The sequence below is a fragment of the Sorghum bicolor genome, chromosome 4, assembly GCF_000003195.3.
Source record: "Sorghum bicolor cultivar BTx623 chromosome 4, Sorghum_bicolor_NCBIv3, whole genome shotgun sequence".
Classification (NCBI taxonomy): Eukaryota; Viridiplantae; Streptophyta; class Magnoliopsida; order Poales; family Poaceae; genus Sorghum; species Sorghum bicolor.
The window spans coordinates 13,869,988-13,941,907 of NC_012873.2; the positions used below are offsets into that span (position 1 = coordinate 13,869,988).

A 71,920-nucleotide genomic window follows, 5' to 3' on the forward strand; every position below is an offset into this window, starting at 1 on the left:
TTACCTGGTACTTATTGTGAGGAGTGGGTCAGGGAGTTCTATGCCTCAGTGTGGGTTTCACCAGACCATAGCTACATCCACTACGCACTGGCAGACACAGACTACAGAGTGACAACTCGGAGGGCCAGAGAGGTGCTTGGTTTGGCCGCTTCTCCTACCAGGATCCACCAGCTGTGCTACGGGAACTTTGAGCCCCCTCGACGTCCTCACAGTGGTGCTCTATCACCGGTTGACCTTGTGACTCCCTGTTTCCGTAGGCCTTTTGGAGAGGGCTCCAGCAGGACAGTGGGAGACTTGACTCGCCCAGCCAGGATCCTTGACTTTGTGTTGAGGAAGACGCTCTTTCCCAGGACAGGCTACAGAGACGGCTTCACCAGGATTCAGCAGTGGTTGGTAGCTCACCTGATCTTGAAGACACCGTTTGATTTATGGGATTTGATAGTGTCAGAGATTGAGGACATGATTTCAGAGAGCTTCAGGGGTCGTCGTCAGCTGCCATACGCACACTAGATCACACTGCTCATACTTTGTGCTAGGCCAGAGCCTCTCCCAGCTCACTTGCAGAGAGAGCTGACAGACTTCGACACAGTGTTCCCTCACTATGACTTCCGGCAGATGCTGAGAGTGCATCACGACCTTAGAGCTCCACCACCTCCTCGAGCACCACGTGGCCAAGTGCCTCCACCTTCTCCTAGGGGCACTCGCAGTTTAGGAGCAGTCCTAGAGACTAAGGAGGAGCAGGATATCGCCATTGGGGCGTTTGTAGACGCTAGGGCTCAGGAGGAGTTTGACTTCGCTTCAGACAGCTCAGACGATGATTATCGTCTTCCAGTGCCAGAACTTCCTCCGAGGCCGCACGACCACGAGGCAGGAGGTTCCTCTAGTGCTTCAGACCCCGCTCTGCTTCCTATTCTAGAGGGGATGAGAGCCGACCAGCGGAGGGCAGCTGAGGAGCAGGCTAGGAGAGACAGGGATCAGGCTACCATCAATGTAGCCATGTAGGCTAGGCAGGACGAGCTCCAGAGATAGCTTCTGACCTTCCAAGAGCAGCAGCTTGCATTCCAGGCTCAGCAGACGACGATGATGGCCGCTCTTATGGCCGCCTCAGGGATTCAGCTTCCTTAGATACAGCTCCGAGGCACTTCGTCAGTCAGGCCTCCTACCCCAGTGCCACAGAGTCAGTCCCAGCCGCCGCTCCAGCTCCCTGCTCAGAGTCAGCCATTCTCGACACCACAGCACCAGGTTTCTCAGGGTGCCATCTCTTCTGGCTTTGAGCAGGTGCCTCAGTTCACGCCTCTACGTTCTGGTTTTACACCTCAGTCAGCGACAGCGTCACAGCTTGTGTTGGATACGTCGGCAGGCCAGCACATCAGTTTCTCCTACAGTGCTCTGACTGGTGACCCTACTCCCTCACCCCTACAGGATCCTGCAGCCTTTACGGTCCCATTTACCACTATTGAGTGTCTGTTGTCGTCAGTAGCTTCATCTGAGCAGCTTGCCCCTTTCTCTACTGTACCAGAGACGTCAGCTACAGCGACAGAGTCCGTGCCAGCCTCGTCAGCAGGACTTGAGCAGCCAGCACAGCCCGTGACAGCTTCAGAGCCCATAGAGCCAACCCAGACCGCTTCTCCAGCACATGCAGCTTCAGAGGGTCACTCTATCTCCTCCGACTCGACGGCCAATGGATCAGACAACGCAGCACAGTTTCAGGCCGTGCCGAGGGACTCCACTGCTCCGCCTCCACCTCTGTCGTCTGAGGTTTTTGGCGCTTGATGCCAAAGGGGGAGAGAGTGAGAGTATGTCAGTCAGGGGGAGCTAGGGCTAGCTAGTGGGGGCTCTTTGATTATTTTGTGTGCTACTCCATGCATCATATTTACGTTTATGCATTGCATTTGTGTGAGATACTCTTGTGAGATACTTTTATGATCGTGAGACATGACTTATGCCCATCTGTGATATCTTTATGTCATGTGTTTGGCTCATATTACTTTGCTTCCGCGTTTTTACTCCGATGTACTATGAGCCATATGTGTTGATATCCTGTTGTATACATCTCACATATTTGGATGCAGGATGGTAGACTTGGTTGATATAAGCATGCCTAATCCTTTTGTTCTTATTGTCTCATGCTTATAGAAACCAAGTCATTTGAAAACCTCATTCTCTTTCATACTCGAGGTTATTGTCATCAATCACCAAAAAGGGGGAGATTGAAAGAGCATCTAGGCCCCTAATGATTTCGGTGATTAATGACAATGTTGATTACTGTGACTAACGTGTGTTTTGCAGAGGCAAAGTCATTAGTGAGGTCATGGTAATAGGTACTCGATGAATAGGGACGTACATGCCTACTTAATAGTGGAAATCGTTTTGGTTTTCAAAGGATGGATGGACATCGTCAAGACTAGACTAGGTCTAAGTGCCATATGGTGAAGAAGGGCACTTAGAGTAGTTTAGGACTTTGTTTTCCTTTGACTGTACTATTAAGAGGGGCTTTAATCTAGTAGCTTGACTTAGGCAAGGCTTTAGGTTTAGGTGTGGTGCACACTTGGTAAACCTAGCACTAGGTAGCTCAGAGATAGTCCTTAGATTGAGAGGAACCAACTTTGTTTTGGAACGGTCGCGTTTCGATGAAGTTAGGGTGCCTAAGTAGGCACCGGACGCTGCACCGGACGCTCTGTGAGTGCGTCCGGTGAGGTCACTTAGCCGTTGGAGGATGTGGTGCCTAGGGTTAGGCACCGAACGCTAGCACCGGACTCACCGAGTAGCGTCCGGTCCCATACCCAGAGAGTTTGTAAACTCTCCCCGAGCACCGGACGCGACGGGTAGCGTCCGGTCTTAAACTCAGGGAGGTTGAAAAAAATCCCCGGAGCACCGGACGCTGGGAAGTAGCGTCCGGTGACGTGTCAGAGACAGTATAGTTAGCTGTTGAAGTGTCACCGGACACTCGGTGCAGAGCGTCCGGTGCAACATCAACAGCGTCCGGTGACCCCGTTTTCTGTGGAAAATGGTTGGCCGACCCTTGGACTTCGTGGGGTGTATTTATATTCCTCCACCTCGTCCATGAGAGCTCTCTTGCCCATTTGAACATCTGAGAAACTTGTTGTGGAGCAAGAGAGTAGCAAGAGCCTAGAGAGGATTGAGATTTGAGAGATTTCTTGTGAGAATCCTTCTCTAGTTGAATTCCAAGAGTTAAGTGTGCATCCACCACTCTCTAGTGCCTTGTTTGGGTCAAGTGACAGTTCTTTGCTTGTTACTCTTGGTGATCGCCATCACCTAGACGGTTCGGTGGTGATTGGAGGTACGAAGACCGCCCGGAGTTCTTGTGGGTGGCTCGTGTCAAGCTTGTGAGCGGTTTTGGGCGATTCACCGCGACGGAGTGTCGAAGAATCAGCTCGTAGAGGGCACTTGGTCCTTGCATGGACCAAGGGGGAGCAAGACCCTTGCGCGGGTGCTCCAACGAGGACTAGTGGAGAGTGGCGACTCTCTGATACCTCGGCAAAACATCGTCGAGCACTTTCTTCCACTACTCCTTTACTTTCTAGCATTTACTTTGTGCAATTACTTTGTGTTTTTACATTCTTAGAATTGCCATGCTAAAATAGGATTGGAACTAGGTTGCAAAACTTTTATCCGGTAGCTCTCTAGTCACACTAGGCACAAGGGGTTGAATTGGAGGTTATAGGTTGCTTAAATTTTTAGAGAAGCCCAATTCACCCCCCCTCTTGGGCATCTTGATCCTTTCAAAGTGGGTGTATCACCACAACGAGGAGTAGCTTGCCGGGAAGCAAGTGAACCTCGGTAAAAAATCTTGTGTCATCTCTTGCCGAGGATTATCTATTGTGATTGTGATTGTGAGTGATTGGTTGGTTATATCTCTACTCTACAACGTTGGTTGGTTGGTTATATCTCTACTCTACAACGTTGGTATGACAATCACTCTCCACTCCTTTACTTACTTGTATACCTTGCTTGTTGTTTAGCTTGTTTAGTTTAGTCTTCTTGTTTGGGAGTGTAGCTAGCCTTCTCTTGTTATTGTGTTTTAGTGTTTAGCTTTGTACTAGTTTGTATAGGTGGCTAGCATAGCTTAGTTGAGCTAGAGCTAGAGTTGCTTCGCCATTTGTTTTACTAACTCACTTGCTTAGTGAAGTTTGTAGAAATTTTAAATAGGTTATTCACCCCCCTCTAGCCATTTGGACCTTTCAATCGTCGAGATCTAGAACCGAGGGAGACGGCCAAACCCTAACTTACCACTAGCAGAGGCGTTGCTGGTACTATCTTGACAGTTGCATGATGCCACAAGCACATGCCCCGTCAAATGTTGGTTATGATAGGTGACATTCTATAGTCTCGCCATAAACTAGCAGTTTTATCATCTGATCCCTCATCAAACTTTGAAAAAAAACTCTATATAAACCTCTCAACTTTTGATTGGTTGTCTATTTAACTCCTTCACTTATAAAACTATGTACTAGATATTGTTTCCCCACTAGTCTCGGCATCTCGCCTTTGCCTCACCGAATGCCGTCGCCCTTTCCATCTACAATTCTGAGATAGCAACTCAATAATAATAATAAAATACTCCCTCTGTACCTATAAAGAAAGTCGTTTTGAACAAAGTTTAAGTCAAACTTTAGAAATATAAATTATGAATAACTTTTAAATTATTAAATTTAAAAATATGAAAAACATATGAATAGACTTGTCTTGAAAAGTACTTTCTTTATGGGTGTCTATATATATATATATCATTTTTTAATAAATATTTTTTATAAAAAATAAAGAGTCAAAGTTGGACTTTAAAAACCGTGTCGTTATGACTTTGTTTGCGATACTGAGGGAGTACAATTCTTGATAGCCGCCACCGTGCTGCCCCTTCCCTGTGTCCACGACGCTCCACAACAGCCTCCACTCTGCGCGCAGCCGCGCAATGAGCGCCCCACTGAACCCACACTCGTCCAGAACCACAGCCGCCGCTTCCTCCATGGTTGCCAGCACCAGTTTCCTTCCCCTGACTTGCCTTCTCCCTTGCTCTCAGTGCCTGCTATTGGACTCGGCCCATGAATCTATTGTATTTTCAGTTTGTATGTACTTCAGTTTAGCATAATCACATGAATCTACTGTATTTGCACATTGAACAATTGTTTCACAAGAACTATATTTATGCATATCGATAAACGCAAACCGCAACAGGTTTTCAACTACTGTGTTCTCACCATTTTTGTTCTCATTTGCAGTGAAACTGAGCTGTACCAAACAAGCCCTAAGAAAACATAATTTTACAAGTTTTCACCTACCAGCTAGTGTCAGATTGTGGAGTAACAATCCAGACGTTGTACATCAGAGGACCTGGGATATTACATGCATCCAAAAGGATTACCAATGATGAGTAGCTTGCAGAGTCCTGTAAGGACCGCAACCTCTTTTCAGAAGTTCATATGCTTGGACATCAACTTTTCATCCATTGTGTTGTCACCATTTTTCTTCTCATTTGCAGGATCAAGGTGGTTGAAACCCTACGTTCTGGAACCAGATGCTGTATTTGCGTTTTAGCTAAAACAGTAGCTGCTTATGCAAATCTCAGGATCGTGCTATTTTAGATTTTGCACACACTATATCCAACTTCTTCTGTTTTCAAGTCCTCACTCCAGTTCAAAAACTCTAACCCTCCAAACTGTACTTGCTTAATACCAACATGACTGTAAAAAATCAAACAGAAGAACGGATGAGACACAGGAGTATGATAACAAATTAACATGACCAAATACAGTAAGCACTAAGTAGTGTCAGCTTGGACCCCCCCCCCCCCTCCCCCCCCCCCCACACACCCATAGACACAATTAATCTGGAACAAATGAGGCATTAAGATAAGAGGCAGCTCGCATATTATTTTTCATGAGTAACAACAGTACAACACTATGTTGAGTTATGATGAGGCAATAAAAAAGTGTGCTCCTCCATAATGGTGTGCCAAACCCCACAAGCCCAATCTTGCCCTACTACAGGAACACCTTTCTAGCAAGGATTACATTCCAAATCAGTAGTTACTACTTCCCTTCAGTTAAAATAAAACGTACAGTTTGTTTCTCCTCCTATAACAGAAGAAAAGTGTATAAGCTGTGGAACACAGGGCTCACAAACATGGCAGTTCGGCAAAACATACTGCATTCCTGTGGGACAGGTTGCAGTGGACTCAAGTTGTGCCACATCACATACTTTTAATTTTTAGAGGCGCCAAACAGAAAACCAGAGCAAGATATAAATATAGAAGTGCACCATATGTTAGAAACCAGATCCTGATGAGCAGAAATAACATAATACAAGTAAATAAATTACCAAAATATTGACAATTCAAAAGTCTGGTTCTTACTCTGAACTTATCGTTGTTAAGGCATTAAGCAGGATGTCCAAAAGCAATGGCTCATGAATGCCAATGTCTACCCTGGGCAAGTTAATAATATGAAAATAAAGAGTCATGGGTTAAATCAATGTGATTAGAAATTGAAAAGGTATGCATCTGCATATTTTCTCTGGAATAAATATTTTTTCGAACATACATGGTGCAAAAAGATACAATTGCATGGATAGAGCTACAGCTTTCTAGAAAGCCATAGGATTGCAGTGTACTAGTATTAAATGGTAGTCAGTATTTTTTTTAGCCAAAGTGGTCCAGCAGGCTTACTGCACCACAAATTCATAAATCACCTAAAAATGATTTTTCATGATTAAACCCACATTGATGGAACTTATGTCATGAATATTAGAATACAGAGAGTCTAGAATGTGATAAATCTCTTTTCGTATTTATGGTATTTTTCATAAGCTTGTCAACCCAAACAGTTAGTGTTTGTAATCCAGAATGATGTGAGAACAGATGATAGTAATCAATAATTTGAGGACCGGGAAATGGATGAGACCTAGTTCAATGAGTTACGATAATTCACATGACAACATAAAAAGGTTACAGTCTACAGTTTGTAAAGCCAGCTTAGAAGAGAAATATTACACACCATACTCGTGCTAGATTATCTTGAATCTCAAGATCACCAATGTTGTAAAAGGACGTCGGAGTGACGTTAGCTCCTTCAAGAGCATCATAAGTTGGCCTTTTACAATCTAAAGGCAACTGCGATAACTGTAAAATAAACAAGAACTTTTGAAGCCCTTAGTTCAAAGCATAGAAGTTTGATCAAATCATTTAACTTACCAACATTTTGAAGAAAAGAATGGAGGTCAGAGTTTTACATTCTTACTAATGGAAGGATTATGTTACCCTGACTAGTATCATTTCAACCACTTTGTTTCCTTACTACATTTGAAAGACGTGACAAGAAAACAAAAAAAGGTTGTCCAAAATGACATTCAGGCCTTGTTTAGTTCCCAAAAATTTTCAAGATTCCCCATCACATCAAATCTTGTGGCACATGCATGGTGCATTAAATATACATGAAAACAAAAATTAATTGCACAGTTCATATGTAAATCGCTTGACGAATCTTTTAAGTCTAATTACTTTATAATTGGACAATGTTTGTCAAATAAAAACGAAAGTGCTACAGTGTCAAATCTGAAAATTTTTGCGAACTGAACAAGGCCTCAGACAGCATAAATGTGGTCCAACCATTATACCTGCATATTCATAGAATTGCAGCCACCAAGACGGCCAACTATATGCCACGATCGCAGAGACTGCAAGCACAATAAAAGGGAAGTTGCAACATCATGAGCAAACATGCGTATAGATTTGATACATACTATGCTTCTTTTATAAGTGTGGAAAATACTTCCTGTTGGGAAAAAATAAAGAGAAAGAACTCACATCAGAAATTAAGGTAACATCTTTTGGCAACAGAGCATTGTAGAACTCGAACCATATATATGAATTGGAGAAGTCAAATCTAGAATAGGAAACCAGCAAAACTCCATTAAGCAATCAAGAAAGATCTCAAAATGGTTGTCAATAGTTTGACTTCTTCATTGAACATTATAAGGTACTCGAGATCTAAACTTTGTGATTTTTCACCAATAGTTGATCCAACATCTCACATACGACATTGGGCTCGTGCTCAGAAGTACTTTTCATGAGATCATGGTTAACAATATACTGTAAAAGAATCATGCTCAGAAGTGGCTTTGGAGGTCACCACGATAGAGGTTTTTGCTGGTCAAGTACACATAGACTATTTTAAAGGTGTTGGGTCGCTATTTTTCACCTATGAGCTTGCTTTTGCTTCGAGTGCAGCAATTGTAATAATGAACGGCTAAAGAATCACTTCACTTGGAGTGGAGACTGTGATACTTCTATTCCATTATCAAAAAATATAGTAAAAGAATTTAACACTGACAGATCTATTTAGGAGGCCAATTTTGTAAATGAAAATTTGGAGACTCGTCAGTTCAAACTGCACAGTATAAGTATAAACTAGTCCTATCTAGCTAACTGCATTTTGCACACTGTACAAATATATGGCAGCATCAGAGGAGCACATTACTTGTTGAAGACGACCTTCATGGGGTTGGGCGAGCCGGTCTTGGTTTGCACGATCTTGTGGCGCTTCTTTCTTATCCTATCCTCCATCTGCACGAGAGCGAGCACAGGGCGTAAAGCAAACACCAAATTGTGCATTCGTCAGAACGAAGAAGAGAAGAGACAGGGGAGCCCACGCGGGTTTGGGCCTTCTTGGGGTCGTCGAAATAGTCCCCCATAATGTCTCCGATTTCGGGGTCGTGGTCGTAGTCCTCCTCCTCCTCCTCGCCGCCGCCCGTCCAGCTCGGGAACCCTTCCTCCTGCAGCGCCGCCGCCGCTTCGTACTCGTCGTCGCCCTCCGAGGCGGTTGACGCGCTCAGCGCCTCCCCCGCCCCCGCCGCGCGCCGTCGGGCGACGTGGAGGGACGCGTGCCTGAGGCGAGCAGGGAAGGGAGCCGGGAGACGCGCGCTCGGGCTTGGTGCTGCTGCTGTTGCGGGTGGGAGAGGCGGCGGCGGGTAGGCGGTCAGGTAGCCGCCGAGGAGCGCAGAGAGCATATCTGGTCCCTCTGCGTGCGATGAGGTGCTCCTGCTGTTTGTACTGCGCCTGCGCTTGCTTTGCTTGCAACGAGGGCGCCGCACCGCACGCCGGCGAGTCGTCGGCACTCGGCAGGCTACTGGCTAGTGCAGCAATAACTGGTGCGCTGAGTGGAGGTGTGGATGCTCACGGACACGGAGACGTTTCGTTTTGGGTATCCTCCGACGCACAAGAAATTCTCGATGGGTTTGAACATCTTTGCTTAGATTAGCTAGGTTATGATGGGCTGGATTAGAGCTTTGGGCACTTGACATATTTCTTTGTTTGAATGAAAAAAAAAATCCACTTTTTTTTCTTAACTTTTGCGAAAGTTCGTTTTTTCTCTAAACTTCAAAATCAAGCAAACCACCTCCTTTAACTTTTTGAAACTGTGCATTTACCTCACTTTCTTCGTTATAAATAGTTTTGAAAGTGGTTTTTGCCTTTTTCTTTCTTTTTATTTTGGCTGAATCTTTAAAAATTATAGTAAATCATAAAAAAATCATAAAATAGAAAAACTAATTTTATTTCAGTGAACGTATGGTATGCTTTAGTATAATTTTTTTGCTATAGATTTTGATCTATTATTTTTTGTAATTAATTGAAATAATTCATAACTGCAGTTTCTATAATCCAATTATGATAAAATTTTTTCTCTCATATCTTAATGCAATGATACGCAGCTCTCCTGCGTATTCCAGAAAAAATGAGTATGAAATTTTTACTACAGTTCAATCATACAATAATTAGGTCACTATAAAATTTTATCACAATTGAACTATAGAAACTGCAGTTATAAATTATTCCAATTAATTACAGAAAAGAATAGATCAAAATTTACAGCAAAAACTTTATACTAAAACATACCATATTATATATTCACTGTGTCATGTAGAGTCCAACAAAACTAGATTTTTTATTTTATGATTTTTTTAGTTATTTACTATAATTTTTTAAAGATTCAATCAAAATAAATAAATAAGACAAAACTGCCTTTAAAACCGCTTATAACTGGGCAAGGGAAGTAAAACACACTATTTCAAAAGTTGAGGGAGATGATTTACCTAATTTTAGAGTTCGGAGAGAGAAAATAGACGTTAGCAAAAGTTGAGAGAGGAAAAATAGACTTTTTCCTTGTTTGAATGATCTAACAATAGTTTTAGGAAGCCAGTGGGATGAAAAGATGATTGGAAAATAATACTAATCTTTTATGGTTAGTACTCACTACCACCAAAATATACTCATTATTACCTGCAACACGGTGAAGTTTTCTGGACTTGAACAAGATATATGATTTAATTATGTTGCAATTTTCTCCCTATTTTTGTTAATCCTTTGTCATGACTAATTTGTAAATTTGCTTGAACAATGGCCGGATATGCATTTCTCTAGCTGATGATTTTTGCTACAGGACACTAACAATTGTCGAAATTAGTCGTGGGACACTGGAGAAAAAAATATTAGCTGTAACACACCGTCTAGTGTCCTACAGCAAAGAAAATAATGTTCCACAGCAAAGAAAAATGGTTTCAGTGTCCCAAAACCAATTTTGCATAATCCGAGTGCCCCACAGCAAAATTTTTCAATTATTTTAATTCCACTAGGCTGAACCCTAATTTGCTGGCATTTTGCCCTTCTTGATTCCTCTCCTTCCAAGAGTGTGGCTAATAAGTGATTCGTCTGTCTTAAATTGCAGTGCTGATGACGAATGTGCGCACAATTGTTCTTTGCAATCTTTGGAAGGGGATAAAATTAACCAGAGGATATAGCTGAAATAAAATTATATTATTGATGACCTTACTTTTCTTAGGAAGTTAGGAGTGTGCCCATAGTAGATTGTTGTAGCATAATAGTCCCCATATATGGAAGATGCTTGCATAATTGTCAGGATTGTTTTGCCCCTATCATTGGCATGGATAATGGTTCTTTCTTACCTGGAACACTTATATTGCCTTTTCTGCAATGAAATTTGGTTTGTTTTAATTTAAATATATTTCAGTTATAATTTGCAAATTTGAATATTGTCATAGCGTTAGCACGGGCACTATACTAGTCTATACTATGATGGACCATTGAAATTATACTAAGTTCACCCACAATTTTGATCCCTACAGTCATGATTTTTCCTCCGTACACTCCAAAATATGTCCCCAGAAATGCAGCAACATTTAAATCAATGGCTCACGTATCTTTCTGATAGGCTTCAACGCAATCTAATGCTCAGTATTGTTTGTATCGTCACCGAGGCTTCAACGCCCCTTGCTCGCCCGCATGGCCGCACCACAGACGCCAACGAGCCTGGTTTCGAAACACGGTAACTCCTATTTTTCAGAACCAAATCTCGGGAAAAAAATTCAGAAACCAAATGCATCCATGAACTACAACCTGATGACAAAGCACGCTGGACATTAGTAGAGCCTGTTGGACATCATGTAACGTTATGATCTTGGATTAAACAGTTATGTTTGAATGGCTACCTTTTGGTCTTGCCTAAACTGTACGGTGGAGTTCAATTGAGATGATACGACTCTAAATGTGTTGGTGATCCTGCTTTCTGCGAATTGGCTGTCAAGTGATTTGCTTTTACGCATGCCTTGCAACAAATAAGTTAGATCAGTAATAATTTTTGTTTGCATTATTTTACTATTTTAATTAATAATCTGACATGGCACCACTATATATATAAACCTAAAAATAAAGAGGCAAAATTCTAGGCTTTTTTTTCGTCCATCCATTTTTTTGTCTGTCTTCCTAACGGTGGGGAGTTTCTTTTATCTGGACTCATGCTCATACGAGTTAGAATAACTTGCGTCTAAACCAATATGGAGTAGGAGTCCTAATATAAATAGATTCCCCACATCCTAAGTATTCTAAATAGAACTCTTAATAGTCAAATAGAAAAGGATAAGAATTATGTTCTTTATTTTGCTCCGCTTTCTTTATTTAGTTAGATGTCAATCGGAGGCAAAAGAAAAATCGAAGTCCTAATTTGTACTTCCTTCTTCTTCTTCTCTAATAATAGAAAGGCAAAATTTCTGGTCATTTTGGATTTTGGTCGAGCCCAACCATTCGCTTGTTTCGGTCTAAAATTGGTTTAAACTCATGTTAGGCTTCGAAGTTAGATTCAGCCCATAACTTTCCTTTTTTTCGCCTAACCCAATTAGACTAGGAGTCCTCGTGCCATAAACAGAAAAAAAAGAGCTAAAAATAATAGGAAACCAGATCCGAACGAGAGGAGCATCATTTAATTAATCTTCAGACTGGCGGACATATAAAAATATGGTGGACTGAAATTTTCATAATTATATATTAGGGAAAGATTCAACCATAATGAGCTGCAAATAACAATTATTTGGTGCAACATGCTCTGCCCCTGGTAAGCTCTGTTTTTTATGTTTTTGCTCAACTATTTCAAGGTGATCTTGATATTTAGTTTAACGAGAGAACTGGCCATTTTAAAATCTGGTTGGCATTGTCTTGTATTTTATGACCTGATCAATGTACTTTCATTTTCATTGTTCATAGTTCTGAAAAAGAAGGAACTTATCTAGAAGAGAAGAGTGAGAGATTGAAGCAACCAGTAGATTCAGTAGGGGTGACTGCAGCTCCTTTCTGCGACCTTTGAAATATTGTTGAAACACAAGAAACTGGCATGAACCTTCTTTTAGTTTTTTTGTGGATCTCATAGCTACAAGTCAATTCAACTAATATCTCAAACGATGAAAAGGTTAACACAAATTATATCATTTTCACATTTTTCCTTGGAAGGCTTGCCTTGTTCATAAAAAATGCCATGATTAAATGACATCAACATGGGGCGAGGCGGTCACGTATGTTGAGGACTTTAACAGGGCATGGCTGGGGAATGGGTGAGCAGGGGCGCGGTTGGAATCCGGAGGAGCTCGTCGTCGGGGATCCAAAGGAGGGGGCATGGTCGGCGAAGGGAGTTGCGGGGCGGTGCCCTGTCGTCACCGAGGTGTCAACGTGGTTGGGTTCCTTACATTGCACTTCACTTCATGTGGCAGGTCGAACCAGCGTGATACTCGATCAACAGATTAGCAATATCCCTCTTACCTATTAATGATCATTTGAGTCAAGATCATCCAAGAGTGCTAACATTCCACCTTAAAGACAAGATTTGTTGTGTTACTAATAGACAAGACTCACAAAAGGTTTGGGTGCAGGTCGAGTTTCATACTCAATGGAAAATATTGGAACACATCCAAGAGATGAGATTTTTGTGTGGGTGCAGGTCGAGTTTCATACTCAATGGAAAATATTGGAACACATCCAAGAGATGAGATTTTTGTGTGTAAAAAAATTATTATAGTCTCATGTTTTGAATTCATAACCTCATATGTAAATTACTTTCTTCATTCCAAATTGTAAGTCATTCCAAGAATCTTGGAGAGTCAAATCATTTTCATGTTTGACCAAAATTATAGAGAGAAATACTAAGATTTGTAACATAAGGTGAGCATACGATGAAAATATAATTAAGAAATAATATAATGATACTTAGTCGGTATCATTATTATTATTATTATTTTATCATATAAATTTGGTCAAACTTATGATAGTTTGACTCTCCAAGATTCTTGTAATGACTTACAATTTGGGATGGAGGGAGTATATTAGAAACGATGTGCAAACTGACTCCTAAATTTTTTTCTTTGTTTTCTTCCAAGAAATTAATTTTAAAAGACACAATGTATTTATTTACCACATATTTATTTATTAAGTATGCAGTATGCTAATGCTACATGTGATGTTGATGCGGTGGTGGTTGTTTCCACTCCTTAGGTCAGGATTCATGGCAAGTTCCAATTATACATGTAGTCGTATTGTAATTAGTGTAGTTACAATGTGATTATCTATAAAGAAAACCATTGGAATGTAATTTGTGGGAGTACCTAGCTTGTGCTATATTTAGGTGGTTCTAACTTGCACAACCAAAAATTACCGTAGCGTTAGCACGGGCACGCTACTAGTAGTTGTAAGAAGCCAGTGGGATGAAAAGATACTAATCTTTTATGGTTAGTACTCACTACCACCAAAATATACTCATTATTATTACCACCTAACTTACGTAAGCTACAACTTTTTTGATGCATACTAAATATGATTAAGTTAATTATAAAATATATTTTTATTGTAGATAATTGAAGATACAAATGTTAATATTATTATTTTTCTAAAAGTCTAATCATACTCGGTCGTTGGAAGCAAGTCACTTGTACTGCATGAGTGCATGACGGTGAAGCATGGGCAGCATATGAAGTTGGGGACTTATCACGGTGAATCAGGTTAAGGAAAATGCTAGATTTTATTAGGTATTGAAGGGCTTCAGCACACAGTTTTGGTAACTTAAATTTGTGCTACTGTTTCTAACACATGAATTTTTATTAGAACCAAGCAATGGTTTATAGATGACTAGCAAATATGGCCGCACGTTGCAACGAGAGAGAAAAGACCTATTAAACCTTAAAGAAAAATGAGAATGTTACATACTTATTTTTTGTTCACTTCCTATTAGAATTTAGAATAATGAGGTATAGTTTATTTTATAATAATAATGTCATCTCAGAATGCGTTATAAGTTAATATTAGCAATAATATAATAGTATCATGTTAAATCTGTTTTGAATTAAAAATATAATTTTAGTAGATATTTTTTTCGTTGTAAGGCATAAAATTAGTTAGTCATAAATATATTATAACTTTAATTTTTATACTATCACTGTGTTGATAGACTTACATCTCTACGTACATGATTTTTATTAAAGACCTATAAAAATATGTAATTCTATTACCTGATCAAAGTAGGTAATGGGTTTTGTGGCAAGAATTGATCTATCCATTCATGACTATAATAGAGATCTCTCTTAATTTTCTTATAGTAGCCCACGTCGAGAATCACATTATTATATGCATATGGCTTAGAGATAGATTTATTTTGGTTACCTTAGAACTACTTAAAAATTTTAGTTCACAGGTTGATTAGTTGGATCACTTATTTAAATTCTAATAAAAATAAATTTTATTCCTTATCAAAACTACATTAACAATTTGTGGTCAAAACATTTGTTTATTAATAATTAAAAAAAAGATAAGGGTTCAATCCATATGCATTTGATGCTAAGTTGCTTGCTTCCACATTTCCTTTTGATATGGACTCATAAAATAAATTTTATTCCTTATCAAAACTACATTAATATTTTATGGTCAAAATATTTATTTATTAATAATTAAATAAAAGTTAAGGATTCAATCCTACAAAGCCAGACTGCACTTGACACTAAGTTGCTTGCTAGCATGCAACGACGATCTTCTATTTAGACTCTCTGTCAAATAAGGGTGTGTTTAGTTCCCTGCTCTAGGCTCTAGCCAGGCTTCCATAATACAACTTAGACTTGTTTGGTTCCCTGTTTGGGCTGGTAGTCAGGCTTGTCCAAGCCCATTCTGTACCAATTAGATGGTTTCCCGGAAACGCTCGATTCGGGCGTTCTCGCGGAGCCTGGCTTGGCCAGGGTGAGTGACGGTTACCATCACCTTCGGTCTTCTTCTCTCCCTTCGACTTCGGCCGACGAATCCTCCTCCACCACCACCCCACCGCCTGGCAAGCCCTCCTCCTCCTCCTCCACCCCACCGCCCGATGAGCCCTCCTCCTCCTCCACCCCACCGACCGACGAGCCTCCTCCTCCTCCTCCCCCCATCGCACTGAGCGGCAAGCTCCAGATCTGGCCCGCGCCTAGGACTCCGACGGCCGTGCCTGGAGCAAGGTGTGTGGAGGGACACCACGCCGCCATCGGAGTTCGTCAAGCGGTCGGTGGGAGAAACTCCGACAGTGGACTCTGAATCCCTCCTTCCAAGCCGGCAACCACCACCGGACTCCGACGGCCGCCCCCACCTCCAAATCCACGCTCGTCTACAGCTCCGCTGGCACATGACGACGCTTGCAACCAGCTCCCCCGTCGAGCTCGGCGTCGGCGTTGTCACACCACTGTCCAGGAGGAGCTGCCCGTGCAGCACCCGCACGGTGGCCGTGTCAGCGGTGCCGAGGTCCTCCTCTTCCTCCACGTCCTGTTGCTGCTGCTGCAGGATGCCGATCTGGGCATCTGGGAACGCGCCATGGGCGTCCTGCACGCGCGGGATGCCGCGGTGGTGGTTGCTTCCGGTGTCGGGCATGGCGTCCTGCACGCACGGGATACCGCGGTGGTGAGCCGTCGTGGTCTGGTGGAGCAGAGCTCGTCGTGAGCAGCAAGCTGGTCGGGGCGCACGCTGCGGAAATCTGCAGCATCGGTAGCCATGGCCGGAGGCAGAGCTTGTCTGTGCAGCATCGTCAAGGCAGAGCATCGCTCACCAACTGTTCGATGTAATGCCTCAAAGAGGTGAAGCTACCAGAACAAGGAAGAGGTGACTATATTCAAGCTGACCAGACAACCAAACATGATCAAAGCAATCCAGGCTTAGCTAAGACAAGTCAACTAAACAACTGTCTCTTGCATTGCGAGAGCCAGGCTTGGGGTACCCTGGTTTAGTTGGCTAGCCAGGCCAAGTTGAAAACGTGAACCAAACACACTCTAACAACTCTATCCTGGTTTCGGTTTGCCTCTGTATCTCCTTTTTTTTTAATATGGAGAATGCAGCAACAATCTTCTATTTTGACTCTCTATCGGATAAACAACTCTGTCCTAATTCCCTTGTCAACAGATGTAGATAGGAAAAGTTAGACAAAAAGAATGGATGGACGAAAAAAAACCCTTAAATTTTATCTTTTTATTAATAGATATAGATTAACGAACGTGGTTACACGCCTACACACCTACCAGTACCACCACGGATCATATTTCATATTTGATGCCCTATGCACGTGCCTCTTTTAAATGGCTACTCCCTCATCCTGAAGTGCATGGTACTCGAGCAATTTTTGAGCCAAATAAGAAGTCTAGTAAAAGACTAACTTATAACCTTACCAATCAACTAGTTTATTTTTTTTAATGACACCTAGTTTAGAAAGGCATGCATATATTTCATTGGTTTCAGCTACCAACAACATGAGTCATTTGAGCATGGTGTTTATAAGGTATGTACTGTGGTTTGCATAAAAAGAGTTCTAGGGACCTTTCCAACACAAAACAGTGCATCAGAAAACCTCTGTCGCCTTAGAATTTCTCGTCTTTCTAAAAACCAGAAAATTTCATTTGTAGAGATGACCTATAACCCCCCTCAAAATGCCCTTCAAACCTGCAAAAGGAAAATTGCTCTCCACACCACTGAGGCAGTGACATTTGTTAAAATAGGATATTTCCTATATATATATATAGTACAGGATCATTTGTATATGGTAGTTCCACAATTATAGGCCTAGATTGTTTCTTTGTAACCAACCGAGATATGGTTTTTGTAACCTCTTGTACGCCACCGCAGGAGGGCTGTTCTCCTTGCCTATATTAACACGGAACCGAGGGCTGGCAATGGCATCCTCGTTAACCTAATTTTACATGGTATCAAGAGCCTCATAGTCCCAGTGGACATCCATGGCGTTTGCTTCTTCCGCAGCGCAGGCAGCCGCCATCGGCGTCTTCCTCATCCCACCTGCAGAAAAATTCTCGCGCAGCAACCATGTGCTTTGGAAAGTACAAGTCATAGCCGCCATCAAGGGGGCACAACTTGACGGCTTCATCGAGCCGGCGGCGGCGGCTCCAGATTGGTTCCTCTCGCCGAAGGCCGATGCGAAGGAAGGTGATCCTCCGGTGGCCAATCCGGAGTACTCGTCCTGGGAGCAAAGGACCAGACGGTCCTGAGTTATCTCCTGTTCAATCTTGGATGGGACATCGCCGCACAAGTCTCCATAAAGGTGACGTCGGCATCTGCATGGGCGCACATCGAAGAGATGTTCGCCTCTCAAAGCCGTGCGCATCTGGTCTCCACACGTATGGCGCTGGCAATGGCGACGAAGGGGAGCTCCACCATGAACGAGTACTTCACGAAGATGAAGGGCTTGGCTGATGACATGGCATCGGCCGACAAAAGAATTGAAGATGATGAGCTCATAGCGTACATCCTCACCGGGCTAAACGACCCTGAGTATGACTCGATCGTCACGGGCGTGAGCAATAGGACTCAGCCGATCTCTATTGGGGAACTGTACACCCTGTTGATATTTGGGAACGCAATAAGGAATTGATCCGCAAGCGCACGGATATCGGTGAGCAATTCACCCGGGATGTTATCCAGAGTATCGTATTTATTTTTTTACCACTAGGAGAAAGAGTGCATCTGACTAACCCAGTCTATTACTACTAACCTTTAGGCTACAAAGAATGTTTCTCGATGTGAGTGATATATAGAGAAGACTGCAACCGTAGTCTCTTTCTAACCTTGGTAAGGATAATCTACTATTCTGTTGGGGAAGCTTACGGAATCTAGACACCACAGAGGATGTTCAACCCGCACCTATAAACCCTATCCTTCCTGCTAACGAGATATGGTTTGCAAAGGTAACTCGGAAATGTCACGTTCCTCGCTACTACCACGGTCCAGCTAGTCAGGGGATATCTATGAGTATCCTAGCCCAAACACCACGTCTACGCTAGAGATGATTACTCTAAACTCTACGCGAAGAGATTAAAGTAAACTCATAAATCAAAGAACAATAAAGCAAGAACTTACTAGAATTTAGAAGTCTAAATACTGAAGAATTCTAGGAGCAAGCTTCGGGTTAGGAGAACTTGATCCCGCAGGTACAACCTCGGAGTAGACACCGACAGGCCGGGCTTCCTCCGATCTACACCTCCACTCTATCTCTCTCAATCTAGTAGAAACTAGAAGATCTAATTCTACTCACATTGGATGCTAAGCCCTAAAAAAATCTATTTAGAGGAGAGGTTATCCTTCGAGGGCACCTCTCAACTCTATGATGAACTTGTCTCCTCTAGGGGCCAGGGGGTCTGGTTTTATAGTCCCCTCAGGTGAACGTGGGCCGTCGGATCAAACCGACATTGATTGAACGGTTATCCTTGATCCTTTAGGTCGGTGGAGCTTGGTCCGCGAAAAGAGTTCTGATTGGAGTCCAAAGGGGGGCGGGCGCCTTGGTCCCTAGGGCGGGCGCCCTGGGCCAGGCCCCGTTCGGTCTCTGCTTTGTTCTCGTGGCTTCTGGAGTCTTCTAGTTGGTAGAAAATTGCGCGGTGCGTTGATATCTCTATGTAATCCCGACATGTGGGCCTTTCTTCCTTATTTCCTGATAACCCCCTGCAGAAACAGATAAACAACAAAACTCGTAGAATTCTGTCAGATCAAACCCTAATTCTAGGTGTTGTTTGTATATTGGTCATTTCCCTTGTTTATTTGATAATTAAAATTGATACTTAAGAACCGTCAACAAATACCCCCATACTTAGGCTTTTACTCGTCCTCGAGAAAAGGATGGTTAAAAAAAATATCTGGGGTTAAAACATTGTAAAGCATTTTCTTCATACCTGCATGGTGTAAAAAATTCAGTGTGTACTGTAGTCAGGAAAATATATGGTTAAGAGTAGAGGTCCTTTCTTTCCAATCCTGTCACTTGGAGTTTTTGCATACCTTTATCCTCATAGGCTCTCAGGTCACTCATTTATCTTTTATATATCTCACTCAGGCTGTTTTAATTTGCAAAAATTCTCAAGCATACTTACTTTGCATTTTTTGCCTGATCAAAACGGGATCCGAGGAGAGGAATGCCATACTCTTAGATCAAAGACTTTGGAAATTAAAAACTTGTCAACTCTTATTGGCATATTGCTTATTAGAGGGACCATGGGCTATCGTTTTCTTCTTTTCTCTTCTCTCTTTTTTTCATTTAAGTGGATACCGAGGTACCCCTAATTCTACTGCCGGACACTTGTCCATTTTTTCTGCGAGGTTATTGAGCACTTGCTCCTTTTTATTTCCTCGAAATATCCTTATTTTTACATAGCTCATGCCTCTAATGCAATAATACTTCGGAAGAGTGAATCTTTCTGAATAAATGTCTTGATCTTAGGAGCATGATAAATCCCTCAACAAGGGTCTAACTCATTTTGAACAAACTCAATACAGAGCAGATAGCATTTATAATTATTAATATTTTCAGGCTTATCAGGCATATAAAACACTGAGGATGGTAGCTAGAATTTTTAAATAAATTCTCCAAGCAACAATGATATCAAGAATAAGGTACTCATACTCTACCATCTCACATTCCACAGTGACTTAAGCAGCACAGGGTTTTAAAATGAGTTGCAAGTTTTCAGGAAATATCACAGAGTGAGATTAATCATGATTAGAAACATTTTAATCTTTTTAATTAATCATATCGGAGACAATATTCTGCATAATCCAAGATATATGTGTATGTATAAAGTGTACAGAGTATGTACCTGAATCGTGGAGTGGTGTAGTCGAAGTGTGTTTGGCATGTCGAGGGATCTCCCCCATACTTGTTTTCTGCTTTCTTGCACAAAAATAAAGTAGAGACACACAAGACATAATAATAATAATAATAATAATAATAATAATAATAATAATAATAATAATAATAATAATAATAATAATAATAATAATAATAATAATAATAATAATAATAATAATAATAATAATAATAATAATAATAATACTCTTTATTAATCTTGAGACATTTATTACAAATGACTAGTAGCAAACTGAAACTAATAATAGATCTAAACTGAATTTAAAGATAAAGATAAATAACTAAGATGCATTGCCTCAAGGTCTAATCTAGATAACTTAGCGGTGCTCTAACTCCCTGATCTTTTTGTTGGCACTAGCAAGATCATGCCTAAGGCCTAGTATAACGGTGTTGTGGTTAGAGAGCTGCCTAGTGATAGAGTTAACCAAGGACTATAGGTCTATGATGACCCTGTCTAGCCTGCGAACGTCCTCATCAATATCTACTATGGTCTTGCGACGTTTAGGAGGTGTCTCAAAAGCATTGACAGCGTGCTTCGGGGCTACTTTGGAGGGATGAAACGGACTTTGGCTGCTCTAATCCCTTCAAAGTAAGGCCTCTCCTCCTCCGTAGTGTAGCGGATGTTGCTGATCTCGCCGCTCCGGTTGGTCTTGACTCCAACGACCCTCTCATTGGGTCTAGGTGGAAGGATCCTCGTGCCGGCTGGCACCTTGAGGGTGGTCTCCTTCTTGGCTGATGGTCCCTTGAGAAGTAGGGGCTGTGGTGGTGCGGTGAGAACTGGTTGAGCATGGTAGAATTGGGCGGAGCTGCGCTGGCGTAATGGCATGGCTTCTAGCTGTCGCTCTGTGTTGGCCGGGACGAGAGCACGGGCGTCGGGGTCTTCCTTAGGCTTCATGTTGAGGTTGAAGGGGACGACTTCCCAATCGTCGTGGAATTCTTCGGCCATTGGAGCAGCGAGGGACTAAACAAGCTCTAATTGAAGAAGAAGAAGAAGAGAAGGCTTGGGTGGATTGGTGTTTGAAAACTGACGTCAGGGGTTTGTTTATAGGGGGTCAAAAAGTGCCTATAGGGGTTGTTCGGGTTACTCCCATCGCCGGGAGTACGAAACTTTCTATCTGAAGGATTATTCGGATTACCATAAGTGTGTTTTTCATAACGGAGGAAACCAGGACCGAGAGGAGTTAGGGGCTGGGCGCCCGCCCTATGCCTGGCCCCTCTGTGGGCCCGCTTCCTCGAGCGTGCTTCTAGATGCAAAATTTATTAGGAAAATATATGTGTGACCCTAAAACGTCAGAATAAAAAGGTTGGGCTCTAATTCTCCATGGGAAGGTAAAAGTGGATTGTGTCTATTTCTTCTAATTCTTTATTGGGCTCTAACAATAATTTAATACGTTGACCATTTACCTTGACTAACGTACCTTCGTTATTTTGAAGTGTGATAGCTCCATGGGATGATGAATTGATTACCTTGAATGGTCCTTCCCATTTACTCCAGAGTTTTCCATGCCCGAAAAGCTTCACCCTGGAATTAAAAAGTAATACCTTATCTCCGGGTGCGAACTCCTTCTTCTTGATCCTCTTGTCATGCCACCTTTTAACTCTTTTATAGATCTTCGAATTGTGATATGCTTTCTCTCGCCATTCTTTCAATTCTGATAGTTGCATTCTTCTTTGATCTCTAGCGATATCTAGGTCCATATTCCATCTCCTTATGGCCCAGTGTGCTTTGAACTCTAATTCAACAGGTAGGTGTCAAGTCTTCCTGTACACCAATTGGTATGGGGACATTCCAATTGGGGTCTTGTATGCTGTCCGGTATGCCCAGAGTGCATTGGGTAACTTGTCTTTCCATGCCGTTCCCATCTCATTGACTGTTTTCTGAAGAATATTCTTAATTTGCTTGTTGGAAGTCTCTGCTTGGCCACTTGTCTGAGGATGGTAGGGGGTAGCAACGTTGTGACGGATTCCATGTTTTGATAGATATTGCTTGAAGCGTTTGTCAATGAAGTGTGCTCCTCCATCACTTATCACTACTCTGGGAACTCCAAATCTTGGAAATATAACTTCTTCAAACATCCTCTTTGAACTGATGTTGTCGGCATGCTTGCAAGGTAGTGCCTCTACCCACTTGGAGACAGTCAAATGCCACCAAGATGTACTCACATTTCTTTGATGGGGGAAATGGACCCATATAGTCTATTCCCCAGACATCAAAGAGCTCAATCTGAAGGTTGTTGGTGAGTGGCATGGCATCCCTTGTGTTTATGTTTCCGTGCCTTTGACATGGCCCACATCTTCTGATATATTGCTTCATGTCTTCATACATTGTAGGCCAGTAGAATCCACACGGCCAGATCTTTGAATGTGTACGGAATGCTCCATAATGACCTCCATATGGTGATGAATGACATCTGTCAATGATCTTCCATCCTTCCTCAGTGGTCACACATCTCCTGAGTAAGCCATCAGAACATACTCGGAAGAGGTGTGGCTCATCCCATATATGTGAACGACTTTCTTGAACAAGCTTCTTCTTGTTCGCTCCTAGTGGTACATACCCTGAAACCATAAAATTAACAATATCTGCATACCAGGGGCCAGACCTGTTAATCCCATAGAGCATGTCGTCCCGGAGTGAATCATTGATGGGGGTTTCTGTGGACTCTTAAAATACATTCTAGACAAGTGATCAGCAACAGAATTTTCTACTCCCTTTTTATCTTTTATTTCTAAGTCAAATTCTTGGAGTAATAAGATCCATCTAATCAGGCGAGGTTTAGCATCTTTTTTAGTGAGCAAATATTTTAGTGCAGCATGATTAGTGTAAACAATTATTTTAGCTCCAACTAAATAAGATCTAAATTTATCAATGGCAAAGACAACAGCCAGAAGCTCTTTTTTAGTGGTTACGTAATTAAGTTGAGCTCCTGTCACAGTTTTACTGGCATAAGCAATTGCATGATGCTTCTTATCTTTAGTTTGTCCTAAAACTGCCCCCACAGCATAATCACTAGCATCACACATAATTTCAAAAGGCAACGACCAATCAGGGGGTTGAATGATTGGTGCAGAGATGAGTGCTTTCTTTAATAAATTGAAAGATGTTAGATATGCATCATCAAATTCGAAAGGAGCATCCTTGGCTAGCAAAAGAGTAAGTGGTCTAGCAATAAATGAGAAATCTTTTATGAATCTACAATAAAAACCAGCATGGCCAAGAAAGCTTCGAATTCCTTTTATATTCACAGGTGGAGGTAGTTGGTCAATTACTTCAATTTTAGCCTTGTCTACTTCAATACCTCTTTCAGACACTAGGTGTCCCAGCACTATTCCTTCCCTAACCATGAAATGACATTTTTTCCAATTAAGGACAAAGTGCTTTTCTTCACATCTTTGCAAAACCTTGTCTAAGTTTTCAAGACAACTATCAAAAGTTTGTCCATATACAGAGAAATCATCTATGAAAACTTCCATAATCTCTTCAATCATATCAGAAAATATAGACATCATGCATCTTTGAAAAGAAGCTAGTGCATTACATAACCCAAAAGACATTCTACGGTAAGCATAAGTTCCATATGGGCATGTAAAAGTGGTGTTGCTTTGATCATCAGGATGGATAGGGATCTGGTGGTACCCTGAATATCCATCTAAGAAACAGAAGAACGAATGGTTCGCTAATCGCTCTAGCATCTCATCTATGAAAGGTAAAGGAAAATGAAACTTTCTTGTGGCTTTGTTTAATTTTCTATAGTCTATGCACATCCGCCACCCTGTGACGGTGCGTTGTGGAATTAACTCGTTCTTTTCATTCATAACGATAGTCATGCCTCCCTTTTTAGGCACAACTTGAACTGGGCTCACCCACTCACTGTGCGGCACAGGATATATAATCCCTGCATGCAGCAACTTTATAACTTCCTTTTTAACTACTTCTCTCATCGCATTGTTAAGTCTACGTTGGGGCTCTCGAGAAGGTGAAACAGAAGGATCTGTTGGAATACGGTGGGTACAAATCATAGGACTGATTCCTGTAAGATCTTGGAGTGAGTAGCCGAAAACTGAGTGATGTTTCTCAAGAATGGTCATCAATCGCAGAGTTTGCTCCTGAGTGAGTTTATCACTAATAATCACAGGAAACTCTGGATTATTGTTTAGGAAAGCATAGATAAGACCGGGTGGTAAAGCTTTAAGCTTTATGGGAGGTCTAGGCGTTTCTGCAAACTCGTCTAAGGGTTCAGGTTCAGAAGGTTCGGCTGCTTCTATGAAGAAAGGAGCTTCGTCTTCTAAGTCTGGTTCTTCTAAAAGCTCTAGAGATGCAGCCTTTACCTCCTCCATAGGATCAGGCAAAAGATATGACTCGGCCTTATTATTTAAAGAGTGTGAAATTGTTATTGGAAATTTAAAAGTTTTTCCAAAAGAAATGTGTAGCTTTCCAGTATGACCTTCATAAAGGAGTCTTCTAAAAGGTTGTCCTATCAACAGGTCGAAGTCCCATGTATCAAAGATATAGAAGTTCAAATGAACCATAGAGCCTTCTACCGTAAGAGGTAGGACATTAATAATTCCAAGACTGGGGACTAATCATCCCGAAGATTCCTTTATGACCTTTGTTGTGGGGGTTAAGACCAAATTTTTAAACAATTTAAGTGCAAAGGATTCAGACATGATGTTGATCCCCACAACAGGATTATAGAGAGCATCAAAGCGATCAGAATCATAAGCACAACGTATAGTTATAGAGGGTGTGTCCAAACGGATCACATCAGAGGAAAGCTCTGACTCCTCTAACCATTCGCTACTCATGACTGAGATAAGCTCTCTCAATTGATATTCGGTTGGCAAACAAATGCTAAAATGGCCGTTTTGGGGTCTATCTATAGAATGGTAGTTTGAAATGTTTCCAAAATCGGCAAAAAGATCAGATTCTATATCCAGCATGAAGTCAGGTGGTGGAATTTCTTCCTTTTGTGGCTCAGAACTTGGGATAGCTAAAGTAGATGGAGAATTTGGCAGAGTGTCTACTTCGGCTTCGTGGGTTTCATCATGCAGGGTATTATCCATCTCAGCTTCTAGGATTCTATCTAGGATCACTCTAGCGTCATCAGTAGGAATGCGAAAGAAAGAACCTCTAGACATTGTATGTAGCATTTGTTTGTGATCTTTCTGAAGACCTCGAAAAAAGTGAAATAAAAGAACAGGGTCTTCAAGATTAAGGTTTGGACCAGATTCTAAAAGATCAGAAAAACGTTTCCAGGATTTTCCCAAAGTTTCATTATCTTTTTGTTTAAAAGATAGGACTTCGAGTCTAAGGTCGCCGATACGGTCGAGGGAATAAAAGTCTAGACAAAAGTTGGCTCGTAAAACTCCCCATTCACCTCGTTGTTGACCTACCTTCTGATTATACCATTGTCTAGCTTCTTCCCTTAAAGAAAAAGGAAAAAGCTTCCAACGTAAAGTTTTATCAGAAATGCCTTCAATGCGAAGACAATCACATGTTTGCTCAAAATCTCTAATATGAAGGTAAGAGTTTTTCGTCTTCCTTTCCTAAAAAAGATAGGTTTTGAATCATGGTAATTAACCTGGAACTAAACCTATACTGGGATGTTTGGATAGGCTATGATGACTCCCATGGTAAAAGGTCAGTTTCCGAAGGTGTTGCAAATTGATAGATTGATTTAGAATCTTGGTTTTCCATAAGGTAAGAATAAAGAAAATAAAGAATATAAAAGATAAGAAACGATAAAAGTATAGATACAAGCTAGTAGTAAGTGTTGGGTATTCTTAACATCATTACTAAAAGTAGACTAAGTTCTAAATCTAGCAACGGTGCCAAAAATACCAAACCTATCCCTCACACCACTTAAGCCAAGTTGTCATCCCCAGCATGATATAAGAGACGCGGTATTGAAATATGCAATTGCTCTTCTAAATAAATAATGAATGGGATCTGCAAGCGCACAGATTAATACCGATGTAGCATTTTAACCGGGAAGTATTCCAGGTATCGTTATTTATATTTTTACCACTGGGAAGGGATTAGAAATCATCACTATTGATTACAGAATAGAATATGAGATTGAGCATCTATCATTGCATGTATAATTGAGAACATTATATCTAACTCTTCATACAGGGATAAGTGTCACATAAAAGATATATGAAATAATAATAGTGACAAAGATAACTAATCTGATCTAGCCACATAATAAATATGATAAGCACCTCAATTAGATACTCTAGAAAGTCATTAGCATGGTATTAGAACGAACTACAAGAATATTCCCTAAGTTATTCTTAACTATATAGTCTAGCATTATCATAGTTAGTGCAAGCATACTTAGCAATCATCGCGAGACAAGACTACGCCCATGCATAGTGATATTAGCAAGGAATATGAGAAACATAGCAATCACTCCCCTGTAATAATGTTGCTCTGCCAGCCCAATACACGAGAGGGGGACTATATAAGAATCAATGAAGCTGTCACTATCACGAACCACCCCACGATCTGGCATATTGGGTACAATCGCAGATAAATGCGGTATAAGCACCACGCCTACACAATATCTATCATTTACCCATGGATCCGATGGATAAACGCTATACGATCCTAAGCATGTATATAGATCGTATCTAACTAAGCCAAGTACATAACTATGATAAACTAAGAACAATATAATCTTGAATATAAACAAGTAGAGCAAAGTCATAAGCAATATATTGAAGTAGAACAAAGTCATATTCATAATATTGAAGAACAAAGATAATTAGAAAGTAATTAGAAGCACAATTAGAGAATTACCAAGAATCCTCCTGACAGATCCGGAAACCAATCGAAGATTGACTCCTTCTAGTTCTAATCCTATGTAGCTATGCTAATCTAGATATCTAATTGATGTGGTGGCTCTAATCTTGATCAGAGGCTTCTTCTCCCTTGATGGAACAATGAATTAGGGTTGAGAGGCTCTCTCCTCCAGGGGCCAGGGGGTCTGGTTTTATAGTTCCTCCAAGTGAATATGGGCCCTTGGATCAAACCGACATAGATTGTATGGTTTAGATTCATCCTTTAGGTCGGTGGAGATCTCCCGCAAAGCAGAGTCCTGATTGGACTCCTGGAGGGGGCGGGCGCCCAGTAGGACAGGGCGGGCGCCCTGCCTCTGGCCCCGTTTCGCCTCCGCTTCGGTCTCGTGGCTTCGGGAGTCTTCTAGATGTAAGATAATTGCGCAGCACGTTAATATCTTTACGTAATCCCGACATGTGGGCCTTTCTTCCATATTTCCTGATAACCCCCTGCAGAAATAGACAAACACCAAAACTCGTGGAATTCTGTCAGATAAAACCCTAAGTCTAGATCTTGATTTCATTTGGATCCTTTTCTTTATTTATTTGATAATTAAATTTGATACTTAAGGACCGTCAACAGTAAGACTCAAGGTTATCTCAGAAAACCTTCTTTCTCCCCGGCAACGGCGCCAGAAATGCTTGTTGATATTTGGGAACGCAATAAGGAATTGATCCGCAAGCGCACGGATATCGGTGAGCACTTCACCCGGGATGTTATCCAGAGTATCGTATTTATTTTTTTACCACTAGGAGAAAGAGTGCATCTGACTAACCCAGTCTATTACTACTAACCTTTAGGCTACAAAGAATGTTTCTCGATGTGAGTGATATATAGAGAAGACTGCAACCGTAGTCTCTTTCTAACCTTGGTAAGGATAATCTACTATTCTGTTGGGGAAGCTTACGGAATCTAGACACCACAGAGGATGTTCAACCCGCACCTATAAACCCTATCATTCCTGCTAACGAGATATGGTTTGCAAAGGGAACTCGGAAATGTCACGTTCCTCACTACTACCACGGTCCAGCTAGTCAGGGGATATCTATGAGTATCCTAGCCCAAACACCATGTCTACGCTAGAGATGATTACTCTAAACTCTACGCAAAGAGATTAAAGTAAACTCATAAACCAAAGAACAATAAAGCAAGAACTTACTAGAATTTAGAAGTCGAAATACTGAAGAATCCTAGGAGCAAGCTTCTGGTTAGGAGAACTTGATCCCGCAGATACAACCTCGGAGTAGACACCGACAGGCCGGGCTTCCTCCGATCTACACCTCCACTCTATCTCTCTCAATCTAGTAGAAACTAGAAGATCTAATTCTACTCACATTGGATGCTAAGCCCTAAAAAAATCTATTTAGTGGAGAGGTTATCCTTCGAGGGCACATCTCAACTCTATGATGAACTTGTCTCCTCCAGGGGCCAGGGGGTCTGGTTTTATAGTCCCCTCAGGTGAACGTGGGCCGTCGGATCAAACCGACATTGATTGAACGGTTATCCTTGATCCTTTAGGTCGGTGGAGCTTGGTCCGCGAAAAGAGTTCTGATTGGAGTCCAAAGGGGGGCGGGCGCCCTGGGCCAGGCCCCGTTCGGTCTCCGCTTTGTTCTCGTGGCTTCTGGAGTCTTCTAGTTGGTAGAAAATTGCACGGTGCGTTGATATCTCTATGTAATCTCAACATGTGGGCCTTTCTTCCTTATTTCCTGATAACCCCCTATAGAAACAGATAAACAATAAAACTCGTGGAATTCTGTCAGATCAAACCCTAATTCTAGGTGTTGTTTGTATATTGGTCCTTTCCCTTGTTTATTTGATAATTAAAATTGATACTTAAGAACCGTCAACACACCCAACTAGCGAGTCATGAGCAGAGGGTGGAGATGAGAAGCGGTGGAAGCCAGTCGTCCGCCAACGTCGCTGCAAAGGGGAATCACAGCAACTTCAAGCCAAACCAAGGAAGTGGTGGCCGCCCTAACGGTGGCCGTGGAGGCTTCAATCGTGGCCCCAAGGGCGGTCGCACCGGTGCTCAGACTCCTTCCCCCGAGTACCAAGACGACGTCAAGTGTCAGATCTGTGGCCTCTAGGGCCACCCTACCTGGAAGTGCTACAATCAATTCGATGAGCGCTACAAAGGTAGTCGTCCACAGAAGTCTGCATCCGCTGCATCAACCAACTACGGGGTGGACACCAACTGGTACATGGATTCAGGTGCCACTGATCACATCACTAGAGAGCTGAACAAGATGACCGTCCGCGACAAGTATCACGGAGGAGAGCAGGTGCATGCGGCCAATGACTCACGTATGGAGATCTCACATGTTGGTCATAGTACTTTACAGTCCCCTTTGCATAAAGTTCATCTCAAGAATATTCTTCATGTTCCAAGCGCTAACAAAAGTCTAGTTTCTGTTAATCGTCTCACCCGAGACAATAATGCCTTTGTTGAGTTTCATCCTAAACATTTTCTTATAAAGGAATAGGGGACGAAGCAAATACTCCATAGAGGCAAGTGCGAGGCTGGCCTCTATCCCATCAAGTTATCCTCTAGTGAGTCTTCATCCGATAAGCAGGCCCTTGGTGTTGCAAAGGTGTCATCGTCGTTGTGGCATCATAGGCTTGGTCACCCTTCTGCTCCAATCATCCAACATATTCTTAGTCATCATAGTCTTCCTGTTAGTCAAGATAAGAACAATAATCATGTTTGTGATTCATGTCAATAGGGCAAAATGCATCAATTGCCCTATCCAAAGTCAACTAGTGTGTCTACTAGTCCTTTGGAGCTTGTGTTCTCTGATGTTTGGGGGCCTGCCCCAACTTCAGTTGGTCGTTATCAGTACTATGTGAGTTTCATTGATGATTATTCCAAATTTATTTGGATTTATTTGCTTCGACACAAATTAGATGTGTTTCAATGTTTCTGTGAGTTTTAAAGTCTAGTAGAACGTCAATTTGATAAGAAAATTCTTGCATTGCAAAGTGATTGGGGTGGAGAGTATCAATCTCTTAATTCATTCTTCAAAAATGTTGGCATTACTCATTATGTCTCCTGTCCCCATGCTCATCAACAAAATGGTGTAGTTGAGCGTAAACATCGTCATATAGTTGATATGGGGATCACCCTTCTAGCCCACACATCTATGCCTTTGAAGTTTTGGGATGAAGCTTTTCTCACCTCTGTTTTTTGATCAACCGATTACCATCAAAAGTAACAGGTAATCAATCCCCCATTGAACGGCTTTATGGCCATACACCAGATTATACTTTTCTTCGCACATTTGGATGTGCAGTGTGGCCAAATCTTAGGCCGTACAACTCACACAAACTAGAATTTCGTTCCAAACAATGTGTGTTCATTGGCTACAGCAATTCTCATAAAGGGTTCAAATGCTTGGATCCAAAAGAAGGTCACGTTTACATCTCACAAGATGTTGTTTTTGATGAGAGTATTTTTCCTTTTGCATCTCTTCACAAAAATGCCGGTGCACGCTTAAGGGCCGAGCTCCACCTTTTACCAGAAATTATTCGCAATCCATCTATGCAATTTGGGGATGCAATTGTACATGATCAACAGATGGGTTCTCCTGGTAATACTAATGGAAGTTCCAGTACCGTTGATGTGCACGTGACTTCTGAAACAAATTCAAGTTCTACTGATTCTTCACATGCTTCAAATGGTGGCCCAAGAGATCGTCATTTCATGTGTCAGATCCCAGGAGGCAGCACCGATCCCGGTGGAGATTCACCTACACGGTGGCAGGCGCCATCAACCTCGGGCTCCGCTCCGTCCTCGTCTGGCACTGGGGCCGACAGTGGGACCGATTCGGGTGGATCTTCTGCGATGGCCTCCTCTCTACAGCATTCAGCGCCGCGCGCCTCCGCGCCACACCCTGATCCAATCGAGGGGGAGCGACAACAACAGCCAACAACGTCAATGTCCGGCTCCCAGCTCAAGGCTGATCCGATTGGATCAGCTATGGCAAACCTTGGATCCGGTGCTCCAGCCGGGTCTGCGTCTGATCCTGCGGCGCCTGTTCCTACTACTGCTACACGACCCGCTACACGGTCACAACACGGCATCAATTGACCAAAATAGTATACTGATGGCACGGTGAGGTGGTGTATGCATAGTATTTTATCTATTGATGAGCCTAGCTGTGTTGGTGAAGCTCTTAAGAGTCCTCAGTGGACACATGCTATGGAGAATGAACATCAAACCTTGCTCAGAAACGACACCTGGCATCTTGTTCCTAGGCCCAAAGGGAAGAATGTGATTGGGTGCAAATGGGTATACAAAGTAAAGAGAAAAGCAGATGGTTCTGTTGAACGTTACAAAGCTCGGCTAGTGGCAAAAGGTTACAAGCAAAGGTATGGAATTGATTATGAAGACACTTTTAGTCCAGTTGTTAAAGCTGCTACTATTCGATTAGTGTTGTCAGCGTGGCTGTGTCAAAGGGTTGGACCTTAAAGCAGCTCGATGTTCAAAATGCTTTTCTCCACGGGATCCTAGAAGAGGAGGTTTATATGCAGCAACCTCCAGGATATGAAGATCACAGATACCCTAACCATGTCTGCAAGCTTGATAAGGCTATTTATGGTCTAAAACAAGCTCCAAGAGCTTGGTATGCTCGGCTATGTGCTAAATTAGTATCATTGGGTTTCATACCATCCAAGTCAGATACTTCTTTGTTCTATTTTATTCAGGGAAACTGAGCATCTTTGTTTTGGTGTATGTTGATGACATAATTGTTGCAAGCTCATCATCTGAAGCTGTTGGTGCATTGCTCAAGAATTTGAAGAAGGATTTTGCCTTGAAGGACCTTGGGGAGTTGCACTTCTTCCTCGGCATTGAAGTAAAAAAGGTACAAAATGGTCTAACACTTAATCAAGAGAGGTATGCTAGAGATATCTTAGTCAGATCAGGGATGAACAAATGCAAAGCAATTGATACCCCTCTCTCTAGCAGTGAAAAAATGAGTTTGGAGGATGGTAATCCTCTCGGGTCTAAAGATTGTACAAGGTACAGAAGTATGGTTGGAGCACTTCAGTACCTAACATTGACTAGACCTGCTATATCTTTTGCAGTAAATAAAGTTTGCCAGTTTCTTCATTCACCCACTACAGCCCATTGGAGTGCAGTCAAAAGGATTCTTCGATATGTTCAAGGAACATTGAGTTTGGGGTTAAGATTTGGTAAATCTAAGTCCATGATAGTAAGTGCTTTCTCTGATGTTGACTGGACAGGGTGTATTGATGACAGAAGATCAACTGGAGGTTTTGCAGTATTCCTAGGGAGCAACTTAATTTCCTAGAGCTCCAGAAAATAGGCAACTGTGTCAAGGTCCAACACTGAGGTTGAATACTAAGTCATTGGCCAACGCAACGGCAGAGATGATTTGGGTCCAAAAATTGTTGAATGAATTGAGGATTCCTCATGCTCCTACGGCTCTACTATGGTGTGACAACTTAGGTGCAACCTATCTCTCAGTTAATCCAGTTTTTCATGCAAAAACTAAACATATAGAGATTGATTATTATTTTGTGAGAGAAAGAGTAGCATCAAAGACGTTGGACATCAGGTTTGTAAGTTCAAGTGACTAGGTGGCGGATGGTTTTACCAAAGCTCTACCACGTGTGAAGCTGTTAGACTTTAGGAACAATCTCAACCTTGTTCGTGGCTGAGATTGAGAGAGAGTGTTAAAATAGGATATTTCCTATATATAGTACAGGATCATTTGTTTATGGTAGTTCCACAATTATAGGCCTAGATTGTTGATTTGTAACCAACCGAGATATGATTGTTGTAACCTCTTGTACGCCACCGCAGGAAGGCTGTTCTCCTTGCCTATATTAACACGGAACCGAGGGCCGGCAATGGCATCCTCGTTAACCTAATTTTACAACATTAAACAGAGCAGCAATGCAATTATTTTTGACAAGACAAGATAGTGTCGTTCCATCCAACATGCAACAAGTACAGGGAGTTGCTGGATTTTAGGAAGACAAGTTCATCGTCTCTTGCTACCAAAAGTGTACAACAGAGCAAGTGCAACACCCGAAGTTGCATTTGTGTCCGTAACTTTTTCTTCTATATGAAGCTACCGTCATGTGGGTAACAAGGAGAATCGATTATCAAGTCATCGCAGTAGGACATGTCCAGAAGATCTGATGCGTTGACCTCATGCATCTCCAGAAAGAATGGATCTAGGGTTGCTGGTGAATGCAAATCATTGCGATGATTATTAGCAGCTGGTGGTATGATGGCATCCACACGTTCTGATGGGACATTCTGTGAAATGTCTTGACATACATCTGATGCAGAGATATTGTCGGCCGCTGGACTCATTTGATCCATTTTAAGGGGAGGCCTTGCACAGCTTGCTGCAGCAGTGCATACCTTGAGCTCCACTGGGGTCGACAAAAAATCCAATTTCCTTCGGGCTCTGGCACGCTGCTTTGATTTAGCCAATACCTTTTCAGAAACTTTGGCTGAATGGGCATTGGGCCCTTTAGGACAAATGCAAGCAGAAGTTTCTTCTTCTGATGTACCAGCATTTTCATCTAGTTCTGGGAGTTCCTGTTTAGATTTGGGCCGTGTTCGTAGAACTGATGGCGGTCGACTTCTGTCAGATGAACCCTGGCTGTCCTTCAGAATATCTGACTGACTGCTCTCTGGAACTGATATATCTTCTTCCAGGTCCGGAACTTGTTCTAGCAATCCTGAGGCTAAATAAAAATTCAGTTTTCCTTTCATACGACCTCTCCAGTGTTCTTTGAGTGCATGATTTGTCCTGGTTATATACACAATATAACAAACACAGATCAGCAGGGTACAGAGATACTGAATTATACAAAAGGCTGAAAAATGACAGTAACTGAAAAATAGAGGGAATATTGGACGCAGGACAAACTGATGATGGGAGAAGCACACATTTTCTTTTTGCACAGTAAAATCATACAATCATACCTCCCAGGGAAATGTTTGACCATTTTAAGCCACTGGCTTCCATATATTTGATGAGCTCGAATCAATTTTAGCTCCTCCTGTTCTGACCAACCCTCTTTGTTTATTGCTGGGTCAAGACTGCGTGTCCATCTATATTGAAGGCCCATCAGCACAAAGTGAAGAAAAAAATCATGCAGTTCTAATGAAAATTTGAATGCAGTCTATGCATAATGGACATTCTCACTAGTAAATACTCTAAACCATAAAGGCTTCTAATTAACAACAATGATTAACAAATGAATAGTGTCAACGTTATTTGAGTTGACTCATACTATCGGAGCCCGGAGGACACCGAACCATGCAAAGAGTCTTTGCATCAACCCAAAACAAGGTTCAAATCATGGCAATAAAAAAAATTAAAGCTCTTACAAACAGGCATACTGGAGAGACATTGAGACAAAGAGTGTAGTAGTTTAATAGCTTCTTCCCTATTGTGGGATTCCAAAGGATGCAACATCACGAGGTGTGTGACATGACATTTGTGTGCCAGAGGTTCAGATCAACCACTGGAGAAGGCCAAAGTGTTGAAGGGACTGTATTTGGAAACAAATAGCTTATTCCTTTTTACATTCATAGTGGAGGCATAATTTTCAAGGATGTGGGTGTAAGATGTTATCTTCCTTTTTATGATTCCTATTATGTCGACACAAGATGACATCTCACTTTTATGGTTCCTATTATATGGGAAGAAATAGAATCTTGCTATTATAAAAACGCAGACCACATTGGCCACAAGCAGCAAGCATCTAGTTTTTGAGCCTTTTACCTGTATGCCATTATGAAAGATTGACCAAACCAGAAAACCACTGAAAAGTTATTTCGCACCGCTGTGCCCAACTTTATCTTCGGCTATACCCGTGTGCCATTCTGTCCTCATTCCGTTCGTTTTCTTCCGTTTAAGGGGTCTGACACGTGGGTCTCGGCTAGCACAATGTCCTTCTTGCCCTTCCAGTCACGGGAGATAGCCGGTGTTCCTCTTCCTCCTCCGGCCTCCGATCTCCGAGATTTGAAACCGCCTCTGCTGCTCCTCGCGTGCTACGTCCTCAGCCAGGACAGCCCGTCGTCAGGCTGCAGATCGATCTCGCCAAGGCCAAGCTCAACTCGTGTACGTACAACGGAACACAGCAAGATACGTACAGTCGCCGCCGCCAGACCGCCGCAAGACCGTTGGTTCGAGCCGCCGCCGCAGCCCGCTATCCGATCTCAACTCCAGGGACGCCTCCGCCGCGCGCGAGCGCTCCGGGTGCTTCCGCTTCCTCCACTGGCTGTCCTCGCCGTCGGGGCCGGAAGCCTGGATGTCCTCGACAAAATGCGGCAATGAGGAGGTGTCGGTGAACTGGCTGGCGTCCCCGCGCGACGAAGGTGGGGTGGACTTGCTCGAAGACGAGATCTTCGTGCCCAGATGCTCCTCGGAGGACGCGTTCTGGCGGTTCACCCCGGACTGCACGGGGCTGTTGGGCTCGCCGCTGCTCAGCGGTCTGCTGGACTTCGGCACTCCGGCGTCGGAAATGTCCGGAGCGATGCCGTCGTCAGGGTTTCTCCCCACACAGAAGACGCCCAGCAGTGCCGATAGCATTAGTCCTTTCTCGCTCATTGTCAAGAGGGCATCGCAGTCCTCTTCCAGATTTCGGGCTTTGTGTGCCCAGCAGGGACTGGGCAGCAGCTACCGGTACGATTCAGTGGCGGATCCAACACCAATTTCTGGTGAATCATGGCCTGAAAGTGTTTGCAATGGCAAACGGTCAGGGTTGACAAGGACAGGCAGCCGTCCCATGAAGATGATGGATCCAGTGCTGGAATGCCTTGAAATGATGAGTTTGTCACCAAGGCCTGGGGACGATGACTATGAGGGAAATGGCACACCACCTGCGCCATTGCCTGAGCTTAGCTTCCAGTTTGCAGGAGCTCCGACGCCTCTGGAATCCATAGACTTGACCTCTTTTAAAAGGTCTCCTCGTGACATAGAATTGAAGGCAAAGGACACAAGTTTTCAGAAATCAGTCATAGCAGAAACTCGGATCTCTTGGAGAGAGCCGAGAGGGGCTTGTCAGCAGAATGTTTGATATCGGTGATTTGGATTGCTTTCAAATGGCTATACCCGTGTGCGGTGGAGAAGACCAAGTGGCTCAGGGGCATTCAAGTCTATTGCTAGGCCACTTAACTGCCGTTAGGCTTCAAAATGGACGAAATGGCACACGGGTATAGCCAAAGATGAAGTTGGGTACAGCGGTGTGAAACAACTTTTCAGTGGCCTCCTGGTTTGGTCAATCTTTCATAATGGCACTCAGGTAAAAGGCTCCCTAGTTTTTTTGCTTGAGACCACAAACTAACAGAGAGCAAACTTGTAACAAAGGAGACTGCATGTTCAGAGCAGAACAGTGTTACTCTACAAAAACTCGACCTGCAGGGAAAAGACCGCCCCCATGGCATTGCATTAAGAAGAAACTTCTCAAGCGTAGGCTGAAAACACCCCAAAGGCTGGCTGCCCTGGACATGCCACCAAGTGCCCAGGACATATGACTCATGTGGTTGCATGTGTAACTCAGACTGTAGCTGATGAGGGGTATTTTTTTTAACCTAGGCCTGTTTAAATTCGTTCCCACAGGGAGTCAAACTTAGGACTTGGGGTCCTATTTGAGCCCTGCTAACTAGTAAAGTAGACAATGAGGCTCAAATAAACAGTGCCATGGTGGTTGCTGCGGATTGTGGTGGCGACACAAGCTAAACATAAACAACCAAATGATAAACACGTGAGGATATAACCTACACAAGATATAAATTTAAGATAAAATAGATGAACCATTTTCACTTCTACAAATAAAAAAGAAGCCAACCTTACAGTACAACAAACCAATAGTTAATTACCTGATTCGGCATTGTTTTGCTTCTCGGCCAGGTATAGCAGATGCAACAGTTTGCCAGTTTTTTCCATGTTTGGCAACCATTTTAGTGAGAATTTCATCTTCCTGGAAGAAAATATTTTTTTTCTCAGTAGTCATGATGAAACAAGCCCAAGTTGACATACTACATAAAATTTTTGGTCCAAACAACTTTCCTCTGCTAACCATTTGCCTTTGGCCCTTTCGGGAATTTTTAAACTACTTCCATCCTTGATGCAGTGGGCATTTTTCTTGCACAGTGGGACCTCTGCTTGATATAAAAGAATAATCTAAATACACACACTTCCATTCCACAAAGATGTGAATATAACAAATAAAATTTAACCAATACAACAGATGATAGTTATATATGAAAGCTGACCATGAGGTATCTGTAACAGAAATAATATCATAATGATGCAAGAAGAGAACACATGCAAACTATTATTCTACAAAGCACCCAACAGTATGTGAAAGAAATATGGTTTGGAATTGGCCCAGGTATAATCATATGGCTGTTGAACCCCACCTTCATAAAACATAATATTTAAATTTGGGAAATCACGTTCAACTTTGAGTAAGCATTTTTGCTGAAATCGAGAAAGAAAGTGTGAGATAGCATTTTTGTGTATGTCACTGGAGGTAGTATCTTCCACTAAATAGATGCACCTTATAGTAAAGTCAAACTTGTATACATGAGCAGGAATAGCTGAATCATCTTCAATAAATGGAACTCCAACTAACTTAGCACTACTAATAGTGAAGGTGCATTCCAACTTCTACCTGTCTTTTCTGATTCCATATCATGACAATGTTTGGTGGTTTCATGTGGTACAACATTCTGCATCCATAGTTAAAAACTGACATAAGCACATAGATACCATTAGAATAACACAAATACAAAAGTATCAAAATGTAAGTGCAAACAATCATTCAGTTGGATCACAAACTAGGAACAAACTCAAGATTCATATAAATATCAAACCAACCTTTCTGATGAGTCAAGTGAAAGCATAAACATGCTTCCAATGCATTCACAAAGCTTTTGACAATGAATTACAGTGCATGTTCTTTGCTGGTTAATTTTTATAGTAATACAACAGCTGTTTGAGAAGTACTACTGCTTCAAATACAGTATCCATGGTTAAGAAAGGCTGTCCTTGGCAATTTGGTGTAAAACAATCAATACACATGTTATCAATTACATAAAACTGCATATTAATCTGAAAGGCAAGAAAAAACAAGAATGTAAATGAAACAACAGCAAAGCTTTGGCAACAGTTCACACCTTGAGCTCCACTGGGGTTGACAGAAAAGCCAGCTTCTTTCTTGTTCCTGCACACTGCTGTGATTTGGCCATTGTCATTTCTGAGATTTTGGCTGAATGGGTATCAGGTGCTTTAGCATAGAATAAGTCAGAGCTTTTTCTTGCTGACGTATTAGCATTTTCAACCAGTTCTGTGAGCTCTTGTTTAAGTTTGGGGTTTGTTGATAAACGTGATGAAAATCTATTTCTATCAGATGCAGCTTTGCAATCCTTTGGAATATCAGACTGATTGCTCTGTGGAAATGATACATCATCTTGCAGGTCTGGAATGTGTTCGAGCAATCCTGAGGCCAAGTATGAATCCAGTTTTCTTTTCATAGAACCTCTCCAATGTTCTTTGAGTGCACCATTTGTCCTGATTGTACATGGGGTCAACACTTTTAGTGCCACACTCATAGGAGGTTTGAAGCAGGTAGATGCATACTGAATTCTCGTTAAGGGAATCAATTAAAATCAACAATAACAATAACCAACATAAAGAGAGGTATTTTTATATTCTTTTATTCTCAAAAAGTTTTTTTTATTTTCTTTACAGGTGCCTCCATCCAATCCTACCTCCCTGGGAAATGTTTGACCATTTTACACCATTTGTTTCCATAAACTTGCTGTGCACGAATCAATCTTAGTTCCTCCTGTTGCGACCAAGGCTCTTTGTTTATTGCTGGGTCTAGAATGTATTTCCATCTGTGTTTAAGACCCATCAGAACATAAGTGAAGAAAACATTAGATGGCTAATGAATCTGAATGCAGATCAGCAATGCTACTAGACATTCTCATTAGTCAGTACTTTAATTTAAGGCTTCCAATTTATAACAGTGTTTAATGAAATTAAGAGTGTAAATAACTTCCAGGACATCTTATTGGAAGAAATTTGTGACCCTTACAGCTTAGCTACAAAACCCCTGCAGCAGCAGAAACGTGCAGTACAACCGTACGCGCATGCGTGCGTGTACCCTGCTTTTCTGGAAAAAAAATTCCAGAAAAAAGGTGCAACCCTGGTGGGTAGCATCCCACTGGACCACAGGCCCTTTCGCAAAGGTTTTCAGGTATAGAAAAAAAAAGATGAAACCAACTGTACAGTGGAAGCAATTTACCTTGAAAAGCATGAATGTGCATTTCGGCCAGGTATAGCACATGCAATAGTTTGCCAGTCTTTCGTCCCATGTTTGTTTACCATTTGCGTGAGTGCCTCATCTTCCTGGAAGGAAAGTTAATTTGTTTCTATTAGCTAAAAATTTGAATAAATACAAAATACAATGTCAATGATAAATATTAGTCTAAACAACTTTCCTCTGATGACCATCTGCGTATTTGACTTTTGGAACTACTGCTCTCTTTGAAGCTGTGGACAATTTTCTTGCGAGGAGGTCCTTCTGTTTTAAACCAAAAAACCATTATCTAAATACATAATCAACATTCTATCCACTTATATTCGAGGCATATGGAATGTAGAGAAGAACGTATCACAAATAGGAGTACAGGCAATAGTTATAAATAAAAGTTGATGGTGATGGGTGCATGCATGCAATGGGAGAGCAGTATATTGCTGCATGAAAACATCAGCATGTAATTATATGACAAAGCACTTAAGTGTATCCAAAATATAGAATGAACTTAGGCCAAATGTGGCTACTCTGTGTATCTTTGTAAGAGAATGATTGTTTAGGCCTCACCTTGATAGTGAATGCCTGAAAACATGGTACAGGGCATATGTACCGCTTGAGGAAATTAAGCGCATAGTCGACCTTTACTTGCTGAAAGCAACAAAAATAGTATGTGGAATGACAAGCACGTGTATGCATGACCTTTCTTGAATCGGGGCAGGGGGGGGGGGGGGATTTGGACCATGGAGTGTTTTTTTTTTCCCAAGCAATTGAATCATGGAGTGTCATAGCCTCATAGGAACTAATGATCAGTCAATAAGCTACTACTTTATATGATATTTTTCCTTTTGTTAAAAACTAGTGGTAAAGCCAGCCTTTTATGCATAAGCAAGAATTGTCAAACTGCTGAAGAATCATAACAAAATAATTTACAACTAATTTATAGTCATCAACAGCAGAAATACCATCACCAGTTGGACAAGCAAACCGCTAAAAATGAAGGTGCATTCTAAAATAGGCAACATACAGAATCTGTGTTTTTAACATACCAACTAAATAGACGTAGTGAGATACAGACAAAAAATATTTAGAATATTGCTAACTTCCTTTCTTTAAATGAGCTTGCAATTGGCTAAAAGCCAACTACCTATCCCTTCTGATTCCGTATCTTGGCAATGTCTCACAGGTTCATGTGGTATATCACTCTGCAATTGTAGTTAAAAATGAACTCAGCACCATGATACCATTCAATTAACAAGATCCACAAAAAGTACCAGAAAGAACTAATGATCCAGCTAAATCACAGAAAAGGGAACAAAAACCAGTATTTACAAAAAATTCTCCAATCAATATTTCAAATGAATAATGTAAAAGAGCAAACAGGCAGCTACTTATAAATTAACATTGGTGGCTTGGTGCTACATAAACATATAGTTGAATGCACAACAAGCGTTTGACAGAAACTTAAATGTTGCCCAGTTCATTAGGATTGGGATCTGGGGAAAGCCCAGAGTGCAGCTTGGCCCTTGGCCGCTTGGATTGAATTGCAAAAAGAATTACAGGACTGGTTTAGAGGGAGGGGGGTCTGCCACTTATATAGCAATGTGGACAGCCACCAACTCCAGAATATGCTAAAGCAAAAGGTAAAGATGCCTGCTCCTAACTTGGATGCCAAGGCATTGCAACTACTAATGCATAAAGTAAGATACATAGCAATTAGGCTTAACTAACATTCTCCCCCTAAGCCTAATGCTGGTTGATCTGCTCCAGACCAATCCTCCTCCTTATCTCCTGGAACTTGGCTTGCCCAGAGATTTGGTGAGTATGTCTGCAAGCTGATCAGTGGTAGGGATGTGGCTGGTCTTGATGCTTCCATCTTCCAGGCAGTCTCTGATGAAGTGATACTTGATCCTTATGTGCTTACTTCTGTCATGGAAGACTGGATTCTTGGCCAGAGCCAAAGCAGACTTGCTGTCCACCTTCAACTCCACCACATCGACTTCTTTGCCCAGCAGCTCCCCGAGCAGTCTGGACTGTTGGCACAGAGACCCTGCACCGAGGTGAGCAGCACCTGCTCTCCTCCCCTCTCCCTCTCCCCTGCTCCAAGGTAGAAGAAGAGCCCTGAGCTCCCACAGCACACACACAGCACACACGGTTTCAGACTGAAACAGGGACTGAATGAGTGGCAATTGAACTGCCTTCTTCCATTGCATTGGGCTGGTTTATATACACCAATACATGTACCTTCTAAGGTACAAAACTACCTACTACATACTCCTAAGGTACAAGGCTGAAATCAGCCAACAACTACTCTAGTACCAGCCATACTGCTGGTGTACCTCTACTAGTACATAGTATGGCCTATTGCCATATACTCTACAGGACCTAAGGCTTGGACAGCCATGAGCTGATCCAACTACTGTCCTTTGTCCTGGACAGGAAGAAGAGAGAGGGGGGGCAGCAGATTATGTCTTACATGGACAACCACAGTGCTTGAGTTGCAGCAGAGACAGTGGCAATGTACTCTGCCTCGCAGCTCGACAAGGCCACAACCTTCTGCTTGATCGACTGCCAGCTGACCAAGCAATCGCCCAGGAAGAACATCATTCCGCTGGTGCTTTTGCTCGTGTCGCCGTCGCCGGCAAGGTCGCTGTCACAGTAGCCGATAAAGCACGCCGTGCCGGGAGCCCTCCTGTAGTGCAGACCATAGTCCAGGGTCCCAGCCACGTAGCGAAGAACGCGCTTGATGGCCTGCAGATGCTCCACCGTGGGCCGCTCCATGAATCGGCTCACGTACCCGACCGCGAACGCCAGGTCCGGCCGAGTGTGCACGAGGTACCGAAGGCTGCCGACAAGCCGCCGGTAGTGCATGGAGTCCACCTCTGCCGCCTTGCTCTCTTTGCTCAGGCGAAGCTTCTCCATGGGCGTGTGTGCTGGATTGCAACCGGCCATCTCGCCGAGCTCGAGGATCCGCCTGGCGTAGTGGGTCTAGCGGAGGGAGATGCCACTGGCATCCTGACGCACCTCGACGCCAAGGTAGAAATAGAGCAGGCCAAGGTCACTCATGTCGAATCTTTCCTTCATCTGCGCCTTGAAGCTCTTGACTTCTTCTTCCTCCGCGCCAGTGATGATGAGGTCGTCAACGTGCACGCCGACGAGCAGGACAAAGCGTCCACTGCCCCGCCGGTACACGACCGCCTCATGCGCGCTCTGAGTGAAGCTCATCGCCTTCAAGGTGGCGTCCAGCTTCGTGTTCCAGGCGCGCGATGCCTGCCGCAAGCCGTAGAGGGCCTTGCGCAAGCGGTACACCTTGCCTTCTTCTCTAGCGATGGCGAAGCCCGATGGCTGGCGCACGTATACCTCCTCCTTGAGGTCGCCGTTCAAAAGGCGGACTTCACGTCCATGTGGTGCACTGGCCACCCCTCCTCAGCCGCCAGCACGAGTAAGACGCGAACCGACTCCATGCGTGCCACGGGGGCGAACGCATCGTCGTAGTCGACGCCCTCCTGCTAGACGAAGCCCCGCACCACCAGTCGAGCCTTATGCTTGATCACCGATCCCTTCTCGTCTTTCTTCAGCTTGAAGACCCATTTCAGGGTGATCGGGCGGTGGCCAGCAGGCAGGTCGACGAGCTCCCAAGTCTTGTTCTTCTCCACGGACTCGATCTTTTGCTTCATGGCAGCCTCCCATGCTGGATCACCTCGTGCCTCTGCATAGTTGATGGGCTCACCAGTGTGCGTGGGGTGGAGCTGGGCAAAGAGGCGCGGTGCCAGGCCTGGAGGAGACACATCTCCAAGAATGTTGGTCACTTTGTGGTACCGGAGGGGCTCGTCATCGTAGAAGGCATCCAAGCGATCCTCGTCATCCTCCAGTGGCGTCGTGAGCTCGATTTGGGGTTGTACGGCGGGCAGAGTAGTGGTCGGAGGTGGTGTTGTGGCTGCTCCAGCATCGCTCCCATCCTCCCCCGGAGCCGGCGAGCTCGAGGGTGTGGTCGGAGAGACTGGAGCGGTCGGAATTGTGCCACCGGTGGTCAGAGTGGTCGGAGAAGGTCCAAGCAATGTCGGAGTAGCTGGAGTGGTGGTCGGAGTGGTCGAGGCAGAGGAGGTTGATGAAGACTCGCCCCGCGCTCTTCCCTCCTCGCCGATCACCAAGTGCTCGATGACAAACTCTGTGTCCAACGGAGCAGTGACCTCCCTAGTCTTCACCCAATCCCAGTTGGCTCTCGTCAAAGATGACATCCTGCGACACGCGCACTCGCTGTGTTGCTGGGTCGAGCACAAGGTAGGCCTTGGTGCCATCAGGGTAGCCGATGAAGATGCCGGGGCGACTCCGATCATCCAGCTTCTTCAGCTGGGCCAGGTCCTTGGTGTACGCCACAGACCCGAACGTGCGCAGATGGCCCACCGCTGGCGTCTTGCTGTGCCATGCCTCGTAAGGCGTCTTGCCCTGCAAGCTCTTGGTAGGCACTCGGTTCAGGAGATGGAAAACAGGCACCACTGCCTCCCCCCAATACCAAGCCGAAAGACTCCTCTGCTTCAGCAACGCACGAGCCATGGCCACCACCGCCTGATTCCGCCGCTCCACGACTCCGTTCTGCTGCGGCGAGTAGGAGGCTGTGTAGTGGCGCTCGATTCCTTCATCGACGCAGTAGACAGCGAACTCTTGGGCGGTGAACTCGCGCCCATTATCGGTGCGCAGCACCTAGAGCTTGGGTCCGCTTCCTTTCTCTGCCACAGCTTGGAGATGCTTGATGGCATCCACGGCAGCGTTCTTGGTGGTCAGCAGTGCCACCCACATGTATCGTGTGGCATCGTCAACGAGCAGCAGGAAGTAGCACCTGCCACCTGGAGGAGTCGCCGGTGTGATTGGGCCGCAGAGATTGCCGTGGATGAGCTTGAGCGGCTCCTGCGTGCGGTACAATGCTTCCGCCGGGAACAGGTCTCGACGATGCTTGGAGAGGACGCATGTGTCGCAGAACTGCCCGACGTGGGTGATCGCCGGCAGCCCGCACACCATGTCATTCTTGGGCAGCTGCCGGAGCGCATCGAAGTGGATGTGGCCGTAGCACTCATGCCAGCGCCATGCTTCGTCATCCTTGCGCGTGGCGAGGCAGAGTGGCTTTGCCTGGTTTAGGTGGAGGATGTAGAGGCGATTGGCTCCGTGGCGTACCTTGACGAGTAGCCGCCGGTGTCGATCCCAAATCCTCAGGACACCGTGCTCGATCTCCACCTTCGAGCCTCCCTCGTCCAGCTGGCCGAGACTCATGATCGAGTTCCTGAGCGCTGGGATGAAGTAGACGCCATGGAGCATCCGGTGCTCCCCGTTCTTCGCCTAGAAGATCTGGGACGAAGTAGACGCCATGGAGCATCCGGTGCTCCCCGTTCTTCGCCTAGAAGATGATGGACCCGACGCCGTGGATCTCCACCTTCGACTCATCGTCGAACCTCACCGATCCTCTGGCTAATGTGTCTAGGTCGGTGAAGAGCTCGTGACGACACCGGTCATATGGTGAGTTGCACCGCAGTCCAGGTACCATCGATCTAGCTTCTCGCCATTGCCGGTGTCGAGGTAGGCGCGCTCGGGGTTCTTCGAGGTCGAGGCAGGCAGACTTGGTGCAGAAGGTTGAAGCTTGAGCCTTGCTACAGCTCTCTTCCGCATCAAGCTCCAGGCACCCATGCCCGAGGAAGGCGGCGGCGTCCTCATCCATCTGGATGACGTTGGCGGCGCCACCGCGCTCCCGATTGCACCAGGGATGGGGGCAGTCCCAAGCCCAATGGCTTGCTTGATGGCAGTTGAGGCAGAGGTCGTCGCGATTCGCCTTGCGCTCGTCGTCCGCACCTCCGGCCTTGTTCGCCAGCGCTCCGCCGCCGCTAGCTCCTCCGCCGTCGCGCTTGCCGCGCGACTTGTTCTTCTAGCCGCCGCAGGGACGCCAACATCGGTCCTTGGACGACCCGGCCGCTTCCTCCTCCTTCATGTCGAGAAGGCCCGCCACTGCTCGGCGGTGTACAAAAGCTTGTCACTAGCGTTGATAGAGTCGAAATCATCCGCCTGCTCACGATCCTGGACCGACTTGAATCGGCCGATGACATCCTCGATGGTGGGTGCGTCGAAGTCGAGCAGAGTCTCGATCGAATTCACGATCTGCATGTACTTCTTCGGCATGCATCGGAGGAGCTTCTCGACGGCCGCTCTTCGTTGAGGTCGGTGTCGCTGTTCAACGCCATCTGCTCCATCACACTGCTAAGACGCATGGCGAAGTCCTCGACTTGCTCGTCGGGCTGAAAGGCAAGACCTTCTCACTCTCCCCGTAGGCGCTACAGCGTCACACGCCCCGCGATCGCCCCCGATCCTGCGCAGTGCAATGGCATCCCACGCTAGCTTTGTCGTCCTCTTATTGGCGATGGAGGCCGCGACGTCGAGCGGGACAGAGGCGCACAAAGCCTCCATGGCTCGGCGATCATCCTCATATCTAACGCCGCCGACGTGAATTGCATCCCAAAGATGGCGAGCTTCGAGCTTTACCTTCATCAAGAGGCTCCACTCATGGTAGTTGCTCTTGGTGAGCATCGGCCACGGCGTCCCGGCTCCAGAACGCCCGCGACGACTGTGACGCCGCTCTGGAGACAGCGACTGGCGGCAGCGATGGGGGCGGCGCGACCGTGATCCCACGGAGGCCTCGTCCTCCTGCTCCATCTCCCGGCACAGAGCGGTCGCGGCGGCAACTGCAGCCTACGCCGCCGCTGCTGCCTGCTGGGCCGTGGTGGCCGCGGCTGCTGCCGCTACCTCTGCGGCAGCAAGGCGCGCCCTGCGGTCATCTCCTGCGCCAGGCGCTCTGGCGCCCGGCTGCTCCACCATGGATGCTGCTGCTATGGCGGCGGCGGCTGCCCGAGCGCGAGCACTCTCGGTGGACATGGCTCTCTCTAGGTAACCCTAAGGCTCTAGATACCAATTGTTGCCCAGTTCATTGGGATTGGGATCTGGGGAAAGCCCAGAGGGCAGCTTGGCCCTTGGCCGCTTGGATTGAATTGCAAAAGGATTACAGGACTTGGTTTAGAGGGAGGGGGGTCTGCCACTTATATAGCAATGTGGTCAGCCACCAACTCCAGAATATGCTAAAGCAAAAGGTAAAGATGCCTGCTCCTAACTTGGATGCCAAGGCATTGCAACTACTAATGCATAAAGTAAGATACATAACAATTAGGCTTAACTAACATTAAATGCAAATTCCTCACTGCTTACTTTTGCTATAGTAACAAAACACTTTGTCCAGAAATAAGTAAAGCCTTAAATACTGTATCCATCAGTTGACAATGGACTTTCTTGGCAGTTTGGTATAAATGAATAAGGTAAACACTGCTTTCAAATTATAGTAAAACTGTTCGGAAATATCAAGAATAGCTCCCTGTAAACATTAGTAAGATAGATGTCCATATAAGGAAACACAAGAATGTTTTGAGTATTCTGTCTGGTAGCATTGCATCGATATGGCATTACCATGTCTTGCTGACTTCCTTTCTTCAAATGGGCTTGCAAGGCTAAAAGCCAACTGCCTGTCTCTTCTGATTCCGCATTTTGGCAATGCCTCACAGTTTCATGTGGTATATCACTCTGCAACTGCAGTTAAAAAATGACCTCAGCACCATGATACCATTCAATTAACAAGATCCACAAAACTACCAAAAAGAACTAATGATCCAGCTAGGTCACATAAAAGGGAATAACAAAATCAGTATTTATAAAAATGTCACATAAAAGGGAATAACAAAATCAGTATTTATAAAAATTCTTGAATCAACGTTTCTAATGGATAAAGTAAAAGGAATTGGTGGCTTGGTGCTATACAAACATAGAGTTGCATGTACAAAAAGCGTTTGACAGGAAGTTAAATGCAAATTCCTCACTGGTTACTTTTGTTACAGTAACAAAACACTTGGTCTAGAAATAAGTAAAGCCTTAAACACCATAGCAAACAGTTGACAATGGACTGAATAAGGTAAACACTTATTTCAAATTATAGTAAAACTGTTCTGAAATATCAAGAATGGCTCCCTGTAAACAGTAGTACAATAGATGTCCATATATGGAAACACAAGACTGTTTGGAGTATTCTGTCTGGTAGCACTGCATGGATATGGCATTACCATGTCTTGAGCAACCTCATCTGACTTGCTTGGGTGTTCTGTTGGACTGTTAGCCCTCCTAAAAGAGGAAGCAATAATCAAGTGAACATTATGTAATCAGTCCTCTTATCAAGTTTTCAAGTCGCAGTGATAACTTTGATTCTTGTTTTTTTAATAATGGTCAACAAAAAGTATATACATACTAAGGAATATATTCCCATAAAAAGAAGTGGAAAGGGAGTGCTAGTAATACGAAATGCCTATACTCAGAAAAAAAAAACCCTGCTGAAACTTAACGCTACATGAAGCTGAAGCCCCATTCTACTGAAGCAAGTCGCCACCAGATTCTCTAAGAATCAAGCTTCCATAGCATGATACCAAGTCCTAATGCTGCAGAAGAAAAACTGACAGCAAACTCCCCCATGGGGATAACTCACCGCTGGTTGATTGGCACCCCATCGCTACTCTGCTCCATGGCTGCGCTCAGATAAGAGGCTCCGATCCCACCACAAGCCTCGCCTGAAGCCTGGATAAACCAACCATATGGATAGAGATCAGAACGGTGAAACAGTACAGCTAGCGGATGCAGTCGAATGAATCGAACCCCAGTTACTCCTCTTTTGCGGGGAAATAAACTGGTAACAGTACTACTACACCGCGGCCACCAAATTGGTAAAGTGATTCGCGTATGATTGCTCACAGAAGAAGGAATCAATCCAGGTCCCGGCGGATCTGCATTTCCGTACCGCCGGGAGTGGGAGGAGAGCAGCTACCCACTAGGACGACGAGTTCGAGGTGGGCGATGGCGGGTGCCGGAGCGAGACCGCGACCACCGGGCCGCCGGGGAAGCGGATGGGGAGGGAGGAGGAGCAGGATGGTGTGAGAGCATACAGTGTGACACGACTCCGGTTCCGATGGCGAGGAGTTCAAGAAGCGTGGCTCACGCGCCAACTGTCCCGTAGCACGAGCAAGTGGCACCTCAGCTCTTTTGGGGAACGAAGCCCCTTTGGTACTACCTTCGTCCATGAAGCAATGCAATTCTAGGAGTTAAACGGTTTAAATTTTTACTAGATTTATATAAAAAACCATTATTATTCGTAAAACAAAATAAGTACTGTTATATTAGTTATAGAATATACTAGGAGAATGCCCTGCGCGTTGCTGCGGAAATTACCGGTAAAATTATATTATCATAATATATATTAGTGGATGATTTTTAGTATTCTAGCAAGGACAATTAAATATCTGTTAAAAAATAATGTGGTTTGCTAATGTGAATAACATAGATGCAGGATAAATGGTATGTGTTAGTTTGATTTATTAGTGGATAATGATGTGAACACTTTGCATTGCGGGGTAATGTATTAGTAGGGTGATTTAGTGGATGTTGATGTGGACGCTTTGTATGGCAAGAGAATTTGTTAGTGGGATGCTCTAGTGGATGATGATGTGGATGTGTTACTAGTGAGATTTATCTATATAAGAGATATAGATTTTTATAATAAATTTTATTTACATACACAAATGCTAGGCCTTGTTTAGTTGTCTACACAAAAAAATTTCCGTCACTGTAGCACTTTAATTTGTATTTGGTAATTATTATCCAACTATAGACTAACTAGACCACAGTCACAAAAGTTCTCAATGCATAGGTATGAAAAACGCGATACATGGAACGTGGTATGCTACTTGAGAAAAGATTTTCCACTGCCAGGACCAAACTGATCCATATTCCGGGACAATCCCAGGAACGCACAATCCCGGGACGTGGAACATGGCACCATACCCATGTTTTCAATGACTGTGAATTAGACTCAAAAATTCGTCTCACAAATTACATATAAATTGTGCAGTTAGTTATTTTTTTTATCTATTTTTAATGCTCCATGCATGTGCCGCAATATTCGATGCGACAGGGAACCTTAAATTTTTTTGGTTTTTGGTGAAACTAAACAAGGCCCTAATATTATTTACTGTAAAGTCAATCAAACTTGAGTTACTTTGACCGGTACGAATCCTATAATTGCATTTTTCTTAGAAATAAATTTATTATGAAAAATATACTCTATAACTAACTGCACATGTTCATATAATTTTAGCGAAACTGGTTGACTTCCGAAAATATGTGAATTGCATTCTTTTGTGGACCGAGAGAGTAAGAATAATATCTCATACTAGTAATAATGGGTAGGGTTTGTTTGGATCCATTAGCACTAAAAATTAGCTAGCTAATAGATAAGCGGGTATTTTGGATACGCCTGCTAATAGGTGGTTGGATAGTGGATTAAAGGTGTATATGAATTATTAACACTTACCAACTGTGAATCTGCTATGGAACTATTAGTTAGCATCTCTCCAGGTAATAATTAGTAGATTATTAGCAGGTCTGTTTAGCTCAATATTTGTGGCTCTGTGAAAGCACTGCAAAGAGATTGTGTGGGCGTTCCAAAGATTGTTTTTGTAAAAGGCCCTGTCCCATCCCCATCAGAGGAAGGCGAAGAGCAATTCTAGTAGATAGGAGGTATAGAGAGGTTTTTTAGTTGGAAAAAGTCTACGTAACCCCCCAAACTATCTAAGGTGGAATACTTTACCCCCCAAAGTATAAAACCGGATATTCTACCCCCTGAACTTTCAAAACCGGTCAAATAACCCCCTCGAGTGGTTTTAGAGGGTGGTTTTGTCTTTTTCTTTTTTATTTATTTCCACTGAATCTGTGAAAAATCATAATAAATCATAGAAAAATCATAAAATAAAAAATTCAATTTTGTTGGACTCCTGATGAGTAGATCTACATAGTGAATATATAATATGATATACTTTAGTACAAAGTTTTTTCTGTAGCTTTAAATCTATGTTTTTCTGTAATTAATTAGAATAATTCATATATGTAGTTTCTATGGTCCAATTGTGGTAAAATTTTTATGGTAGGCTCATTATTGTATGCTTGAACTATGGTAAAAATTTCATACTCATTGGATCACATATAACTTAGTTATAGATAAAGCATAGATTTAACAAGAATAAAGCTAAATAAATCTATAACTAAATTTTACTTGATCCAATGGATACGAAACTTTTACCATAGTTCAAGCATACAATAATGAGTCCACCATAAAAAATTTACCACAATTGAACCATTGGAACTACATATATGAATTATTCTTTTTAATTATAGAAAAACATAGATTTAAATCTACAACCAAAACTTTGCACTAAAGTATACCATATTATATATTCATTGTGTAGATCTACTCATCAGAAGTCCAACAAAATTGAACTTTTCATTTTATGATTTTTCTGTGATTTATTATGATTTTTCAAAATTCAGCGGAAATAAATAAAAAAGAAAAAGACAAAACCACCCTCTAAAACCACTCGAGGGGGTTATTTGACCGGTTTTGAAAGTTCAGGGGGTAAAATATCCGGTTTTATACTTTGGGGTGTAAAGTATTCCACCTTAGATAGTTTGGGGGGTTATGTAGACTTTTTCCTTTTTTAGTTCTACCTGTCTAGAGATCAAGTGCTCATGCTAGAGCTAACCTTTCGGGATTGTAAGCTTGATAGAGAAGCAGTGAATATTGAACTCACCTCAATGTGTGCGTAGGTGACACTACTAAAAAAAAATATTTTACGAGATGTTTTTGTTTCTTTTTTCGAGGCGGGCATGGTTCTCAACCGTCTCGGTTAATGCCTCGGATTAACTGAGACAGTTATTTTTTATTACCCGTGGCGGATATAAACAACCGCCTCACAAAATGGATTTACGGAGGCGGTTACAAACTAACCATCTCCTAAAATGTATTAACCGAGGCGGGCCTTATAAGAGGTTCCGCCTCCAAAAATACCTTCATTTTCGAAGGCGGACCTTTTATAAGGCCCGTCTCGGTTAATATGGCCAAGCCCAATCAAAATTCACCTCGGCCCATCTTAACCCGAAACGGCGTCGCAATATATATATGTTCAGAGAGAAAGAAACCCTAAGCCCTCATTGTCTCCCTCATCCGGCCGCACATGCGCGCCCTTCCTGCTCCCCCACTCGACCGCTACCTCCCCCACTCCCTCTCCTCCGACGGCACCCCTTCCCTTCCTCCTCCGCGGCGCCCCTTCCCTTCCTCCTCCGATGGCTTCTCTCTCCCTCGGAGCAAGGAGCCACGGTGGCGACCTCGTCCGCCTCCACCTCGGTGAGCAGCAACTCCACCCGGGCTCCAGCAAGGTGGATCTAGTGGAGGGCGAGGCCAGTGGCGCGAGCAAGGCGGATCCGGTGGAGGCCGACGGCAGCGGCCGTCCCCTCTCTCTCTCTCTCAGCAAGACGACGCGATGGCGGACCTCCACAGCAGTGCCCAGGAGCTGAGGGCGGATCCGGGCGCGGCGGTGAGAGGAGAAGCGGTGGTGCGCGTGGCCTGCTCCCCGACAGTGACGGCGGTGGTACGCACGGCGACAGATCCAGGCCCAATTAGGGTTGGATACAGGCTTTTTTCTTTTTTTATTTTATTAACCGTGGCGGGCATCAAACGGCCTCGGTAAATCTTTGATTTACCGTGACCTTAGATCTGAGGCGGTTGTGATGCCCGTCTCGGAAAATCACTTTTGCCCGCCTCGGAAAAGAAATTATGTAGTAGTGTGACTAGCAAATTACCGAACCACAAAATATATCTTTTTGTCTTTCTTGTGCAATATCCATTACTCTACACTCGAACTTTACTTTTGTGATCTTACAATTCATAGTGTAGAGATATTATGACTACAATCCATGGTGTTTGCCGAGCCAACCCTTGCTATTTTAGTGATATAGCTTTTGTTGATCTCTTTAGAACTAAAATGTGTAGGAGTTGCTTACCTTTGGTTGTGCTTCTAATGCTTGGTGGTATAGTCATGTTTTGGTCGTTATTTTTTAATTCTACATCATTATTGACTAGGTTTTGCAAAAAGTTCTAAAATTAACTATTCACCCATCCCTCTACTCACCCTCCTTGTTCCTATATATGTTGGGTTTTACATCCTCTATAGCGCGTGTGCACCACTCTCTGTATTGAAGCTCATGTGCCTAAGCTATGGTGCCACTCCTAGAGAGTTTTGGCGTACAGTTTTTGGGCTTGCCTCAGACCGTGGCTTTAGTCCTTGTTCAGTTTGTACTTAGAAATTTTTCGCTCCATCACATTAAATGTTTAGACACATGTATAGAGCATTAAATATAGACTAAAAAATAACTAACCATATATTTTGTATATATTTTGCGAGATGAATTTTTTAAATCTAATTAGTTCATGATAAATCGTTAATTACTATAGTTATAAATATGTTACAATATCCAAATATTTTTCTTGTCGCTAACTAAACAAAACAAGGCCTTAAGAGGAAGCAAAAGGTCGGGCAACTGCCTCTCGATAGAAATACACTAGCACATATGTATTGGATTTTGCTTTGTTCCTAGTCACCACTCTATTTTCATCCTGCTTGTTGCGGAAGACCCACTTGGTGCCAATCACGTTCGTCTTGGGTCTTTCCACCAATGTCCAAACTTGATTTCTTTCAAAGTTATTCAACTCTTCTTGCATGGCCATCACCCAGTCCTCATCTTCAAGAGCCTTTTCAACCTTGACTGGTTCCACAGGAGAAACAAAAGAGTAATATTGACAAAAATTTGCTAAATGAGAACGTGTCAATACCCCCTTTTGAAGACTCCTAAGGATGTTATCGATGGGGTGATCTCGTTGAATGATTTGCTTGAGTCTTGGATGCTCGATGGCCTCTTGATCACTTTCTAGATCTTTAGCTTCTTCTTCTTCAAATATGGGTTGTAGGTTTTGTCCTCGAATTTGAGTTGGACTTGCTGCTGTTGTTGAAGGGGGTGCGGCATTACCACTCTTAGGTGTGGCACAACTGCTCTGTTGTGCTGCAGCAGGGGTTTGCTCCCCCTCAATATCAGGTACATCAGTGGAAACTTGTTCACCAGCAGCTTGGGAAACCACCACATTAGTGACTTCATCTTCTTGTGGCCTAATATCACCAATAGCCAATTGTTTGATTGCATCACAAGGTGGATCCTCCTTTCCTACAACACTTGAATCAACTTGCTCTACTTGAGAGCCATTAGATTCATCTAATGTCACATCTACCGCTATTTCAACTCTCCTAGAGGTTTTGTTGAAAACACGATAGGCATGCTCATTTGATCCATAACCAAGAAGAAAACCTTCATCAATTTTAGGTGCAAACTTAGATGTTTTGGGTTTCTTGTTAAGTATGAAACACTTACACCCAAACACTCTAAAGTAAGACACCTTTGGTTTATTACCGGTTAGAAGCTCATATGAAGTTTTCTTCAATTTCTTGTGTAGGTAGAGGCGATTGATGGCATGGCAAGCGGTGTTGACGGCGTCACACCAAAACAAATCTGAAATCTTGTACTCATCTAGCATTGTCCTTGCCATATCAATGAGTGTTCGGTTCTTCCTCTCTACTACACCATTTTGTTGAGGGGTGTATGGACTTGAGAACTCATGCTTGATACCCTCTTCATCAAGGAACTCCTCAACTTGAGTGTTCTTGAATTCGGTCCCATTATCACTTGTCATCTTCTTGATGGGGAGACCCAACTCCTTTAGAGCTCTTCTAACAAATGTCTTCACTTTGTCCCTAACTTGACACTTATCAAACAAGAAAAATACCCAAGTGAAACAGGAATAGTCATCAACAATAACAGGACCATATTTGTTACCCCCGATACTTAGGTAGGCGACCGGCCCAAAGAGATCCATGTGGATGAGCTCCAATGGTTGTGTGGTGGTCATGATGCTCTTTGGTGGGTGAGGTACACCAACTTGCTTTCCGGTTTGACAAGCTCTACATATCCTATCTTTCTCAAAGTGAACGTTTGTTAGTCCAAGAATGTGTTCATCCTTTTGAAGTTTGGCCAAGTTCCTCATCCCAACATGGGCTAGTCGGCGATGCCAAAGCCAACCCATGCTAGATTTTGCCACTAAACAGGTCTCAAGATTGGCTTTACTTTTGTTAAAATCAACTAGGTAAAGCTTATTCTTTAAACGACCCATAAAGACAATAGAGGAATCCTCCCTTCTAAAGACTTCCACACCCTTATCCGTAAAGAGACAATTGTAACCCATCTCACACAATTGAGAAACGGATAACAAATTGTAGCTTAACGAATCAACATGCAAAACATTTGTAATTGAATGCTCAAGGGTTATAGCAACTTTACCGAGATCAAGCACATACCCCTTAGAATTGTCTCCAAAGACAATATTCTCATTTGAGTCCACCTTTGGGGTATATGACTGGAACATACTCCTTTCTCCGGTCATATGATTTGTACATCCACTATCAAGCACCCAACTTGATCCACCAGAGGAGTATGCCTGCAAAACAAGTTTAGTTGCTAGATTTAGGTCCCCAAATAGACTTGGGGCCTTGCATGTTAATCACAAGTATCTTAGGAACCCAAATGGAAGTATTCTTGTAGACATTGGTCTCCTTGCCAACATACTTAGCAACAACTTCACCACGGTTGTTACTTTTCAACACAAAGCATGATGACAAGCTTTGTCGAGGTGCATGGACCTTTGGTTGATAAGCATACTTGTTTGGAGTTCCCCATATTAATTCCTTTGGCTTCTGGGAAATTTTCGGGCTTAGTTTGATTAGGAACAAAATTGGTAGCCTTCCCATTTTTGTGGGGCGTGACATTACCACCCTTCATCATGGTATTGCCACTATGTGGCACTACCGCTCGGGGACGTTGTACTGTCACAATCTGTGTAGGCCGCTCTACACCAATTTTGCCTTTCCTTTCAAACTTGACACACTCATAGCCATTGATTATCTTTCTTCCATTTGTCTTGGCTCCTATTGTGTGTCCAAGCCCATGCTTGATTGAGGGATGTCTCCCTTGCTTGAATTGAGGTCCTTTTGGATCATTTTCCCTTTTATCACTCACTTGAGCCTTACCACCCAAGCAATTCTTACTAATGATCTCATTGAGCCTTTCAATCTCCTTTCTCATAGTCTCTAAGTTTACAAGGTTAGTAGAATGAGCATTCAAATCAAGATTATAACATTTTCCACAACCTTGACTAGTGGAGGGAGTAGAGGCATCCTTTGCCTTAGAGGGATGTGAGTTGCTATCCCAAAGAATGCTATATTGTTCCTCAAGTTGCTTGTACTTTCCATCTAAGTCACAATACTTTTGCTTGAGGGCAATATTTGCTTTCTTTGTGATAGCATGGGCCCCTTGCTCTTTGGCCAAAGCCTTGCGCAAGGATTCCACCTCACTTCTCTCTAATGCAAGAGCTTCCTTGCTAGCAATGTAGAGGCTCTCTTGTTTGATAAGAGTCTCTTCACTAGATTCTAACTCAGCTTGAACACTCTCTAAATCCTCCATTAGCTTAGTGATGAATAGTTTGGTCTTGCTATCTAAATTTTTAGTTATGTTATCAATTTCTTCATCACTAGACACATCATCACTAGAGTAATCACTTATATCACTACTAGATGTGTCACTAGGGGGAGAAGGTTTGGATTTGGATTTCTCACCCTTTGCCATAAGACAAATGTGAGGGGAGTAGTAGTCATCATCAAACATGTTGTTGAAGAGCCTTGGTGTGGAGGATGGCTTGTGAATAGCCAAAGTTGCAATCTTCTCATCCTCCTCACTTGAGCTTGTTGACACTAGCTAACACCACTTGAATACTAGGTTGTCATCCCCAGCATGGTGCCAGAGTGTACAAAGGTATTTATGAATATGGAGAAATAATCTATTCTATCCGCAAGCGCACAGATAAAATACCTCATTGTAGCATTTCACCAGGAAAGTATTCTAGGTATCATTATTTATAATTTTGCTTAAGAGAACAGGGGTGAAACTAAGATAAGGATTAAATCTATCAAGGCATAGACTAGAGATAAACTTGCAAGAACATGATTACTAATGAGGAACTCGTCACACAGTCACTTACTTTGACAGGGGGTAAGCCATAATAATAATGATAATGAAATATAAGCTCATGGGTAAATAACACAGCGATTAGAAAATAGACTACTCCTCATATATGTAAGGTGACGTCGGATTAGCTAGAGAATGGATTCTAAGTTATCTACTATCTACTAAGTCACAATCTACTCTAGTTATCTACAAGATCATATATAGTATAAAAGACTCTTCATTCATGTATAAGGAACATTGCTAAAGTAAATCAGAGCATCGCAAGACTTACTCCGCAATACAAATTCTCCCTGTCCTATCAACGGAGGGTGGACTATATAAGAATCAACGAAGCTGTCACTATTGCGAACTACCACACAACTCGGCCAATAGGATACATTTGCACGTAAATAACATCTAAGCACCACGCCCACATGTGATCTACCACTTAACTCCCACGTGTCAAGAGCTAAGCGCTTTGCAAACTTATACATAACTATATCAAATATAGAACTAGAGCAAACTAAGAGCATAATAAATAGAGACATAATGCAGTTAGAACAAAGTATTAGAGAAAGATATGAAATAATACCAATCTTTATTAACGAAGATCCGAATCCAGAGCGTAGTGCTCTACTTCTCTAATTCCTATCTAATCAATCCTCTAAACTTGAAGGATTAGGGAATAGCTAATTCTAATTCTCTATGGGAGAGAAGTCTAAACCCTAACTTTGATGGCTACCTCTGATATTGATTTCTCCTCTCTCCCCCTGGGGTGGAGAGGCCTTGATTATATAGTCCTTTCAAGTGAATTTGGGCCGTCGGATCAAATCGACATTGATCGCACGGTTTTCCTTGATCCTTTAGGTCGGTGGAGCACGATCCAAGAGTTTGGGTCTGATTGGCCCCGAGGCCAGGGCGGGTGCCCAAGGGGGGAGGGCGGGCGCCCTGCCCCCGAGCCCGTCCGGTCTCCCGTTCGTTCTCGTGGCTTCTAGACTCTTCTAGATTAAGGAAAATTGCGCGGCATGTAATTATCTCGTTGTAAACATGACATGTGGGCCTTCTATCCATATTTTTCTGATAACCCCCAGCAGAAATAGACAAACACCAAAGCTCGTGGAATTCTGTCAGATAAAACCCTAATTCTAGATGTTTGGTGCATCTTGATCCTTTTCTATATTTATTTGATGGTTAAATTTAGTACTTAAGGACCGTCAACAAAGCTATCTTTTGTTGAGTCCCATTCATGTCCAATGTGAGCTTCTCCCATGTGTCTTTTGCTCTTTTTGTAGTCGGTCTTGTTCTCTTTCTTATCTCTCTTGTAATTATTGTCTTCGATTTCATGAGGACAATGAGCAATGAGATGTTCGGTGCTTCCACAATTGTAGCATAGCCTCTTCTTCTTGTTTGGGAACTTCCTCTTCACTACCTTGTAGCCTTGCTTTTTGAGTCCCTTTTGATATCTTCTCAAAAAGAGAGCAATATCTTGCACTTTTTCATATTGTTCACTATCACTTTTATCTTCACTTGATGATGATGTTGTCTCTACTTCTCTGACTTGCTTTGGTGCTTTGGTCTTGCTAGTTGATGCTTGCTTGTTGGACTTGGACTTGCTCGTAGAGGGTCGTTTGGTTGACTTGTTGGCTTTGATAGCTATATCATCATTGATCTTAATGCCTTCTAGCTTTGCTTGCAGCTCACCAAGCTTCTTTCTTTCATTTGCTTCTTCTCTTTGCATATCAAATGTCAAAATCCTTCCAAGTACATCATTTGGTGTGAAGTACTCAAACTTCTTCTTATCTCTAATTAGAGTGACTACGGTCTCATTTCTTGGTTAATAAGCTTCCAACATAATCTTGACAACTTTATGATCATCTAACTCATCACAACCATAGCCTCTAATCTTGCCCACCAAGGACATCAACCTATCAAACATCTCTTGTGGCCCTTCTCCATCCAAGATAACAAACCGGTTGAGCTTGGCCATCATCAAATCAATTCTTGCCTTCCTTTGTCAACTCCTTCATGTGCAAGGTGCAAAGTATCCCATATTTGCTTGGCAATGTCAACACCAATCACTCTATTGTACTCATCACCATCCAAAGCACTAAGCAACACATTTGTGGCTTCACCATTGAGGTGAATGATTCTCATCTCTTCTAATGTTGGGTTCTTGGGATCAACCGGTGACTCAAACTGTAACATCCCAGTTTTTTACAAAAACCAAAAATACGAGCTTTTTAAAATTTTTCCTGTAACCGTGTGAAGCATATAGTTTTTAGATCTAACTCGATCCTAACCCGCTAACAAATGGTCGCATACATATAGAATTTGTTGTAGGCGAGTGCTCTTGTTCGTGAGTCGTCTTGAGTTGGGTTTTGTTTAGGGTTTGAAGTTTCATTTTGAGTGCACAAATCCGTAGCGAAGTCTTTCTGAATCTCTGTTGAGCCTATCTCAAAGGCGAAGCGAATCCCTTCTCAACCTTTTCGTTGGAGTACGTCTCAAACTCCTTTGGGTCCTTTTTGATCTATTCCCAAAATTCCCTTCTCAAACCTTCTCCCTCTTTGATCTTATCCTAAATCTCCTTTTGAATCTCTCTTGTAATCTTCCGAAATTGTTTCAATATCTAACAGGATAAATCTCAAATTCTTTGTCATATTTGGGAAAACCCTTTTCTATTCTCTTGGGCCAGGATCCCTTTCCCCCTCCTCTTCCTCGAACTCGCCAGCCCAGCTCGTCCTCCTCTTGCCTCTAGCCCAACTGGCCGAAAGCCCCTCGTTTCTCCCCCTTCCCCCACCACGACCAGCCAGCCTAGCTCCCTCCCTTGCTCCAAGGCCCGCACGCACAGAGGCTCGCCTCGCCTTGGCCCAAGCGACCCTCGTAGGCCCATTGCCCTCTCTTCAGCCGGCCCAGTGGCGAGCCCCGGCCCAGCTCCCCTCCTGGCCGCGTGACCCAGGCAAGGGCCCAACCGAGTCGCGCCCCTCCCCTGCCCTAGGAGCGGAGCGCTCCCAGGCAGAAGCCACCGCCGCCGCCCCGATGGCAAGCCGCACGCACGCCTGCCCTCTCCCCTCGGCGTGCGTGTGCACGATTCACGCCGCGTGTCCCGCTGTGGACACGGACGCCGAGGATGGACGACCATCCCAGAACCCTAGCTTCGCACCGCTATAAGAATCGCGCCGCCACTGCTTGCTCCATTCCCAACCGCCGCCATCTCCTTCCCCAGCAAAGCCGCTCGCCACCCCTACAGCGCCGAGGATGCTCGCCACTGCTCCAGTCACCGTGAGCTGCCTCTGCGCCCACGACGACGCTCGGTGCTCCATCGAGCCGCACCATCATCGACCTCGCCCGTGACCACGACCTTGACGACGAGCAGGAGCTCCGCACCCTTGCCGAGCACCTCGCCCCGAGCCACGACGCCAGCCACCCGCACCAACGACCTTGCCAACCGCGACGACGCCGAGCTGGCCCTTGGCCTCGCCATGCAGCAAGCAACGCCCGAGCCACTACCGACCTCGCTGTCCTTGCACCGGAGCCCTCAACCACGTCTGTGACGGTGTCGACCGCGAGCTCCCGTGCCGCCATGGAGCTTGCCTCGTCGAGCCGTCACGCCGTCGACCGAGCCGCCGAGCAGCAGCAACGACGGTCACGACCCCGACATCGAGCCCTGTCTTCGAGCACCGCGAGCACGGCACCCCGGAGCGTGTCCTCGTCGGGCTTCTGCCTCGACGTCGTCGAAGCCCTCGACGCCGAGCCTGCCGCGGTCACCACGCCCTCGGTGTCGCTCTGCACCAAGCCCCTGCACAGAGCCGAGCTGGCCCCGTCATGTTTCGTCCTCGTCTACACAGAGCCGAGCTGGCCAGCACTGCGAGCTCTCCCCCGAGCCCCATCCTCAGGCACAGAACCCCGACGTCGCGCGCGGACGCCGCACCAGCCGTGTCGACCATGACCTTGCCGCGTCGACCCCGCCGAGCCACGGCGCCTTCAGCATCGTGAGCGCCAAGACCAAAGTTTTCCTTTCTGTATCGCCATTTGTTGTCTTCTGAGACCGGCCTTCACGCCGTGAACCTTCACTGCTGCAGGGAAGCTGTAGCCACGTGGTACCACTTGCCAGAGCCGCTGAACTTAAGGTGCCGCTAATGTCGAAGCGCCGAACTGCGAAGCGTTGCCGAACCCCAAGACTTCTCCAGCTCCACCTTTGCCAAGCCACAGCAGCGCCTCCTACACACCAAGGTCGAACCTTGAACCGAGTCGACGCCTTTTGTGATGTCGACAAAACCCTTGTCCTCTTCTTATACCTTTGTATACTTGTGCTTCATGATCTGTATATTTATCTTCTTTCGATGCTATGGAAATGTGCTACTCCGAGTATCGTCGTGTTGGTGTTGTTGTTGGTCGTTTGTCAAATTGTGGTTCTTGCGGGTTATGTGTGGTTCTTGTCGCTTTGGATCGTGCCTTCGAGCCGGTCAGGGGATCGTAGTATGTTTGATCATTTTGGTCGTGGGCACGTCCCGCCGTGATCACGATGCCGAGCGTAACTCGTTTCCCCGTGTTTAGTTGACTTCGTCATGCTACGCTTGATAGCTCTTATCCCCGTCCCTAGGGTTTGATCATGGCGGACTCAATATTTATAACGACGCGGTTCTTACCCGCACCTACGAGTCCTCTGTGATCTAGTCTAGTGGGATACAGATTAGGAGCAACCTTATGGAACAGTCGGAAGCCAACTCGTTAGGTGAAGATCATGGCCGTGAGTCCACCTCACCATGGCCATCAGGCTTATCCCATTTTTCTCGCATGTTTATCTTATCTGTCTCGTATGCTAATGCCACCTAGACTCGGGCATTTCTCTAGTTCCCGCGGTGACAACCGCATCGCCTGGAACTACAGGAATGACCTTGTGTCGATTCAGAAGCACCTAGGTCGTGAAGTGTTATGAGTTGGAGTAGATCATGGGGTCGTATCTCTTTTATCCAACTGTCGTTTGTTCCATGGCGGGTTGGTCGAAAGGGTATGGACTCCATTCCTCTTCTCTCTTGTTCTCCACTCCCGTCGATCCAATAAGACATGGATTGTGCCCCTTTTTGCTTGGATGGTGTTTTGCTTCCATTTCTATGATTCCCGCTGTTGCTATGGCAAGCGGATCAATGGAAAGTGAAGCCCATGTCTTTTCCTGCCTTTTTAGTTCTTCATGTTTAAACTCTTGTACGCTTGTACCTATTCGACCGTAGCATTTCTTAGGTTCTCGCAGTGACAACCGCACTGCTAAAAAACCCTAGAGATATCTTAGTGCATTTAGTGCACCTAGGTTGTGGTACCCTACAAGTAGTTTGAGCACTCATGTTCGTGTGTGTCACTCTTTCTGATCCCCCGTCTCTTACCATGGCGAGTGGAAGGAAAGAAATAGACCACTCCCCTTTTCTTTTCTCTTTGTTCCACCCTCTCTTGGCTCTCGCCAACTACAATGGCGTATGGATTGAGAGAGACCGGAACTTCTCGTGCTCGTAGTCTTTTCGGTTCCCGTCGATCTCTATGACACTTGAATTGGAAGACCGTAAGCCGTGGTGTTTACTTAGAATAAGTTAGGGTCTATGCCTTTGTTATTTAAGCCGTACAGGTTGGCATGATCGACCCGGGAAGTATCGGCTAGGCCAAGACTCTAACTTGTACTTGGTGAACAGCCATTCCCGTTTCTTTTAGCCCAGGGATCGGACATCCGTCGAAAGGGCTAAGTCGTTATCCTTTCGATGCTCTTTTAGTATAGTTGTTCTTCAATGTTTTTGTTGACACCGTTTTTGGGCACGTGTCTAGGATGGCAGGATAAGGTGGCAGTACGATGTTTACAAAGTGGGTTGCCGATGAGGATGGTTGCCGATGAGGGAGAAGTTGAACGTGACTAAGTCCACAGGCAGTAATATGGTGCCGATGGCTAGATAAGAAAGTCTGCCGATGACTATGGCAAAGGGTCTGCTGATGATGCAAAGAGGGAGTCCGGAAGCTGCCGGTCGTTATGTGGAGGAGTTTCGGTTTGTCACGAGGGATAGTTTTGTTATTTCCTTAATTATTTGCATCGTTTTGTATACGGATTCCGTGTAATTTGGAATTCGAATTCTAATCGTGTCTGGTTGTAGCTCTTTGAGCAGGGTATAAATATAGACCCTAGGGCCTTGTAATAAAAAATCAATCAAGTAATCAAACACACGTTTTTACTCATATTCCAGCATTTACTTTTCGACGACTTCGTCATACTTTTTCCTTTTGTTACGAGTTCTTAGGAATTCGTCGACTTAAGCTCGGCGTGTTCTCAAGTTCCGCGTGAGTACCTCTTAGCCGTGACATCCGGGCGCATCGCTGTTGTCAGGACTAAAGTATTCGAGTTATCACCTTTGCCGATAGCAAGGTCAAATCGGCTGGCACGCCTTAACGTTTGAATCGGGTATTAGCCCTTTGTGTTTGCAGATCAGTTTTGCATCAACACATCTTTTGGCACGCCCAGTGGGACAGGATTCAAGATCAAGATCAACATGTCGATCTCTGACCTCGATCAAGAGAACGTCATCCCCGTGACGGAGACCAACCTCAAGGATGAGCAGAAGCAAGCTATTGCCCAAGCCATGGAAGAGTTCAAGCAGCAATGCCTGAGGTCTTTCAGCATAAACAGGAGCGGCGAAGTGGTCCAGAAAGATGCACTGCCGGCACCACGGCAGGTTACCTTTGACGCCAATCCTGGCAAGCTTCAAGATATGGTTGACAATGCCATCAATCGAGCGTTGATTAACCAAGCTGGCGTACTGTCTAATACGGTTTTCAATGCCGTGGCAAGAACTTTCAAGGAAGGACAAATCCCACCAGATTATGTGGGCCCCTCCCATCATCAGCCAACGGCACCAGAGGTCACGGCTCCATCGGCTGCCTTGACGACTGCAAGTGCACAATCTGCCGTCCCTCCAAGTACATCGGGGACTACTGGTGCACTATCTATGCCGATGACAACCAACCCACAAATTTCAGTTGGGCAGCATAAACTGACAACAGATATGTTGGCATCGGCAATGTTAGGGTTGACTCTTCCTCCCAACTGGTGGGGTTACGGTATGCCTCCAGAGTTGACACCGGGAACATCACAAATAACTGACATGAGGGGCAAAACTCCTATGACATCGGCACCTCCCAATGCGCCGGTGAACCAGAGTCCTCGGTATACCACAACTACTACTGCAAGGCCTCACACTAGAAATCCTCAAGCTTCAATGTTCCAGATGCCCAATGCATCGGCAGAGTCAATGCTGATGCAACAGAGGTCTATGGCCCAGTCGGGGTATGTCAATTCAACGACGGTACCCAATTACCAATCATCGGCAGCACCTATGCCGATGAACGCTAATAATGGATGGCTTGGACAGCAAGCCTTTCCACAATCGCCCCAGCAGAGTTACCAGACTACAGGGTTCCAGCAAGGGCAGGTCTATCCCGGGTTCCAAGGTCAGGGGATTCCCAACCAGCCAATGAATTTTGGACAGCAACTCGGAGGACAGCCAATCGGTGGACAGCAGTTTGGTGGTCCGCAGATTGGAGGACAGGTGATCAATACAATGTTCCGTGCAGATCACGTCCCGAACAGACACGTGGAGGTTCGCCACCAAGTGCCAGATCCGCAGCCGCCTCATCGGCAAGATGCCGATGCATATTGGGCCGATAAAATTGCTGAAGTAATGAGGGAACAATTTGGGATAAAACCCAAAGTCAACACTTACTCTTATCGGACACCGTATCCTCCCACGTATGATTTGATCCCGCTTCCACATCGGTACAAGGTGCCGGATTTTACAAAGTTTTCCGGGCAGGACGACACGTCAACCATGGAGCATGTCAACAGGTTCATCATTCAATGTGGAGAGGCCGGTAACAGGGACGAATTGAGGGTTCGTCTATTTTCATCATCATTGTCTGGATCGGCCTTTACTTGGTTCATATCATTACCGCCCAACTCAGTAATTACTTGGGCCGATCTAGAGAAGCAATTCCACAAATACTTCTTCTCGGGGGTTCATGAGAAGAAGATCACTGACTTGGTCAAGTTGAGGCAACGTAATGATGAGTCGGTTGAGGGTTTTGTGCAGAGGATACGAGAGGTTAAGAATAAATGCTATAGCTTGGTTCTGGATGATCGGCAGCTAGCCGATTTGGCTTTCCAGGGTTTGTTGCCACATATCAGGGATAAGTATGCCTCTCAGGAGTTCGAAAGTTTAAGTCATTTGGTGCAGAGGATTTCTGATCAAGACATCAAGCCTTTCGAGCCTAAAAGAGCATGGAATAGGAAAGTGTCATTTGTCGATGAAGCAACAAGCTCAGATTCTGATGAAGAACCAGTAATCGGCTTGGCAGAGTGGGTAAAAAACAAGAAGCCGATGTCTTGTCCTTTTGGGCAGAAAAAACCAGAGAAGTTTGCTTTTGACACCGCTAAGGCTGATAGGATATTTGACTTTCTACTTCAGGAAGGTCAGATCAAACTGTCACCTAACCATGTGATCCCGTCGGCAGAAGAGTTGAAGAGGATGAGATATTGCAAGTGGCATAATGCAACTTCCCATGACACCAACGAGTGCAAAGTATTCAGACAGCAGCTGCAATCGGCTATAGAGTCAGGGAGAATCAAGTTTGACAGTTCCAAAGCCCAGAAGCCGATGAAGATAGACCAACATCCTTTCCCGACAAACATGTTGGATGCTAAGGGGAAGGCTAAGGTCTTAACATCGGAGACAGCTGAGAAGAGTGCATCGGTAGATCCTCAGCATCAAGTTACTACTGCCGATGCAAGAAGTAAGGGCTTAGTCCAAGAAGGAACTAGCTCAAGAAGGCCTCCTCGATCTGGTATCGTCATAACTCATAGAAGGCCTCGAGGAAATTGGCAACAACGGGAAGATCGGTATCGGCGCCAGCAGGAAGATTATCGACGGGAAGAAGAAAGACGCCGACAGGAGTGGAATCGGCACAGGGATCATTGGAATTGTCCATTCTTCATCCATTGTTGGGAGGAAAATATCAAGCTTCCTACTGTCAGAGACTGCCCTGAGTGCAACGGTTATGATCGGTACGATAGGATCGATCGACATTATCATGATGATGAACGGCGATTTAATGGGCCGATCAGAGGAAGGGTGTCAGTTCATGACCGGCTGGGGGGCAGATTTAGTGGGCACGACAGACTTAGTGACCGTGTCCGGTATTTTCCCAGGAACCAAGAAGAGCTCGAGGAAATGGCTGATGCGCGGGTTGCCGATGAATTCATATTTTGCAGGGATGCTAACACGCATCGTATGGAGTCAAGGGAGAACCGACGCCCGACGGCAAGGCAAAGGCCACTTCCTCCATGGTGCCCTGGAGGATTAACCAAGACACAGAAAAGGAGGTTGCAACGTGAAAGGCAAGAAGAGCTAAACAAGGGAGAGAACTCTGGAAGTCGGCAGCCGTCAGACACTAAGAGGGAAGGTCCATCGGCAGGCGTCAACATGGTCTTCATGTTGCCGATGGAATTTCTTGCACCAGCCAGTGATGATGAGTTGGAATTTTCTGATCAGATAGCTCAGTTGGCTCTGGATCCGATGACGGCTATCTTTGAGAAACCTGCCGATGACGAGAGGCAGCATCTTAAGGCTCTGTTCCTCAAAGGAAGGGTTGATGGGCAGCCAATGACCAAGATCCTAGTTGATGGTGGAGCTGCTATTAATATTATGCCGTATGCAGTATATCGGAAGCTTGGGAAAGGGGATCAAGATTTGACCAAGACCGATATGATGCTCAAAGACTTTGAAGGAAACGTGTCTCCAGTCAAGGGGGCGATATGTGCAGAGTTGACCATCGGCAGCAAAACCTTGCCGACAACTTTTTTCGTGATCAGCGGAAAAGGTGCTTACAACTTATTATTGGGAAGAGATTGGATTCATGCCAATTGTTGTATCCCATCTACAATGCATCAATGCTTGGTTCAGTGGGTAGGTGACAAGATTGAGATTGTCCCAGGAGATTCTTCTTATGTTATCGCATCGGCAGAAGCGGATACTTACGAAAGGACCAGGTGCATTTCAGGAGAAGTTTGGGAGAAAGATTTTCTCAAAGTTGCCGATTATGAGATTCCACCGATCCAAGCAGTCGGTTCTGACGACGGTTTTTAATGGATAGATTCGCCGATGATGGAAAATTAGGCCAGGGATTCACATCGGCCGATGATTTGGTAGAAGTAGATATAGGTGGTGGTGATAAGCCTAGGCCTACTTTTATTAGTGCTAAATTAGATCCTGAGAGTAAGCAACAATTGACTAGTTTGTTAAAGGAATATAAAGATTGCTTTGCTTGGGATTATACCGAGATGCCTGGTTTAGACCGATCAATTGTTGAACATCGGTTACCCATCAAGTCTGGATTTCGGCCACATCAGCAACCAGCCCGCCGATGTAATCCTAACATTCTACCTGATATTAAGGCCGAAATCACCAAACTTATTGAAGCTAAGTTTATTCGGCAGTGTCGGTATGCCGAGTGGATTTCCAATGTTGTTCCGGTTTACAAGAAGAACGGGAAGCTTCGGGTGTGCATTGATTTCAGGAATCTCAATAAAGCTACGCCGATGGATGGATACCCAATGCCTGTCGCCGATCTACTGGTTGATGCTGCGGCTGGTCATCAGGTCATCAGCTTCATGGATGGTAATGCAGGTTACAATCAAATATTCATGGCGGAGGAGGATATTCCAAAAACCGCATTCAGGTGTCCTGGTCATGTTGGGTTATTTGAATGGATAGTCATGACTTTTGGGTTGAAGAATGCTGGTGCTACTTATCAAAGGGCTATGAATTTTATATTTCATGAGTTCATCGGCAAGCTCGTGGAGATTTATATTGATGATGTGGTGGTTAAGTCTGGAGATTTCTCAAAGCATCTTGCCGATTTACAAAAAGTGTTAGAGTGCACAAGGAAGCATGGATTGAAGATGAATCCCAACAAGTGTGCATTTGGTGTATCGGCAGGGCAGTTTCTTGGTTTCGTGGTACATCAGAGGGGTATTGAAATTAGTCGAAGATCTATTGATGCCATCAATAAAATAGTGGCCCCTACCAACAAAACCGAGCTCCAATCCTTGATCGGCAAGGTAAATTTTATCAGGAGATTTATATCGAATTTGTCTGGTAGGATTCGTGCTTTCAATCCTCTTCTTAAATTGAAAGCCGATCAAGAGTTTATTTGGGGAGAAGAACAGCAGTTGGCTCTGGATGAAATCAAAAAGTATCTAGTAAATCCTCCAGTTCTAGTTCCACCTCAACAAGGGAAGCCCTTCAGATTGTATTTATCTACCGATGGATCGGTTATCGGTTCAGCTTTAGTTCAAGAATTTGAAGGGAAAGAAAGGGTAATTTATTATTTGAGTAGGAGGTTGATTGATGCTGAAACCAGGTATTCGGCCATTGAGAAACTATGCTTATGCTTATATTTTTCATGTATCAAGCTGAGACATTACCTGTTATCGGCCGAATGCACTGTTGTTTGCAAAGATGACGTGGTCCGATACATGCTATCTATGCCGATTATGAGTGGTAGGATCGGTAAATGGATTTTAGCGCTGTCGGAGTTCGATTTGCGTTACGAATCGGCTAAGGCAGTCAAAGGGCAGATTATGGCCGATTTTGTGACTCAGCATTGCGGTCTAGTGGAAACTTTGGAAATTGTACCCTGACGCTCTTCTTTGATGGATCTACCTGTGACCGGGGGGCAGGAATCGGCATTGTATTAGTTTCCCCTAAGGGGAGGAAGTATGAGTTTTCCTTGCCGATTGTTGCCACATCAACAAATAATCAGGCTGAGTATCAGGCTCTGATCAAGGGATTGGAGTTGTTAAGAGAAGTTCGTGCTGATGCTGTTGAAATATTCGGGGATTCTATGTTGGTTATAAATCAATTGGCTGGAAGCTATGAATGCCTCGGGATATCAGCCAATGATTAATGCGACATCGGCAGTCGGTGCCGGTGATTGGAGGAAAGAAATTATTGATTATCTAAAAGATCCATCCAAAAAAAGTTGAAAGACGGGTTCGATTTCAAGCAACCAAGTATGTGCTCCTTGAAAATGAATTGTATTATCGAACTATCGACGGAATTCTTCTCCGATGCTTGGGTGATGATGAAGCTAGAAGTTTGATGGGGGAAATCCATGAAGGAGTGTGTGGAGCGCATCAGTCAGCTTTTAAGATGAAGTAGATGATTCGAAGGAATGGATATTTTTGGCCAACCATACTTGAAGATTGTTTTAAATATTTCAAGGGATGTCAAGGTTGTCAAAAGTTTGGTAATATCCAGAGAGCACCCGCATCGGCTATGAATCCTATAATAAAGCCTTGGCCGTTCCGGGGATGGGCCATCGATCTGATCGGCCAGATTTATCCACCATCTAGCAAAGGGCATAAGTTCATTCTAGTTGCCACTGACTATTTCACTAAGTGGGTTGAAGCTATTCCTTTGAAGAAAGTCACATCGGCCAATATGATTGATTTTGTGAAGGAGCATATTATTTACCGATTTGGGATTCCCCAAACGATTACTACCGATCAAGGCACCATGTTCACATCGGGGGAGTTCGATGAATTCGCAATCGGTATGGGAATTAAAGTGTTGAATTCTTCTCCTTATTATGCTCAAGCCAATGGGCAGGCCGAAGCGTCTAACAAAGGAATTATCAAGCTTATTAAACGAAAGATTGAAGAAAACCCTAAGTGGTGGCATACATTATTAAATGAAGCATTGTGGTCTTATCGGATGGCTTGTCATGGATCGACCAAAGTATCACCCTATCAATTGGTGTATGGACATGATGCAGTGTTGCCTTGGGAAATTAAGGCTGGATCTAGGCGATTATCTTTTCAAGATCAATTAACTTCCGATGGTTATGCCACTTTGATGACCGATGAATTGGACGATCTAGCAGGGCATCGGTTAAAAGCTTTAATGAGTATAGAAGAAAATAAGAAGAGAGTTGCTAGATGGTATGATAAGAAAGTGAAGGCTAAAGAGTTTGCCGATGGGGATTTGGTATGGAAATTAATTTTACCAATTGGGACCAAAAGTTCGAAGTTTGGAAAGTGGTCTCCTAATTGGGAGGGTCCTTATCGGATAAGTCGATCGGCTCCTGGTAATGCCTACATTCTAGAAACCCTCGAAGGAATTGAATTTCCCAGAGCATTAAACGGCAAATATTTAAAGAAGTACTACCCCAGTATATGGGTCGATGCATAGCAGTTTAGGTGCCGATAACACTCCTATCGGCTGGATCCAAATGCTTGGGGACAAGACTTGGTGTTTCAAAAGTTTAGGTGCCGATAACAGTCCTATCGGCTAGACTAAAAGCTGAGGAAGCAGGAAAGCGCAGATATAATGCCGATGGAAACTCTATGTGTTAAGCAGCGTTTGGATTGCCGATATAGCGCGTAGCCGAATTTGGTTGGCTGCTTCTATCTCCTTGATATCATCATCGGCAGAACCTTCCATCGGCTTCAGCTTCTTCTTCAGTTGAAGTGCCTTGCGACCATGGGCATTTCGCTCGTGCTCAAGAAGCCTGATGGTCTCTGGCAATTGGCTCTCTTCCTGTTGGGCTTGGGACAGAGCGTTCTCTACTTCCTTGAGTTCCGCCAACAGGGATTCTTTTCTTGCCGATAGATCGGATATCTTCTGCTTCAGCGCGTCTCCAGAAGATCTCAGGATACCGATGTTCTTGTGCTTCTCATCGGTCAAAAGCTTCTCTTTCCTCATTTCATCGGAGAGTTGAGTCTGAGCGGCTCTATCGGCAAGACGCCGAGAAGCTCTCTGGTACTGCAGCTGGCGATTCTCCAGATGAGCGGCTTGGAACAGGATTTCTTCAACATCGGCTGTGATTTGGCCTCTGAGAGTTCTGAACAGGGTCTTGGTAGGGTCGGAATCATCAACCAATTGCGCTGTGTCCTGGTGAAGGAGAGCTGACAATTCTTCCAGCCTGACCCTGATCTCTGTCGATGTGATGCCGACCGTCTGAGAAGAGCTTGCTTCTTCACCTTCTTCTTCAGAGAGATCGATGGCGAAGGTGAACAGGCTATCGGGAGAATCTTGTTCCTGGGAGGGAAAGCAAAATTAGCTCATACTCAGAGAATCGGCAAATAGTGCTAACGATAAACGGTGACTTACTTGCTTCAAGGCGATCTCTTGTCTTTGACTGAGAAGTGCTGACGGAGCTGCAGGCTGATCGGCCAAAGATGCCGATGGAGCTACAGGTTGATCGGCTGAGATTGCCGATGGAACGATATCAACTGAAAGAAGACAAAAGGAGTTGTGAGACTAAATAAGAATAAGTTCATCGGTAGCGATATTGTTAAAGTATGTTACCTGGAGGAGGGACAACGGTTGTCTGAACCGGGAGAACTGCCGATGGTATAACTGGACCCACCGGGCCAGTTGTTTGTTCACCCATGTCAGCTGATGTATCTTCTGTTTGAGATCCTTCCTGTTGGGGTTCTTCTATCTGTGGTGCTTCCTGCATAGGTGGGGGAGATGGTGCTTGCTGTGGCTGGGCTTCTGGAGAAGAAGGAGAAGACTCCACCGGAATTGGAGATACCGGAGGAGGAGGGGGAATTGCTACCTTCTGGCGCTTTGTTCCAGTCTTAGCACCCGTGGTGCCCTTTCTCTTGGGTTGGCTAGACTGGGGGGCATCGGTACTCTCACGCCTGGCTTTCGCCGATGCGCCGGTTTGCTGCAATAATGAACAAGAGTTTATAAGCATAAATATAGCCGATATAAAGATAGTCAGCATAAAGGAAAAGATTTGACAAATTGCCTTGAAAGCCCGCGCAAGAGTGGGAGCAGCTACCGTTGGTGATGTCTGGGTTCTTCTGGTGGTGACTTTCCTGAGGCGTACACCCCGATGCACGATGGAAGCTAGAGTGGGAGCATTGTGGCCGATTGAGGAAATCGGGCCTGATGGAAACAAGTCGATCGGCCTGCCACTCCTGCTAACCAATGGAGGAATATTGTCAACCTGCAAAAGGAATACAAGGGTAAGCTGCCGATGGAGGTAATATTGAGAAAATGAAACGTTGGTTTGAGTTACTTACAGTGTCATCAGGAACTTCGTATTCGGAGTCAATCATGCCGCGGTATGAAAGTGCCGATCTGCAGAATAGATGCTCTTTCCATTCTGCCCACCA

At 44.2% G+C, this 71,920-nt stretch overlaps 2 protein-coding genes across 10 annotated transcripts; both read right to left on the minus strand.

Moving 5' to 3' along the window:
• On the minus strand, window positions 5,142–9,240 carry LOC8059097. 3 transcript variants are annotated; one of them, XM_021458140.1, is made up of 7 exons: window positions 8,665–9,237; window positions 8,493–8,578; window positions 7,820–7,898; window positions 7,630–7,689; window positions 7,011–7,153; window positions 6,371–6,442; window positions 5,142–5,699 (listed from the first exon to the last, which is right to left on the minus strand). In XM_021458140.1, exons 1-7 carry the CDS (start codon window positions 9,019–9,021, stop codon window positions 5,597–5,599), a joined length of 900 nt encoding a protein of 299 aa, XP_021313815.1. In that variant the 5' UTR covers window positions 9,022–9,237; the 3' UTR covers window positions 5,142–5,596. The 3 variants fall into 3 exon arrangements, 2 of the variants coding, with proteins under 2 accessions (XP_021313815.1, XP_002453680.1); XM_002453635.2 differs by having other exon boundaries at window positions 5,175–5,699; window positions 7,011–7,135; window positions 8,665–9,234; XR_002451719.1 differs by having other exon boundaries at window positions 5,625–5,699; window positions 6,371–6,437; window positions 8,665–9,240.
• LOC8080392 (transcription factor MYB3R-5) lies at window positions 33,184–48,782 on the minus strand. Of its 7 annotated transcripts, none has more exons than XM_021458286.1 (14): window positions 48,660–48,782; window positions 48,206–48,294; window positions 47,790–47,847; window positions 47,143–47,262; window positions 40,796–40,853; window positions 39,832–39,918; window positions 39,640–39,739; window positions 39,101–39,229; window positions 38,507–38,900; window positions 38,002–38,059; window positions 37,391–37,486; window positions 37,205–37,301; window positions 34,301–34,429; window positions 33,184–34,124 (listed from the first exon to the last, which is right to left on the minus strand). In XM_021458286.1, exons 2-14 carry the CDS (start codon window positions 48,241–48,243, stop codon window positions 33,422–33,424), a joined length of 2,067 nt encoding a protein of 688 aa, XP_021313961.1. In that variant the 5' UTR covers window positions 48,244–48,294; window positions 48,660–48,782; the 3' UTR covers window positions 33,184–33,421. The 7 variants fall into 7 exon arrangements, with proteins under 7 accessions (XP_021313961.1, XP_021313962.1, XP_021313960.1 ...); XM_021458287.1 differs by having other exon boundaries at window positions 48,542–48,749; XM_021458285.1 differs by having other exon boundaries at window positions 48,515–48,749.

Excerpts from the sequence above, each read along its gene's own strand:
- LOC8080392 (XM_021458286.1), bottom strand. The coding sequence starts at position 48,243 with ATGGAGCAGAGTAGCGATGGGGTGCCAATCAACCAGCG. Across the intron at positions 39,919-40,795 it reads TACGGAATCAGAAGGGATAG|AAGGACCTCCTCGCAAGAAA; the intron begins GTAGTTGGCTTT and ends GGTTTAAAACAG. Across the intron at positions 34,125-34,300 it reads GTCAAACATTTCCCTGGGAG|GACAAATCATGCACTCAAAG; the intron begins GTATGATTGTAT and ends GTATATAACCAG.
- LOC8059097 (XM_021458140.1), bottom strand. The coding sequence starts at position 9,021 with ATGCTCTCTGCGCTCCTCGGCGGCTACCTGACCGCCTACCCGCCGCCG. Across the intron at positions 7,899-8,492 it reads ATGAAGGTCGTCTTCAACAA|ATTTGACTTCTCCAATTCAT; the intron begins GTAATGTGCTCC and ends TTCCTATTCTAG. Across the intron at positions 7,690-7,819 it reads ATGTTACCTTAATTTCTGAT|TCTCTGCGATCGTGGCATAT; the intron begins GTGAGTTCTTTC and ends TTGTGCTTGCAG.